Here is a 62,987-nt window from a genome sequence, read left to right as displayed (position 1 = left end):
CACTGAGACAATTGTGATTAAATAGACCAATATAACACAATAACACTGAGACAATTGTGATTAAAGATATCTAGATATAACACAATAACAATAACACTGAGACAAGTGTGATCGAATAGGTCAAGATATTCCACGATTAAAATTACACTGGGACAATTTTGATTAAACAGTCCTAGATATAAATTAATGACAATTACACTGAGACAAATGTGGTTAAATAGACCAATATAACACAATGACAATTACACTGAGACAAGTGTAATTAAATAGACCAATATAACACAATAACAATTACACTGAGACAAGTGTGATTAAATAGACCTAGATATAACACAATGACAATTGCACTGAGACAGTTGTGATTAAATAAACCGAAATATTACACTGGGACAATTATGTTCAAATAGACCAATATAAAACGATAAGAATTACACTGAAACAAGTGTGATTAAATAGACCAAGATATAACGCAACGACAATTAAACTGAGACAAGTGTGATTAAATTGACCTAGATATAACACAATGACAATTACACTGAGACAATTGTGATTAAAGAGACTTATATATTACACAATGATAATTACACTGGGACAATTATGTTTAAATAGACCAATATAACACGATAAGAATTACACTGAAACAATTGTGATTAAAGAGACCAATAAAACACAATTACACTGAGAGAAGTGTGATTAAATAGACCAATATATTACAAACTGACAAATACACTGAGACAAGTGTGATTAAATAGACCGACTTGGATATAACACAATGACAATTACACTGAGACAATTGTGATTAAATAGACCAATATAACACAATGACAAATACACTGAGACAAGTGTGATTAAATAGACCAATATAACACAATAACAATAACACTGAGACAATTGTGATTAAATTGACTGAGATATTACACAATGACAATTACACTGAGACAATTGTGCTTAAATAGACCAATATAACACAATGACAATTACATTGAGACAAGAGAGATTAAATTGACCTAGATATAACACTATAGCAATTACACTGAGACAGTTGTGATTAAATAGACCAATATAACACAATGAAAAATACACTAAGACAAGTGTGATTAAATAGACCAATATAACACAATGAAAAATACACTGAGACAAGTGTGATTAAATAGACCAATATAACACAATGAAAAATACACTAAGACAAGAGTGATTAAATAGACCAATATAACACAATGAAAAATACACTAAGACAAGAGTGATTAAATAGACCAATATAACACAATGAAAAATACACTGATACAAGTGTGATTAAATAGACCAATATAACACAATGACAAATACACTGAGACAAGTGTGATTAAATAGTCCAATATAACACAATGACAATTACACTGAGACAATTGTGATTAAATTGACCTAGATATTACACAAAGACAATTACACTGAGACAATTGTGATTAAATAGACTGAGATATTACACAATGACAATAACACTGGGACAAGTGCGATTGAATAGACCTAAATATTACACAATGACAATAACACTGAGACAAGTTTGATTGAATAGACCTAAATATTACACAATAACAATAACACTGAGACAAGTGTGATTGAATAGACCTAAATATTACACAATGACAATAACACTGAGACAATTGTGGTAAAATAAACCTAGACATTACACAATAACACTGAGACAAGTGTGATTAAATAGACCAATATAACACAATCTAATTAAAATCAGATCCGAATTCCTGTTCTTCTACGATACTCTTACCTAATATAAGGAACAGGAATTTCGGATCTGATTTTAATGAGATTGTGTTATATTGGTCTATTTAATCACAATTGTATCAGTGTAATTGCCATTGTGATATCTATAGGTCTATGTTTAATGTACTGTTGAAAAACTTCAAAAAACCATTACACTGGGACAATTGTGACTAAATAGACAAAGATATTGCACATTAACAATTACACTGAAACAAATGTGATCAAATATACCAATATATTATATAATAATTACACTGAGGCAAGTGTGATTTAAGAACACTGGAATTATAAGAGAACATCAATATTTTTTAACAGGAGAATCACAACAGTGTGTTATAAACGGCATCACTTGACTACTTCAATATACATGATATGTTTGCTGGTAACAACATACATGATATATTTGCTGGTAACAATATACATGATATATTTACTGGTAACAATTTACATGATATATTTGCTGGTAACAATATACATGATATATTTGCTGGTAACATTATACATGATATATTTACTGGTAACAACATACATGATATATTTGCTGGTAACAATATACCTGATTTATTTGCTGATAACAATATACATGATATATTTGCTGGTAACATTATACATGATATATTTGCTGATAACAATAAACAGGATATATTTGCTGGTAACAATATAAATGATATCTTTGCTGGTAACAATATACATGATATATTTGCTGTTAACAATATACATGATATATTTGCTGGTAACTATATACATGATATATTTGCTGGTAACAATATACCTGATTTATTTGCTGATAACAATATACATGATATATTTGCTGATAACAATAAACAGGATATATTTGCTGGTAACAATATAAATGATATCTTTGCTGGTAACAATATACATGATATATTTGCTTGTAACAATATACATGATATCTTTGCTGGTAACAATATATATGTAATTTATTTGCTGGTAACAATATACATGATATATTTTCTGGTAACAATATATATGTAATATATTTGCTGGTAACAATATACATAAAATATTTGCTGGTAACAATATACATGATATATTTGCTTGTAACAATATACATGATATCTTTGCTGGTAACAATCAATATGCATGACATATTTGCTGGTAACAATATACATGATATATTTACGGTAACAATATAACGATATATTTGCTGGTAACAATATACATGATATCTTTGCTGGTAACAATATATATGTAATTTATTTGCTGGTAACAATATACATGATATATTTACGGTAACAATTTAACGATATATTTGCTGGTAACAATATACATGATATATTTTCTGGTAACAATATATATGTAATATATTTGCTGATAACAATATACATGATATATTTGCTGGTAACATTATACATGATATATTTGCTGATAACAATAAACAGGATATATTTGCTGGTAACAATATAAATGATATCTTTGCTGGTAACAATATACATGATATATTTGCCGGTAACAATATACATGATATATTTGCTGGTAACATTATACATGATATATTTACTGGTAACAACATACATGATATATTTGCTGGTAACAATATACCTGATTTATTTGCTGATAACAATATACATGATATATTTGCTGATAACAATAAACAGGATATATTTGCTGGTAACAATATAAATGATATCTTTGCTGGTAACAATATACATGATATATTTGCCGGTAACAATATACATGATATATTTGCTGGTAGCAATATACATGATATATTTGCTGGTCAAAATATATATGTAATATATTTGCTGGTAACAATATAAATGCTATATTTGCTGGTAACAATATACATGATATATTTGCTTGTAACAATATACATGATATCTTTGCTGGTAACAATATATATGTAATTTATTTGCTGGTAACAATATACATGATATATTTGCTAGTAACAATATACATGATATATTTGCTGGTAAAAATATACATGATATATTTGCTGGTAACAATATAATGATATATTTGCTGGTAAAAATATACATGATATATTTGCTTATACATGCTGTATTTGCTGGTACATATGTAACAATATACATGATATACATGATATATTTGCTGGTAACAATATACAGGATATATTTGCTGGTAACAATATACATGATATCTTTGCTGGTAACAATATATATGTAATTTATTTGCTGGTAACAATATACATGATATATTTTCTGGTAACAATATATATGTAATATATTTGCTGGTAACAATATAAATGCTATATTTGCTGGTAACAATATACATGATATCTTTGCTGGTAACAATATATATGTAATTTATTTGCTGGTAACAATATACATGATATATTCGCTGGTAACAATATATATGTAATATATTTGCTGGTAACAATATACATAAAATATTTGCTGGTAACAATATACATGATATATTTTCTGGTAACAATATATATGTAATATATTTGCTGGTAACAATATAAATGCTATATTTGCTGGTAACAATATACATGATATATTGGCTGGTAACAATATACATGATATATTTGCTGGTAGCAATATACATGATATATTTGCTGGTCAAAATATATATGTAATATATTTGCTGGTAACAATATACATAAAATATTTGCTGGTAACAATATACATGATATATTTGCTTATACATGCTGTATTTGCTGGTACATATGTAACAATATACATGATATACATGATATATTTGCTGGTAACAATATACATGATATATTTGCTTATACATGCTATATTTGCTGGTACATATGTAACAATATACATGATATATTTACTGATAACAATAAACATGATATATTTGCTGGTAACAATATACATGATATATTTGCTGGTAACAATATACATGATATATTTACGGTAACAATATAACGATATATTTGCTGGTAACAATATACATGATATATTTGCTGGTAACAATATACATGATATATTTGCTGGTAACAATATACATGATATATTTGCTGGTAACAATATAATGATATATTTGCTGGTAACAATATACATGATATATTTGCTGGTAACAATATACCTGATTTATTTGCTGATAACAATATACATGATATATTTGCTGGTAACAATATACATGATATATTTGCTGGTAACAATATACATGTAATATATTTGCTGGTAACAATATTCGGTTCACGTCAATCACACGGACTCACTCACATGGAACCGGTTGGCTAAAAAACCCATATAAATTCAAGTTCAAGTTCAAGTTCTTTATTACTTTAAGTCGGTTGACTTATCAGTTATAACATATATACAGAACAATATGATACAAAGACAACATACAATATGACACACACACACACACACACACACACCGTGGAGAGTGAACACTAACCAGAAATCAGCTCAGATCTCATTTTGTTTGCTTGTATTAAATACTTGCCAAGATTTCTAATGTCGGATACATTCTCACAAGTAAGTAGTTCAATTAATTTATACATGCTTGTTTGTCTTGCATAATATTTCTTAATTAGTTTCAACCTTATATCAATATAGCAAGGACATTTTAAAATGAAATGGAACTCATCCTCGACATCATTCAGGTCACATACTGTACACAATCTGTTTTGTCTTTCAGTTCTATTATATATGTCTGCCACACTCAATATTTAACTTATGTGCAGACAATCGAATTTTACATATTTGTTTTAAATAATTTATATTTACAGGTTTTGATAAATAATACTGGTGACCAAAATTACACACCTATTGATACAATGCTCCTTTAGCAGAAGATTGATTTTTTTCAAAATATTCTTGTCTGAATATGTCACAACGACGTTCTTTTATAATATGAAAAGTGTTATTGTTTTAACTGGAAGATTCCCACACATTTCCAAGACCAATTCTGTATAATTTTTGTTTTACACTCATTAACCAAATGTCATTATTATAAAGCATGTCATCATAGCATGACCTTAGAATACAATTTCCGTTATTTCTCAGTTTTATCCAATATTTGAATATACGTAATTTTCGAACTATTTGCATGGGATATCTTCCAAGTTCATAATACACCATAACATTACTAGTTTTATTATATAATCCTAATATTTGTTTGCAGAATCTCACATGCAATTTTTCGATATCTGGTGCGGCATGGAAGGCTCAAACTTCTGCTCCATAACTTAAAACGCTATTTACATAAGTATCAAAAACAGGCAATTGAGTTTTTATGTTAAAATATCTTTTCTTACAAACTTTTAATAATGCAAAAAATGCTTTTCTCCCCTGGTCAGAAACTTGCTTTTGAGTTTGTCTAAATTTTCCATTAAAATTCAATAGTACACCCGGGTAATTGAATTGATCAACAAAATCCTATTTATTTCCTTCGTAAATCCATATTTTATTTCCCCTTAATATCCCTCCATTTCTAAACACGACACGTTTAGTTTTCCCAGTATTTACAGTCAAATCCCATTTTTTGGTATAATTTGCAAGAGAGTCTAACATTGTTTGAAAACCCTCTGGTGTTTCAGATATAATCACCATATAATCTGCATACATAAATAAAAAACATATTGATATCCTGTATTTCAATGAATGGATAATTATCTGATAAAAACTGCATTTCGCAATCATTAACATATATGGCAAACAAAAGGGGTGATAATATTTCCCCCTGAAATAGTCCGTTTTCAATATAAAAAAAAAATCAGAGAGAATACCATTATATTTAACACGACATTTCACACTTTTATATAATGATCTGATCACTTTAAGAAGTTTACTTTCTGCACCTTCTTTTTTCATTTTATACCATACATTATGTCTGTTAATAAAATCAAACGTTTTTATATAATCTATAAAACAACAATAGAGACGGTTTTTTAGTTTTTTTTAAGTACGATTAATTAAAGATTGTGAAGCGAAAATGGCGTCTACAGGGGAAGAGTTTTTTCTAAATCCAAACTGGGCGTCTGTTGCTTTATTATATTTCATTTCAAACGATACAAGTCTTTCATTTATTATAGCAGTAAAAAGTTCACCTTTTCTAAAAACAGGAACTATATTACCAAGTGACCACGATGACGGGAAATAACCAGACTTGAATATATTATTGAATAATAACAATAAAGATGGCATTAAAATATCTTTGCTGTTAATACAATATTCATTAAAAATTCCATCTTGTCCACAAGCTTTGTTAGCTTTAAGTTTTTTAATAGCAGCCAGAATCTCAATCTCTGTTATTTCTATATCAAGTTCATGTGGAATTAGATCATCAGAATTCACGTCATAATCATTAAGATAGTCCGATATGTCCCTGTCTATCGCGTGGTCACCAGATCCCAATGAATAAAAGTGATGGTAAAAATCTTCTACATTTTAATCTACATTTTAATTTTGTTTACGTTTCCTAAAGGTTTTGTAAAAAGTTCGCGGGTTGTACTTTCTTAAATAATTCAACATGTCTCCTTGCTGACATTTATACTCTCTTTTTAACTTATATTTAATTTTCTTATGCAAGTTTTTTTTATTTACTTGTAATTCTCTGTTCACATAAGATTTACAAACATTAAAAGTATACAGTGCATATTTATAATCTCTATATCGTTGTTTATAGGAATCCGTAAACCATGGCTTATCTCCCTTTGTAACATTTGTCTGCTTACCTGTGCCTTTATGTATGGTGGTGTGGATACAATAAGGAACAATTGACTCATTTAAAATATTTGTAAAATTGCTAACACATGCATCAATTCCTTCTTGGTCCCATTCAGTAGTATCACATGACTGTATTAGCCTATCAATGTTTTCTTGCAATAAATCACAAATTCTACTATTATTTTCTTCATGCCATCTTATACTTGTTTGTCTCTTATCATTTAAATTGTTGCTTTGTTTTTCATTTTCAACTCCTTTAAAATTATTATACAATGAAAAAGTAACCGGTGCATGATCAGAAAAGGGACTAAACTCACCTGTCTTCTATGTTTTGATAAAATCTACCTTATTTTCTTGAACTAAAACATAATCAATATGACTAGTTCCATTTTTATTATTAAAAAGTAATATCTCCCTTAGGATCACCAGGATGTCTACCGTTAACAATTCTAAGACCGGTTGATTTACAAACATCTAATAATTGTCTACCAAATTGATTTACGTGTTTATCTACGTTAAAACGTTTTGGCATTTTCACATCTGGTATATAATTAAAAATATTTGATAACATATCAGCAGAAAATTCTCCAATTCGATCAAATCAAATAAATCATCAGCCTCCCCAGTTCTACTATTAAAATCTCCCATGACAACGATATCACCATGTGTATGGTATTTAGATACACATTCTTCTAGACATAAAAATGGATCTAAGTCAATCTTACCATTAAAAGTGCGGTTTTTAGGTGGGAAGTAACATGCAAATATATAAGTATCATGTTTAATCTCAATTTCACCAATGCATTTCAACTTCAAAGTCACAATGCAATCTAAAATATTTTCAACAAATGTTCAAATTTCACTCAATCCATCTGTAACATAAATTATAATCCCACCCCTTTTGCATACGAGGAAATGAATATATACAATAACCAGGTAGTGATATATCATCGACCGGTTTAACCCAGCACTCATATAGACAAACTATATCATAAATGCTTACATTTTCAACATTTCGGATCTTTAAGTTCGTCACATACTGACCTATAAATGTTCCATGACATAATTGTCACACTCTCCTGTCTGTCCTATGTACGTTGACCGCTCTTACCCGGTTTACCTTTACTGAAAGGAGGTTTTCCAGAAGAAACCTCAACAGGTGTCCGTTCCTTGACCGGCAATGCAACTGCCCATCGCAGACGGAAGTGCTACACGGTACGCCTCCGCAGCTAAATGACTCAGTGAATGGCACTTCGTTGGTGCTAGGTTGCCCAGTGACAACATTGTCGGGCCTCCGTTCCTCGACTGACAGCTGACCACCACTGCCAGGAGTACTAGGAGGATCGCCTTTACTACCAAAAGTAGCTGACCCATCACCTATATTAGGTTGCCTAGTGACAACATTGTCGGGCCTTCGTTCCTCGACTGACAGCTGACCACCACTGCCAGTGCCAGGAGGACTAGGAGGCACATGTACACTTAAACATTTCTCTACCTGGCCACTGACCATTCCCAGTGGTTCTATGTATACAGGCCCCCGTTCCTCTACTGACAGCTGACCGCCACTGCCAGGAGTACTAGGAGGCACACTTAGCCATCTATCTAACTGACCACTGACCATTCCCAGTGGTACTGTGTCTACAGGCCTCCTTTCCTCTACTAACAGATGGGCACCACTGCCAGGAGTACTAGGAGGCACACATGAATAGACATGGTTCCTTCCGTTTATCACAGCACAAGTATTAGGGAGTGAATACTCACAACCTTGCTGTCCTCTCCAACTAACGGCACCACCTACCGCCCCCGTTCCTCAACTGGATGACCAGGAGTACTAGGATGGACACTGTATACATCACCTCGACGCTGATGCTATATAAACAGTGAGATACTCATAACTCGTCTCGTTAGAACTTGTTGACTTTTTATAATGTATAAAAATATTTATAATATTAGTCTCATCATCATTTTTTCTGAGAGATATTTTCCGTTCATCAGCATTAACATGCCAGCCCACATTACTTACAGAATTTGCGTGTCACAGTCGGTATGCTACTCCCGGGCCTGTTTTATGTATCAGGATTCAATGAATCGCCTTTTGACCAATTCCTTAAAAGTTGTCAGGGTTTCTACAGAACAAATTTTAATTTATACACTCTTAAGAAGTAGTACGGTTGCTATTTTGATCGGATTTCTGATTATTGATTATATTAGGTGTCTACCCAGTTTAAGACTGGTTCATTATGTATTATATCACTGATGATTTGACCGCTGTTCTCACTTTGACGGGATATACCATGACGCTTGTTACATGTGATGTTTCGGTGTAAGTTCTTAAACTTTGTCGTATGTTTACTGAACGCCATCCTATCCCAACATTATCATTTGAAACAGTGTTTAAAGTGTCTTCTTACTCCTATTAGCTCCAACAAAAATATGTCTGTGTCTAGTGCGCCTACTGTTGAAAAAACCCTTATTCCCATATTAACAAAACTACCGGCTAATATTTACCACTGTACGGCACTGTCGCAGTTCAGACGGCATTCGCTTTTGCGTTTGTCCTGATGGCTTTCATGTTGCATGTGAATGCCAACTGAAAACAGTTTGATACCCTGGGATGTGTAAATTTCAAAGAAACAAATAATTTATCGAAACTTCGCATTGAACTGATACTAGTGAATGTATCGTATATGTGTACAGTGATCTGTCCAGAAAGGCCCAGCGTACAAGGTTACAATTACGACATTATAATAGTGGTGACGTCAACAATCGGGTCATGACATTCATTTGAGCGATTGATGTTAAAGCAAATGTTGTTATGGTCCTAAATAACACACATTGCTATTGATGACAAACTTAATAAAGACCGGCTTAATAAATATTCATTATTTATATTTACATTCTAATGGAGAAGTAACGCTTTATTTAATTATTTCGAACAGGACAGCAAATTAAGTGTTGACAACAATGAAATCGACGACGTCACAATAGAGATTGATAATGTAGAATAGCAAATGTTGTTATAGTCTCATAACAACATCTGTCTTCTCATTGCATTGCATTGGAAAGATGCAGAGCAATGTAATTGTACCTATATGGAAGAGTTCATTTAGCAATGATAAATGATATAAGCAATCATTTGAGCTAAAAGCTATATTTTGATGAATAAATACAATTTCCGTGAGATAAACATATTTCCAATATGGTAAAAATAAGCCTTAAACAGTTCTCACTTGGCATGTATGGTAAATGAGAACGCGAAATTCATCTATAATGACAATGAATGCCAGGCTGAAGGTGTCAAATGCTTAAGTGTCCAAAATCCTGCAAAACAGTGTGGTTGCCGAGCGACTTATGAAACAGCTGGACAAAAAAAGCTTTCCACGACAACCTATAATTTGGTATACGTCCATGAAACCCAACATAATATACATATAATTTTCACGTTCAGAGCACAGGTAAACGTACAAAAAACGCACTAAACTTACATAACACAGATATATATACAGAACACAGGTAAACGTACGAAACACGCACTAAACGTACATAACACAGATATATACACAGAACACACGTAAACGTACAAAACACGCACTAAACGTATATAAAACAGATATACACATAGAACACAGGTAAACGTTCAAAACACGCACTAAACGTACATAACACAGATATATACACAGAACACAGGTACACGTACTAAACACGCACTAAACGTACATAACACAGATATATATACAGAACACACATAAACGTACGAAACACGCACTAAACGTACATAACACAGATATATACACAGAACACAGGTAATTGCACAAAACACGCACTAAACGTACATAACACAGATATATACACAGAACACAGATAAACGTACGAAACACGCACTAAACGTACATAACACAGATATATATACAGAACACACATAAACGTACGAAACACGCACTAAACGTACATAACACAGATATACAGACAGAACACAGGTACACGTACTAAACACGCACTAAACGTACATAACACAGATATATATACAGAACACAGATAAACGTACGAAACACGCACTAAACGTACATAACACAGATATATACACAGAACACAGGTAAACGTACAAAACACACACTAAACATACATCACACAGATATGCACACAGAGCACAAGTAAACGTACAAAACACGCACTAAACGTACATAACACAGATATATACACAGAACACACGTAAACGCACAAAACACGCACTAAACGTAAATAAAACAGATATACACATAGAACACAGGTAAACGTTCAAAACACGCACTAAACGTACATAACACAGATATACACACAGAGCACAGTAAAACGTACAAAACACGCACTAAACGTTCATAACACAGATATACACACAGAACACAGGTAAACGTACAAAACACGAACTAAACGTACATAACACAGATATATACACAGAACACAGGTAAACGTACAAAACACACACTAAACATACATCACACAGATATGCACACAGAGCACAAGTAAACGTAAAAAACACGCACTAAACGTACATAACACAGATATACAGACAGAACACAGGTACACGTACTAAACACGCACTAAACGTACATAACACAGATATATACACAGAACACATGTAAACGTACAAAACACACACTAAACATACATCACACAGATATGCACACAGAGCACAAGTAAACGTAAAAAACACGCACTAAACGTACATAACACAGATATACGCACAGAACACAGGTAAACGTACAAAACACGCAAAAAACGCACATAACACAGATATACACACAGAACACAGGTAGACGTACTAAACACGCACTAAACGTACATAACACAGATATATACACAGAACACAGGTAAACGTACAAAACACACACTAAACATACATCACACAGATATGCACACAGAGCACAAGTAAACGTACAAAACACGCACTAAACGTTCATAACACAGATATACACACAGAACACAGGTAAACGTACAAAACACGCAAAAAACGTACATAACACAGATATACACACAGAACACAGGTAAACGTACTAAACACGCACTAAACGTACATAACACAGATATAAACACAGAACACAGGTAAACGCACAAAACACGCACTAAACGTACATAACACAGATATAAACACAGAACACAGGTAAACGTACAAAACACGCACTAAACTACATAACACAGATATACATTCAGAGCACAGGTAGACGCACAAAACACGCACTAAACGTACATAACACGGATATGAACACAGCACACAGGTAAAGCTACAAAACACGCACGAAACGTACATAACACAGATATATACACAGAACACAGGTAAACGTACAAAACACGCACTAAACGTACATAACACAGATATACAGACAGAACACAAGTACACGTACAAAACACGCACTAAACGTACATAACACAGATATATACACAGAACACAGGTAAACGTACAGAACACGCACTAAACGTACATAACACAGATATACACACAGAGCACAGGTAAACGCACAAAACACGCACCAAACGTACATAACACAGATATATACACATAATACAGGTAAACGCACAAAACACGCACTAAACGTACTTAACACAGATATACACACAGAACACAGGTAAACGTATAAAACACGCACTAAACGTACATAACACAGATATACACACAGAACACATGTAAACGTTCAAAACACGCACTAAACGTACATAATACAGATATACACACAGAGCACAGGTAAACGTACAAAACACGCACTAAACGTACATAACACAGATACACACACAGAGCACAGGTAAACTCACATAACATAAACACATGTACATAACTCACTGTAATATTTTAACATACACAGGTATTGTATTCGTACATGACCATTTGACACTGTCGTTAACTTGAACTGATGTACTTGTTACACTCCGACCTTGTCTGCTGTACTTAACATTGTGTAATGTGTTCGTCAGATTTAATTGTTTTTCCTTAATGATACGTTGAACTCTTTTACCAGTGTTTTGCTCGAAGCTATGAGATTACCATAAGAGTGAGGAAAACAGCCACTGTTTTTTACCTTGTGACGTCATGTATGATTGGTATTCATGACTTGTTGGAACAATTAATCAAAGCCACTTTAAAGATTTTACATGTATTCGTAATTAATATCTATACAATAAATGACTGCTGCTTGTCACTGTAGATTAGGCGGCGTCACACATAATGTTCTAAAACTTTTCATAACTAATTACATAGGAACTTAGAGTAACCAATTATGATATCCTAGATATTGGGACTTTCTTGTTATTATTTTGGAAATCTGTGACCGATATGATATTTCTTCTATAATCGACTGATTCAGAAAAATACAAATTAGTGAGTGAAGGTTTTCGGAGAGCAATACAATAGCGTAGAACACAGGTTGTTAATGACAGGTACAAATGTAACGTATTTTACATCAAAAAGTTTTTTTCAGTTTATACCAAAAATTCACATACGCCCTTAGTTATCACGAGGACATAAAAACCTAAACAACAAACAAACAAAAACACTTTATTGCAAAGTACATGTATGTTAGTCAGCAACAGCTTCATCAACACAATTCGTATAGGCACTGGCGAGATCGAGTGTGTATACCTATACCGTGATTGTCTCGACTTCACTAACAGGTACTTATCACGATCGAAGGGACTAAATTGTGACCTGCACTTTACATAGCATTGGAGATTATACTACTGATAAAATTCGTTTTTTTACCAAGCAGAGAGTGTGCTAAAAGTGGATAAGTGTTAAATTTACCTTATAATGTTAAAGCAAGCAAACAGGTTAGCTCAAAACATAATGCACTCGATTAACCTTCCTAATCTTCCTATTAATTACATGCATACCAGTCTTACATACTGTGAGATTATACGTCTATAGATGATCTGATATGTTTAAAATGGCGTTGAAGTTGCTGAAAGAAAATAAACCTCTATATAAAGAATAAAAATACATATGACACAGGTAGCAAAATGAAAAACACAGAGAGTTCCGAAATTTTTGTCGTAACTCCACTGTATTATTTGTCTAGGCCGGACGTTGACATTAGTGAATTCACATCAGTGTCGAAAAAATTAATGTTTCGTATACAATATGGAAGCAAGTGAGAATTATGTTTGGCGGTTTTCTAAATGAGTAAGTATAGCTACATCTATGAATGACATGCAAGTAGCCAGTTAAGTGTACTTTAGGAAGAATCATATAATAAACACGATAATTAATAAAGTTTGCATTCTGCAGTTGTTGGCGATTTAAAATATCTCAAGTCAGAAAAATTGACAAGAATAAATACAGATAATAATTATATCAGGAAGTTGACATCAGAGAAAAGATCCAAGTTAAACTTAAAAAATCTTAAATGCTTTAAAAAAAAAAATCGTTGTATGGTTGCTTTTAGCCCTTTTACACCGAATGACGACTTTGGGCCTCCCTTTAGCGTGTGCGACCATAAAACAGGACAGGCCGCTCATAGAAGGCCAAATGGTTACCAAGTTCGTTCAAAGATGGTACACAAGATGTTCAAACATCGCCATAAACGGCATGGTCGCTGTAAATGTTTGAACATGTTCAAAACAGTCGCACAAAGGTCGCCAAGGAGGTGGTTACTCAAAGGTGGCTCAAATGTGACAGAAGGGAGGCACAATCATTGCCGCGGTTGTAGAATGGATTCACAATGGTTGGCCAATGGTCAATTTTACCATCAATCTTGATGATGTCAAATAGGAGGCACAGAGGAAGCGCAATGGTTGGTCGGGGTAGCCTATGCACCTCATAATTTATACAGAGCACATTAAACACTAAAATTGAAATATTTATATTCTCTCTTTATTCCCTCGTAAACACTGAACCGACAGGGTGAAACACTTGTTAAGTCGTATGTATATAATGTTCATCCAAGTGGCAGGACCCGCCTTGTGAGCTGATGCTAATCCATGTGTATTAAACCATAGCTGTCAACCATCCTCCACACCACACGTCTGCCGTTAAAGTATTACTCCGGGGCAAAACGATCATAAGACGTCACTATGTACCATGGCCTAATCTTATTCCGATGTTTCTGTTGTTTCAATGTACGAATTAATTGCCGTATAACAGAATAATGACATTATTCAAGCTTATTTTGGTGATAAATCGTGACTTTCTGATGGATGTGACAGTTTTAGAGTTTTACGCTTATGTTAATTGAGGTTCATACTTTCTTCATAAGTAACGTTATAAGTCCGTGTTCTGGAGAGCACACTTAGACATATGCCCGTTGTATAAATATCAACTTATTAAAGATGGGTTCAAATTCATTTTCAGTAATATTGCGCTGCAAAAAATGGAGCCACCTGGTTTTGGTTTCCAAAACTATCTCCTCAAGCATGCCACTATCGTAGCCGAATTATAAAGTTAAGTTCCAAAATTTACACCCACAAAAAAACCGCAAAAACACCCAATTGAATTTCAGTCGTGCCGAAGTGTGTGTTTCCGACTTATCATTCCTGTGCACACGATTTCATCTCCGTTTGTTCAGACATTTTTGACTCTTTGGACTGGCCCAATGTTGGGCTGTCAAAGCCTCTCGACCCTGGCCCGATTGTTCAGGAATTTGGAGTTACCAATCCAGAACGCATGGAGTTCATGCTTTTGATATGAAATGAAAACAAAGTACATAAACATTTTTTCCGACCATTTCGAGGGTAATCCATATACGAAAATTTCGAAAAACGTTCATAACTTACTACAAATTGTTCATCTCAATCCTGAAAAACGTTCCTCTTCAGTAACCCGGAGATCCTCTTCTTTTCCTTAGTCTTTCATCTTAATAATACCAGCTGTTCCGACAATGTTATTTTAATAATACCAGCTGGGCCAACAATGTTATCTTAATAATACCAGCTGGACCAACAATGTTACCTTAATAATACTAGCTGGATGAACAATGTTATCTTAATCATACTAGCTGGATCAAAAATGTTATCTTAATAATACTAGCTGGACCAACAATGTTAGCTTAATAATACCAGCTGTTCTGACAATGTTATTTTAATAATACAAGCTGGGCAAACAATGTTATCTTAATGATACCAGCTGAGCCAACAATGCTATCTTAATAATACCAGTTTGGCCAACAATGTTATCTTAGTAATACCAGCTGGACCAACAATGTTATCTTAATAATACAAGCTGGGCTAACAATGTTATCTTAATCATACTAGCTGGATCAACAATGTTATCTTAATAATACAAGCTGGGCCAACAATGTTATCTTAATAATACCAGCTGGACCAACAACGTTATCTTAATAATACCAGCTTGGCCAACAATGTTATCTTAATAATAATAGCTGGGCCAACCAGGTTATCTTAATAATACCAGCTGGACCAACAATGTTATCTTAATAATACCAGCTTGGCCAACAATGTTATCTTAATAATACCAGCTGGGCCAACAAGGTTATCTTAATAATACCAGCTGGACCAACAATGTTATCATAATAAGTAATTTCAGTTATATATAGCACACTATTACAGTAATATCAGATAATGAAATTGAAACAGTTAAATTAATAGCATCGAGCAATTTTCTTTTAAACTTTGTTGCTAGATTTAATGAAATTATGAACATATAAAAAAAAAATCCGAATGTCAAGCGACAAGTCCAAATAAAAGCAAATCTAAATCACATGGTACCTCTAAATTCAAATCGTTTACTCGCTGAAAAATTATGTTTCTTTCAATACTATAACGGCGACATTGAAAGTTATAAGCATTTTCACAAATACGTCCACAAGTACATGTACAGCTAGGGGTTTCCACAAGGTTCACACGGAATACGTCATAATTTAAAGAACTGAAACGGTTTCTAAGCTTCGTGTGAATAACATTTAACCTACGGTCGCCATTACCAAAGTAAAAATTAAAAATGCCCGCCTTATCGACAGTCCACACAATTTCGTTCAATAATTTGAACAGCGTATTGTCGCGTGTTGATTGGCAAACAAAGTAGTACTTTGAAATTTTAACAAACACTTCAATTTTATTCCACAATTCAGTATCAATACAATTGCGTATGATATGTCTATAGGGTGATTTAAGTTTATCAATAGAAATCTGAGCTGAAAGCAGTAGAATCTATAACAGCCTCGTTATTTGACATGTCGTGATCAGAAACTGGGGAAACCGTGTCTGCGAGACGCGTGAAACTGATATCGTTTGAAGTGAGTGATCTTGCGACGGAGCATAGTTTTCGTTACAAATGTCTGAAATTTTTATTTGTGCTGTGACTCCTATATCAGTAGGTCTGTAACATATGTGTCAATAGGTCTATAGAATATGTGTATTTCAGACATTTGTAACGAACCCCTGTTGATCAGTGCAGTGTAACAGACGATATTTCTGATAAATTGCACGAGTGTTAAAATTGTTTCCATTGCCGGCATTAGTAATTTCAACCGATGTGCATTTTGTACGATAGTGCAGACCTTGGTCTTGATTTTGTTGTGATAAAAGTATTTTTTATTTACTTCTTTCTTTTGCACATAAATTTACAATGACATTGTCAAGTCTCATAATGACCAGCAATATTTCAGCAGCCGTCGTGTTTATTTACATATATTCACATGGATATTGTAGTTCCGGTCAGTGTTGTATTGATACGCTAAGAATTGTGTCTCGTGCTGCATGGTGATTAAAGTCCAATCAACGACACAGCTTTCAAAGAGGCTATATAGTGACAATGCCATGCAAATGTAAATATAAGGGGTTATCTCCCTTGTTCAATGAAAACCAATTTTGAAGAAAGCCGTCGGAGTGGAATCAGTGAGCATGTATAGACCTAAAAAAGGGAAGAGGGCAGTTGGTCGACCGGAGCAACCAGAGTCGGGATCGGGTCAGCCACAGCCAGTACAGAATGAGCTAGCAGCTGGGAATCAACCACATGTACATGTACAGAATGAACAGCCAGTACAGGAAGCGTCAGAATCTAAATTGGGTATGTCAGTACCAACCCCAATTACAAGTGTGAATGACAATTTGGGTCTGCATGTAGCAGTTAATGTCAAGCAAAAAAACACCAATGGTGATTATATTGAGCTTGCACTCTTGTTGTCTAACTCCATGGGGGAATCTGACCATGCCCACAGAATATCTTTGGTTGATGGAGAGTTGGTAATTAAACCCAAAACACAATCCCCAAAATTTTCTGATATCAGTAAATGTACAGATGCATTTATCATATACAAAAGTACCTACACATCTGTTCATCCTTAGCAATTGCATGGGCTGCTGTAACACATGCAGATTGTTCGCCTAGGTGCACAAATATGTGGTGGTACAGACTGGTTGAAATATGATGAGCAATATAGGCTTAGAAAGTCACATAAACCCCACGAAGCATGGCCATTATTGATTATGAATTGTACTTATTATGCGTGCAGCCACAGAGGCAGGCCTTGCCCCAGACACTGAATCAGAATCCCCAAAATGCTTTGATTTCAATTATAAGGGCAGTTGTGCACGCTCACAGTGTACCTACTCTCATAAATACATACAGTGTAATGGGGGCCATGCCAGTTTAAATTGCTTTAAGGCAAACAATAACAACCTCTATTCCTTTCGCTCAAAATCAAATACATACACCCCAAAACACAATAAGCAAAAGGGGACCCAAACAGGGTTTGTGGACAATGGGACCCCCCCCCCCCCCCCCCCCAAAAAAAACACCCCAGCTCTTAGTCACTGGGTTGCTAAGTACCCGAATGTGTCTGTTGGGAGGTATATTCTCCAAGGGTTTAAGCATGGCTTCAGACTTCATTATATCGGCTCAATGATCCCGAGGGAATCGAAAAAATTGAAATCGGCGTCCGTTTTTTTCAGTGCAGACATCTCAAAAAATTATGCAGGGAGTAGAACTAGGTAGAGTGGCAGGTCCGTTTGATGAAAAACCCATGGCTCAGTGGAATAGTTACCCCATAGGAATAGTTCCCAAAAAGAATGGGAAGTGGCGGCTAATAACACATCTTTCATGGCCATTAGGGAATAGTGTAAATAGTAATATTAACCCAAATATGGTTTCAGTGCAATATTTGTCATTTGATAAAGTGGTCAAGATAATAGCCGAGTTAGGCAAAGGTGCTTTGTTGGGGAAAATGAATATTAAGTCTGCCTTTCGTCCCCTTCCTATCCATCCAGCTGACTTTCCATTGTTAGGTTTTAAGTTTCAAGGCAAGTACTTTGTGGACAAATGTTTACCTATGGGTTGATCGGTGTCGTGGAGTTCATTTGAGAAGTTTTCATCTTTCATCTAGTGGATTGTAAAGGAGAAGTCTGGTGAACAAAGTTGAGATCATAATCTAGATGACTTCATATTTGCTGGGAAGGACTAAACAGATACATGTGCTAGGCTTATGTCCATTGTTCAGGAAATTTGTCAAGAGATTAGTATACCTGTTGCTGAGGAGAAATCTGAGGGTCCAACTACAACTTTGATATTCTTAGGTCTTGAAATTGCCACAATGGAAATGATTATTAGGGTCCCGCAGGAGAAAGTCGTGGTTCTAAGGACAGAGATTTTGAAGGTTTTAGGTAGTGGTAAAAATGTGAAAATTACAGGAACTACAATCTTTGGCTGGGATAGTGTCATTTTGTGCTAATGCTATACCAATAGCTAGAGCTTTTATTCAGCGTGTGTTTGACGTAATGTCAGACATAAAAAAACCACCTACCATAGAGTAAGAATATCTCCAGAAATTAGAGTTGACCTAGAAATGTGGTTGCTATTTTTAAATAAATTCAATGGCAAGTGTTATTTTCTGGAAAACTTCTGGAGTAGTAATGTAGATTTGGGACTATATACTGACAGTGCAGGAAACTGGGAGCTGGGTTTTGGTGCCTGTTGGGACAGTAATTGGATTGTATCCAAATGGCCAAGAGACTGGCAGCAAAAGTCTATTATATTGGCAGTCCAAACTTGGTCATCAGAGTTCAGGTCTAAGAAAATCAATTTCCACACAGACAATATTAGTTTAGTTACAATCTTGAATAAGAAAACATCCAAGCCACCTAGGGTTATGTCCTTGGTAAGGCCGCTATTAGTTCACTGCATGCACAACAGCGTTCAACTTAAGGCCACACATGTACCTGGGGTGCGTAACACAGCTGCTGATGCATTGTCTCGTTTTCAGTTCACAAGATTTCGAGAAATACGGCCTTGGGCAAACCAGGAGCCAGCAAAGATACCGGAGGGGTTCCTCTCAGCACTGTTGACAGTGAAGTCCACAGATTAGTTAAATTATCTGTTTCAAAAAACTCAAGTGGATCTTATGCAATGGCTTTGAAAAGTTTCCGACAGTTTCAGGAGGAATATTCGCTAGCTGTAACCTGGACCCCTCCCACACAACAAGTTATGCGTTATATTGCTTACATGTCTCGAAAAGGTTACTCATACTCCACAATTAAAACTTATCTTGCTGGTTTGAGTTTTAATTGCAAGATAGAAGGTCATGGTGACCCTACCCAACAGTTTATTATCAAAAAAACTACTAGAGGGAGTAAGGAGGGATAGTGTTGGGATTAGTGATGCCAGATTGCCTATCACGGTAGATCTTTTAGCTAGCATTATATCTGTACTACCAAAAATATGCAGTTCCCAATATGAGGTTGCCTTGTTTAGTTGTGCCTATTCATTAGCATTCTATGGTTGTTTTCGTGTAGGAGAAATCACTGTCAGTAGTAAGGACATGGCTTACAGGGTGTTAACAGTTTCAGGAAAGTGCGGCTACAGTACACCTATCTTCCTCAAAAACTGATCAGTATGGTAAAGGTGCTACTATCATTCTGCCCGGTAATGGTACCTATTACTGTCCCGTCGGTAATCTTCGCAGGTATCTGACCACATTAGGCCACATTTCCAAGGGTCCTTTACTTTGTCATTTTGGGGGCAGAGCTTTGACAAGATACCAGTTTTCTAGTGTCCTTTCTAAAGCATGCACTATCCTGGGCTGCAACAGCAGATTTTACAAATCACATTCATTCAGAATTGGTGCAACTACATCTGCCTCCCTATGTAATATGTCTCCTGAAGATATTATGGAATTTGGTAGGTGGAATTCCAATGCCTACAAAAGGTACATCAGAATTCCAACCCAACAATTAGTTGTTTAAGATTTGTAGGCACTACAGGGAAGGTCTGGATTCTAGGGTCATCCATCATCAAACACGCCTTTGTCCACAGTCGTGTTTGCCCAGGCGGGGTACACCTTGGGCTGTCTCGCATTGGATTAACACTGTGGTGGCAGTTCAAAGGAGGTATGGTCATTTCTGATGTAAAAAGTAAAATTAGGCACTTGAGGAAATTTGAAACTGACCAACCGTTAATTCTTGTCATACTCTGGGGGTAATGACATATGTTACACTGGGATTGGACACATTAGAATAAGATTAACACATTTATTGGATTTCCTGATGGTAGAGTTCCCAGGGACATTATTGGTCTGGTCGCATATTCTGCCACGACGGACTTGGAGGGGGGCCCAAAGTCAATCTGCACTGGAAAAAGTAAGAAAGAGATTGAACAGTGCAATCTCTGGACATATGATACAACATGGGCAAGCTGTGGTACATTATCCTGATTTGAAATTAGATGACCATTTTTTTTCATGCAGACGGGGTACACATGTCACCCCTGGGAAATGATATATTTCTTAACACTTTACAAGGTGCCTTAGAAAGTTTTAAAACAACAAGTAATCGGTTCTTCCCAAACATCTTTAGTTAACACTTGCATAATAAGTATAAACATAGGACAATGGCAACATGTTGGGATTTTGGTCACAGACTTGTACCGTGTAATGTGTCGCCTCCTCTAGATCTTCTGTCTTCGCTTGGCGGTGAACGAGTTTCATGTGGGTAACTCGTTCATATGGCAGATTTCGCGGTACAAGCTTTCATAAACTCATTCATTGATTATTGAGTTATTGATTTATAGTGATTGATTTATATTGATTATATTGATGTGAATCAGTTGATAACTGATTCCCAGTATCAACTGATCATTATTGTCATCTGATTGATCTGTAGTCAGCTGAAATCTGTTTCCATGGATCAGCTGATTAATTGATTTGAATTATATTGCTTAATTGGTTGAGAACTGTTTCCCAGAATCAATCAATTAAATTGTTGATTGAAATTGAAATTTATTGATGGCGTGCCATTATGGTCTATTGGCAGATCGGCCGCCATATCTATTCAATAAAGCTGTGACCATAAATCCAAATTAAGATTCTTTGTTATATGTGCATCTATTGATAACACGTTCAAAAACCTTGCCAACAGTAGACAAAAGAGAAATTGGTCGGTAATTTGAAGGAGAATGTCTATCATTTTTTTTGAATAATGGCATAACTTCTGCAAATTTCCACAATTTAGGATAAACAGCAGAGAGTAAAATATTAAATAGTAACTCAAGAGGTTTACAAATAGTGTGGTAAACATTCAGTATTTGTAGGACATCATTAATTTCATTGTAATTTAATTTAATTGAATCAAACGTTTTATTGGTTTTCGGCGCAATATCCGGAACCTGAACATAACGCTCATCAATACGAGTTGCATGTATACTACAGAAATATTCATTTAATAAGTTGGATTTACCTTCATCACTACTAATTACATTTTCAGTTACTGGATCTATGGTAGAGCATTTACATTATCTCCATGGATCAGTTCATACTCAGATGGACTAAATTTCGTATCAATTGTTCTCTTTCGGCGTTCGGACACTGGAGTATGAATATATGACATAGTGGTCAATATAATACGACAGCGTTACAGGTTGTCAATAGTGGAATGTACTCGCGTGTATAGTTCAAAGCAACAGGTGTATGAGTGACAGGTAATCGTCAGGTAAGATACTCACTCAACCATAACAAACAAATATTTCTCTGTTAATGTTTTTACATACATAGTTTCGACCAGAACAAAATTTCCAACGATAAAACGACAGTTATGCAAAGTAGACCAGCAGACCTTTCATCTCACCAAATCCAAAGTCTGTTTAACACATAAAAAGTGGTCAAACCCAACACAATCTTCTGATCAAAGGTATCAGCCGCCTGTCCTTGTCGCATTTTTTCGTCATAATGTCGACATTCTAGAATTAAAAGGTCGTAATTGACACTAACGACCTTTTTCACATTATTTTCATTTATCGAATAAATTATTGATAACGCACCTTTTCGGAAAATATCTTAGTTGTTGGTGTATTGTGTTGTTGGTGTATTATTTAAAAAGTAATTTAAACAAAACAAGGTTGTAACTTCTATGTAACTAACCATGCTGGTTTTTTTCAGAAATGAAAGTTCGTAAGTAACCGATTACCAGTATCAAAACGTCATACGTGACACTTCCGACCTTACCATTCCAATAACTAATGGAAACTATGCAGAAATAGCACATCGTGAATGTGACTTGCGACCTTTTCACGACGTTTAAACGATAGTTCCGGCATACGTTTTATAGTATATAGTGAATGCGATTAAGTTGGTATTTTCCTATCTTAAGTATGCTCATGCCAATAGATTTGCGCATATGGTCCGTTGAATCCTCAACCTTGAATTAGAATCCCTGATGTAAAAATAATGGGGCACATGCATTCCTGTTGTTAGAACGCTGCTCAAACCTGTTGTACAACAAGTGATGTATTACAAGCTATAAAAGGGACAAATTCAAATTGAATACGAGAATAGCAAATACATGTTGATCTTTAAAAAAAGCCGTGAAGGTTCGGGGACAGAACCTGCCCGCTGTAGCCCACTGCATGATCGTAAGAGGAGACTAATGTGGGATCACTGCAGAATCGGCGGATATTGTAGAAATAAAAAAATAGACCTGCTGTATTCCGCTGCATGTGAATCGTAAAAGGCGACTAATGTGGGGGAGGGGGCTGCAGAATCGGGTTTTCTTCCGTGTCTTCTACGGAGGGGACATGGAAGGGACCAACATTTATCTGTAGCCATCATTCCAACACTTCCGATCTTTTTCGTTTCCAATCTTCCCTGTCTTTCTTCCTTTCTATCTACTTAATATTTCTGTAGGTGTCTCCCAAGACACCCGTCCTCTTATATAACCATGGCTGCTGCGAGGACGTTAAACCACAAACAAACAAACCATTAATATAATCATGAAAGCAACGAGCATACAGAAATCTGTATTGTTTTTTTCCTGATTGACTGTGTTAATCCGTTTATATATTATTTATATGCGACGGAAACATATCAGCGAAGCGCTGCTGGATTTGATTAGTAAACACTCTGTCCACTTCCGGTGTTTCCCCATGCCTGAAAGCCTTCTGGAAAATTGAGGCCACATACGACCTACAAACAATAAAAATTAGCCATTTCGTTTTCCGTTTTACCGGTGAAATATAAGGGATTATTCACTTGATAAAAAGTATCATTATTGCAGTGGAGATATAAGACGATGTGAAGATATCACCTTTAGTATAATGTCAATCAGGACGGCACTTTCTATTCACTACGTAGATTTTCAGTTTGAAGTTCAGATGATCCGACAGTAGAATAAGCATTTGTTTTTATGCGCATCTGTAACATAAATTATATTATTTACATAACTACACAATTGCTACTTTTTAGCTCTGATTTGTACGGAGCCCCCGAAGGGACATGGTAAAACATTTACTAAACCGTGCGCACGGATTAACAAACCGTACGCACGGATTACCAAACCGTGCACACGGATTGACAAACCGTGCGCACAGATTACTAAACCGTGCGCACGGATTACCAAACCGTGCACCCGGATTACCAAACCGTGCACACGGATTAACAAACCGTGCACACGGATTACGAAGCCGTGCGCACGGATTACCAAACCGTGCACACGGATTACCAAACCGTGCACACGGATTAACAAACCGTGCGCACGGATTACAAAACCGTGCGCACGGATTGACAAACCATGCACACGAATTGACAAACCGTGCGCACGGATTGACAAACCGTGCACACGGATTAAAAAACCGTGCACACGGATTGCCAAACCGTGTGCACGGATTGCCAATCCGTGTGCACGGTTTGGTAATCCGTGCGCACGGTTTAGTAATCTGTGCGCACGGTTTGTCAATCCGTGTGCACGGTTTGGTAATCCGTGCGCACGGTTTGTTAATCCGTGCGCACGGGTTAGTAAATGTTTTACCATGTCCCTTCGGGGGCTCCGTAGATTTGTCATAAAATTCGCCAAATATTAAAAGGTCTTAAGACCGTTTTGTTTTATCTATTTCCCAGCTTTAAAAATACAAATTTGAAGTAATCCTAGCTGATATAACAAATTGGTTTAATTATAACAGACACCTTATTGAAATTTGGCCAAATCAATTGACTAATTGACCCTCTTTCCGTATACCAAACAGAAGGAACGCATTCGTTTTCTTATTATGAGAGGGTTCTTTTCAAAAAGAAGGGCAAACAGCTATATAAATACAAGGTTGTAAATAATTTTTGATCACATTTGGTGAAAAGCAACACAAAGGTTAAAAAAATGATTGAGTCATCCTGGTTGAGTTCTTTATAAAGTCCGGTAGCAAGACTTTCCATTAGTTAGCTGACTGTAGACATTCCTATGAGAAGAAACTGTGCCGACTTTTTCGGTTTCATACGAGGCTTAATTTATTTGATAAGCATTCAGGACAAAAAATAAACACAGCCAATTGCAAGTCTTTCAATTTAATATTCAAATATATCAACAATATGCTGTCTTTAAATAACACTTTTATTCACCGCGTCAATCTTATATACTGTACCTTCCTGAGCTTGAAATTAAGGACAGTACAGGCTACCTCAGTCACTTTCCTCGATCTTTACTCAAAACAAAATGAAAAGAGATTCTTAAAAGTACGCTTCGATTTTCCGATGTTATTTGTATTACACGTATGATGTTTTATGATGTTATTTTGATGTTCCGATTGTGATCTGTCTCTTTCTTGATAGTAACATCCATACATCCTATGTTGCCGTTGTATCCATCTGTATTCAAGAGTTTGTTGCAAATAGCATGACTCCATAACTTGAAGTCTTTAAAATCATGATAACCTAGATGTAGACTGCTGACCGACAAAGTTACAATACAGGGGTTACAAAGATGTAGCTTAATAAAGGCTATTGGCAAGTTTGTGTGATATGGAGGTCGATGTTGATTATGCTCATCAGTGTCGTTTTGTTGTCACGAACCCAGTTATCGCTTTGTGGACGTAGCATATCTTGGATTTGACCTTTATTTTATACGGAAGATACTGAACCTTCCGGAACACCTGGTCTTATTTTCATTCTATTTTCGCAAGTGTCTCCATGCCAATTTCAATTTTTGTCATCGTTTTTCGATTTTGAGTTCTCACTTTGTTTATGCTTTGGTGTTTTCTTTTTGTTATTTCAAGAACCTCTCTCTCATCAATAAGAATTTAACTTAAGTTTATAGATTTTTGGATAAAAATGAGAGATTATTCTTCAATAAAATCATTTCATAAATATTGTCGTCAGCGGATAATAATTTATTATTTAATGTATATTTAATCATAAAACGCACTGGTACACTTTTAATTGATCTTATTAAACTTAAAAACTGCTGTCGTTGAACTGGAAAAAATAGCATATTTTTCAGCAAATTGGTCGAGTGCCTTAACAAAATTTATATCCCAGCCACGCCCCTTGCCATACACGTACGTACAACTATATGGTTTTCAACGGGGAATCATTACAAATCTATAGCTATCGACACTGCACTGTAAGTCTGCATATATTCATGATGAATATACTAACACTTATACCAGTTTTGTTCGCTGATGAGTAAATGCTCTAGGTATGTGTGTCTATATCACCTATGTAATAGTGATATAACGGGCTCCGTTATTGATTAGTATACACTATGACTTTGATTCATGTAATAGGTTGAGCAGTAGCCCTCGCCGATGTGTCTCTGTCGTTTGATGAACACATACAATGGAATAGCCACTCCTTCCAGTCACAAACAGCTAACTCACCGAGCCCGAGATTTATGAGTACATCAGTGCCTATGTTGACAGTTAGGACCCTGTAAGTCGTACTTTTGAAGACCTATCTTGGCAGCTAAATTGTAACCTACTGGGGTGAGAAAACAGGTAAGAACACACGTTTTATTGCTGTTAAGTGCATTTTGAGTGTAATTGCTTTGTGGAGGTTCATTTGTACCAAGCATCAGCATGACAAAATAACCGTATTGGTGATTTTTTTTTTACATCTAATGTCTATGTCTTTGATTATTTTATGTTCTTAGCAAAATATATCCATAAAAATGTAAGTGTAAAAAACATTTTTGTGGAAAGGCGATGATGTGAAGGATGTTTTGGAAACAACGTTATAAAATGCGTGTGACTTACATCGATCTGAGGTTGATATGGTCCTAAAATACACCAATGTATTTTGTCCTGCCAAGTTCATAACAAAAAGATGCCGCAGGCATATCCATGGATGTATAGTACGCTTATAGAAAGGCGCTATTGTAGACACGTTTGTATAACGCTTCAGGCAATGTGTGTTAGAAACAATTGTGACATGTGATGTATCAACACCGGAACTCCAATTGATCTTATGGATTGCGACCGGAAGAGCGTACACACTAAAACAAAAGATAAGACGTGAACCCCAACTATAAAGGTATAGCATGAACTTCAAAACTAAAAATAAGTCTATAATATGAATGTTTCAAACTTTTGGTTTGGTTTGGTTTATTAGTGTTTTACGTCTTATTAACAGCTGTGGTCATTTAAGAACGTGTCATGCTTTGGTGGTGGAGGAAAGCCGGAGTTCCCAGGGAAAAAACCCACCGACCTACGGCCAGTACCTGGCGACTGCCCCACTTGCACGTAGATCTCGAACCCGCGACCCAGTAGTAAACCTCTTTATGACACCTCTCTATTTCATATGCATAATCAAATTTTCATTCCGATATTATCATTAAAAACCCTAAAAAAAACTGTAATGAAGATGCAATTGATCTGAATATACTTAAAGTTGACATGCACCGTCAGTTGAAAAAAAATCAATTGAGATATGAAAAAAACAGTTTGATATTTTTCTTGTTTTGAGATCTGCCCCATCTCTTCCGACTTTCGTTTCTTAGGAAGTGCCGACATTTTAGTTTGTCCGTGCTTGTTCATTGGTGACACTACTATATTATATGAATAGAACACTTTCACGAATTTTTATACATTTTTTAACAGATCAGTTGAATAAAATTAAAATGATTGAAATGAAACACGTCAACAATATCATTTATCTAAGAAAAGTGGAAATAATAGTAAAATACGACCATTTAAAATACCTAATGCATAATCCCAAAGAGAACGTGCTACACGTAACAACCCGCTTGGCAGTGTTTCATAGTCTCCAGGTGGGTGCGTTTGATTTTTGGTATCGGTTGCCGATTAGGGTGTGCGGTTTATTACATATAGTAGTGTCACCTTCCGAACACGTTGAACAAATGATAACCGGTTTGACAGGTAATGCGCTTTTTATACCAAGCGAGACCCATTCTCGTTACCAAGTAAGGACAAACAAAAATGTCGGCACTTCCTTAGAAACGATAGTCGGAACAGATGGTGAAGATCTCAAAACCAGAAAAAAATAATCTCAATTGAAAGCTTTTTAACTTGCACTGTCGGCTTTAAAGTAGCCTCCTCCAACCCTTCGCACATAAAATTAAAAATTAAAAAAAACCTTCCAGATCTACCTTAATTTTTCAGTCTTGCTACCTAAAACAAACATATTGTTTCAGACTTTTAACGTCGAGTCACGTGACTGTCTCTACACGACCTGTTTTGTTTCATCACGGTTGGGGAGGATCACCAAGAGACAAAAGACATCCATTGTATAAAAGCATGATTTGTTGACACAGTAAATTCTTTCAATGAATTAGCTTCAACTATTTAATCTGACTTTAACTCTCACTTACCCGATCAGAGTATCATTAAACTTTTCAGACAGTTATCAGATAGCCACAGAAGACCGTTGGCAAAGTTTTCGTAACACCGAGCACTTCATATGACACCTTAAAACACCGATTCGTAACAGTTAGGCATTTAAAACATTTTAATATTTTTAAATAACTACTGAAGCTCGTTTCAATGCAACTACCAAATGGTACCTGCTACCAGATTAACACTGCTTGTGTGTATGAATACATCTTTTCCGATTTTGCGAAGGGAAACTAGTATTAGAATTGGAGTACAACTTGTAAACAAAGAAGATACCACTGGTATTATATTTCACATTTTTATAGAAGCTACACAAGGAATTGTCCAAGTGACTAAAAAGGATCATTCAGTAAAACAGTATCAGCTGTTGCTAGCGGAAGTGACAATTCATGCACTGCCGTATAAATTCTCCCTCTAGCTATCATATATGCCTCTTGTGTCAGTGTCACCACCCAAACTACCTTATCAGATCGTTTCTTCCTTTCAAACCACGTCTGGTTTCCTATCTAACTCGTCATTAAATAACTGCAGCTTAACATAGCCACTCTCCACTTCCTGCTACCGAAAAGATGGCTTCCGTAGACTGGCGGCTGCGCCTGCGCACCGCGTCTATAATAATAATAATAAACTTTATTTATTGAAGATAAAATACATGTTTAGTCTATACATTATTCTTCCGAGATTATACGTCAATGAATTTTATAATAAAACTTATAAATTCATCAACAAAACTTAAACATGACATTGAAAATATGTTTTTGTGTTTTATTTCTTCATAACTTGACTGTTTTGAACAGCTTGCGTACACCACCATGTTGTAAGATGGTCCTTCAATGACGGACAATTTTTCTTTACATGACGTCAATACGTAGACTTGCGACTTGCACAAGCTCCAAAATCTGGGTCAAACTATCAGTATTGAGAAAAAACTTGAAACAAATTTAATGAACTGCTATGAATTGAGTTGGTCTTGAAACAAATTTAAAAGGAACTGCTTAAATTTGTTTCAGACTAACTAACTTCATTACCCCTTGAATTCGTCCAGAGCAAGATTCAATCCTTTAGTGTAATGAAACGAGAGTTTCGTTAGAAAGAATAATTTTGTAATGCATATCATCAAAGTACTAAATTAATCTAGTTCTTCCTGTTCACGATTCCTCCTGGGTTTGTATGAATGGAAGTCAAGGTATGTTGTCAGTTAGACAATAAACGCAGGCGCCACGGTATTTTGTTGAAATTAAGTGACTCTTCAAATGACAGTGCAACATTCTTGAACATATCATCACAGTTATTATGCTTAGCATAATAAAAATATATCGCTCCGGAAAACGTTTATAGGTTAAGGGTAATTGGATGATTGTCATTTGAATTTTGCTGATGTTCTGATGAAGATGAATAAACCGATTGCATTTAAGTATTTGTGATGTTCATTGCTGGCGGAAAGAAGGAGTATTGGTATAAAGATGTCAGATATCCGGGCTAGGGTTATAGAAAACTTTAACTCCGAGTCCTTGTCATAAATTATGAACTATAAAAACAATTCTGTTTGGTGTTTTCATTATGCTATGAATAATTTAAACAGCATAAGCTGTTGATCAGGAGTATATTTTATGAAGTGTGTATAATCCCAGGCTATTAATATAGCACTGGATAACGAGGTTCCATATCACATATGTATCTTGATCAAAGTATTGAGGATGTTGACCTTTAACAGGTATGCTGACTATGTAATTCTGTTTCTGGACAAACATGGGTAAAGGTGGTTTTTATGTCCTCAAGCTATTGATAATACACTATACTTCACAATTACTGGAGTGAAACTCTTCTGTTACCTCACCTGGACGCAATTCAATTAGACAAACATTAGCGGAGTGGAATTTACGTATGTTGTTTCTAAAGTTGAAAAAGAGAAGCGGTCCTAGAGACTGATTCTTATGGTATTTCCGATGTGACTGGTCACGTGATAACAGCGCTGACTTTCAAGAAGTACCTATTTACCGGGAAACACCGTATCTATACAAAGATGGTTCATCTGATGCCTAAGTGGTGGACTTTGTGCAGGAAGTCAGATGTGGGACTTCGTCAAGGAGCTCTGAGGCGAGACTTTGTACAGGAAGTCAGATGTGGGACTTCGTCAAGGAGCTCTGAGGCGAGACTTTAATTTGTAAAGGATCTCTGACTTGGACTTTGTCTCAGACCTATTATATGGGACTTTGCCAATGGGCTCTTATTCGGACTTTGTCTTAAATCTCTGCTGTGGGACTTTGTCAATGAGCTCTTATTCGGACTTTGTCTTAAATCTCTGCTGTGGGACTTTGTCAAGGAGCTCTTATTCGGACTTTGTCTTAAATCTCTTCTGTAGGACTGTGTGAAGAAGGTCTGATTCGGACTTTGTCTAAGATCTCTTATTTGGGACTTTGTCAAGGAGCTCTGATTCGGACTTTGTCTAAGGCATCTTATGTGGGAATTAAATTTGTCGAGGATCTCTGGTTTGGATTCGTCCTAGGCATCCGATGTGGATTTCAATTGGTCAAGGACCTCTGATTCGGACTTTTTCTAATGCATCTGATGTGGGACTTTACTTTGTCAAGTAGCTCTGATTCGGACTTTGTCTAAGGCATCTGATGTGGGACTTTACTTTGTCAAGTTGCTCTGATTCGGACTTTGTCTAAGGCATCTGATGTGGGTCCTTGATTTGTCAAGGAGCTCTGATTCGGACCTTGTCTAAGTCATCTGATGTGGGTCTTTGATTTGTCAAGGAGCTCTGATTCGGACCTTGTCTGAGGTATCTTCTGTGGGAATTAAATTTGTCGAGGGTTTCTGGTTTGGATTCGTCCTAGGCATCCGATGTGGATTTCAATTGGTCAAGGACCTCTGATTCGGACTTTTTCTAATGCATCTGATGTTGGACTTTACTTTGTCAAGTAGCTCTGATTCGGACTTTGTCTAAGGCATCTGATGTGGGTCCTTAATTTGTCAAGGAGCTCTGATTCGGACCTTGTCTAAGGCATCTGATGTGGGTCTTTGATTTGTCAAGGAACTCTGATTCGGACCTTGTCTGAGCTATCTTATGTGGGAATTAAATTTGTCGAGGATCTCTGGGTTGGATTCGTCCTAGGCCTCCGATGTGGATTTCAATTGGTCAAGGCCCTCTGATTCGGACTTTTTCTAATGCATCTGATGTTGGACTTTACTTTGTCAAGTAGCTCTGATTCGGACCTTGTCTAAGGCATCTGATGTGGGGCTTTGATTTGTCAAGGAGCTCTGATTCGGACCTTGTCTGAGGTATCTGATGTGGGTATTTGATTTGTCAAGGAGCTCTGATTCGGACTTTGCCTAAGGTATCTGATGTGGGTCTTTGATTTGTCAAGGAGCTCCGATTCGGACCTTGTCTAAGGCATCTGATGTGGGTCTTTGGTTTGTCAAGGAGCTCTGATTCGGACTTTGTCTAAGGCATCTGATGTGGGTATTTGATTTGTCAAGTAGCTCTGATTCGGACTTTGTCTAAGGCATCTGATGTGCGTCTTTGGTTTGTCAAGGAGCTCTGAATCGGACTTTGTCTAAGGCATCTGATGTGGGTCTTTGTTTTGTCAAGGAAGGAGCTCTGATTCGGACTTTCTCTAAGGCATCTGATGTGGGTCTTTGGTTTGTCAAGGAGCTCTGATTCGGACTTTGTCTAAGGCATCTGATGTGGGTCTTTGATTTGTCAAGGAGCTCTGATTCGGACTTTGTCTAAGGCATCTGATGTGGGACTTTGATTTGTCAAGGAGCTCTGATTAGGACTTTGTCTAAGGCACTGATGTGGGTCTTTGATTTGTCAAGGAGCTCTGAATCGGACTTTATCTAAGGCATCTGATGTGGATTTTAATTTGTCAAGGAGCTCTGATTCGGACTTCAGGTTTTGAATCGTCATCTTATATCAGATTTCCGTGGTAAGTGCAAGATGTAATCTTCCCTCACATATGCTGATTGTTGGAATGTAGTTTATGACTTTTCTCAAGTCGTATGCAAAGGATCCAGTGTCGATGGATCTTAGGATATCAATACAGCTTGATCAAGATGGAATGAGAGTTCCTCTTCACATAGGTCAACAGCATCACGTTCTTAGCTAAATTGGTAAAATTAAATTAAATTTACTAAAACAAATGAGAAAATGTTGGTGCTATCTCTGAATAGCAGATGTACATCAGAGGCAATAACTTGGCTTTCTTAATAACCTATGATTATATTTCTACCAAACTTCACCATTTTACTCGGTAATGTATTTACTTTCAAAAAGTTACGTTACTTTAACATGTTAAAGAGTTTAGGTTTCCTTTAAAGACTAGCACAACTTAATAAGCCAATCAGCAAATGTTTCATACGATTGTAATCCCTACCTAAATTTTGTTCCGGTAAAATACAGTGCCGCCGAGTAATTCAAATAGGCCATTGTTGACATTTTTTACATTGAATGAAATCTACAGATATTGAACATCAGAAAATTGTATAGCTTTTTCCTTCAAGTTAATATCGGAAAGTTAACATCTAGTTAGTACTAACTGCATGATATATAAACTGAAAAAGGTCACGAAAGTAAAACCACTTCGTATACGTACAGAGAAACATATCTACGTATTTCTTCTCTTTATAGGCTCTCCGGGGAGGACATGAAGGGTACTGTCTGGAAGAGGCAGATCATCTGCTTGTGTGTTTTAGCCGTGTGTGCGTTATTGGTATTTTATAATCGATCCTCTTCTAATACCCGTAAACTGATCAACAGGATACCTAGCATCTCCCCCATCAGTCAGCCCCGCAAAGCCACATCACCGCCACACGCTGTAAGTATCCATGTTACTCAATACATAACGGGCTATACAAACCATGAACTCTCCAGTATGTGTTTTTTTGGGAAAAACCGTCATCATCTGAATTAAACTGTTCATTGAGACTTTGAGGACATTGGGGAAAAGGTTATGACAAAATATACAAAAAATCATCTTTTTTCCACGTGAAGATGGGGTTCTGTAATGTTACATATAAATGAAAAATGTTTCGTTGATACACTTTTGTTTCTTCTAATTATCTCTATTTTCTTAAACAGCCTAGTTCTTAAACTTAATCATAATATTTTCCTTGATAAAAACATTCATATTCTAAACAAATCATCAAGTAAAAAGTAAATTTGAAAAAAAAAAAGAAAAATGTCGAGAGCAAACTGAAAATGAAAGTAGATTTCTTAAAACTATAGTAACAATAATAATACAATACAGTACTTTAACATTGGAAGTAGCGATGACGTCATTGTCATAATTATACCTACAGTAAAATATGCCGAACGCTAATTTAATACATGTGTATGATTGTTTGATGAGAAATGTTGGATACTGTCGTGACTATGGAACATTTCAGGATATAATAAATGGCCCGTTAGTAATGTCTAGAACTGACAGCTATTTCTGAGTAATTAAATGAAATCTTATGTGCCAAGGAACATTAACATCCTAATTCAGTTATATTTGGATATGTAGAAATGTAGAACCGAACATAGCGAATGTGTCCCGTTGTGTTTGACATGAGTATGACCGTTTAAACGCTGAATAGAAAGTGTATAGTAGAATGATGTTTCAAAAAGATGAATAATTGACATTGTGACATTGTGATATTGAAATGTATCAAATGAATATGTACAGTTTACACCTAGCCATTGCTAGAAGAAAAATAAATTAAATTAAGGAGTTGTATTGTTATTTTTTTTATTATTTTTTTCAATTACATAATTACACACCTTAATGGGGCCCTGAAAAGTATATAAGATGTTCTTTAAAATGAGTAATACATGTCTCCAGGACGTCTCTCTATATCTAAAACCCCTGGTGATTTCTTATAATCAAACTTGGGAAATGTTTTTCTTACAATTAGAAAAAAGAAGAATAAATTTTCCCACACTATTTCTGCCACTGTACACTAGTCGAACAGTCACGCGAATTATGGTTTATACGAAGTTTTATAAAAACTATTGCAATATCTCGTAATTGCTTTCCTCTTAGGCTTGATGATAACTTTCATTGACGTAGTTCTCTTTTTGGACAGCTGTTTATTCCTGACCCTGAAATCCTACAAGAGATGAGCAGAGATGAATTGTACAGTTTACAGCAAAGGTAAATATGTTTATCATCTTCACAGTCGTAACACAGATTTTGTTTCTCCAATTATACGAAGTTTGCCCCTAATATTAACAAAAATATCGTAAGCATTTCCACATTTGTGTGTTAAATTTTATGGTAATTTTACCGTTATATTATTCTTTGAACGTTGGCCACAGTTTTTATCATGATATATGCTGTTGAGATGTTTTTGATTTATAGAATGTTGTTAAGACTTGTTCTTTTTGTAGTAATATCATGTTGTTGAGATATATTTCTTTCTTATAGTATTTTATCGTCCGTAAGGATCAATTTACTGCTGTTCTAATATATCTCCTATATATGTACGTTATTGTCTGTGTGCACGTGTAATACCTCTGACTACTAGAGATATACTGTGGTTACCTATCGCTTGCTTCTAACCCATATAGTGATTACGTAACTTCATACTTCACACTGCTTTTCGTATGTCGTTTCCGTCTTTAATTACTAAGTCTGTTTTTAATCTGCATATTTTATCCTCTAGTTAAAACGATCTTCGGTTATCAAACAGCAACACAAGAGAAAAAAAGTAACATATACTGGCATATCTTTTCAAAGTATGGCATTTGCCAGCTTACAGTGTTTGACAGGTGCCTGTTTCTAATGATTGAATTAGCATGATAATGTCATTTGTAAAATGGATAATTCATCTCCAGAATTATTTTTAATGTAAGTTAAATCGTTCCGATTTCAGGTACATGACCAATCTACAAATACGTTGTCCCAGGAAAACAGTCTATGGTGGGGTAGGAAAAGGATGGTATACTTGTGACCTATACAGAGGTGACAACGCCCAGCGCTGTGATGCCTACCTGTTGACGTAAGAGGGATTTTGTTCTGACAGTTGTTGTTACCTATTACGTTAGCCCTTATTACATCATTAAAATCATACAAGGTTAGACGGTGGCGAAATCAGTGAAAGATGAAAGTGCCACGAAAGAAAAAAGTAGCAGATTATTTGAAATCAGAAAAAGTGATAGATATCTCACTTAGTAGTATTGTTGTTTGTGTAATGTCAGGTGTAAACAGAGAGAGAGGGCACACAAAGGGGATGTCTTAAGTCTGCATTACCATCATAGAACAATGTCCTTTCCACACTTTGAGGTTTCATTCTTACATCAGTATACACATTGCTTGTTCTGTTTAGAGTGTATTTTTTAAATTATTTTCTGATAAAGTTTTATGTGATTGTCCCATTCACATTGTGATGAACATTTTTGCTGCCTTAAACGAAATCTATGTATATTAGCTACTGCATATCCTATACAATATATGTAACCCCAAGTTTTAGTTTTAAACAGTTGATGTATATTAACAATCCATTCTTTTTTATAAAGAGTTCTTATAAATACATGATATTCATTGTTAAAAACCTTTGTGATCATAACACGACAAGTTTGAAATATGAATTTAGCGGTTGTACATGATTGTAAGTTGCTTAAATACCAATTGTGTTTTCCACTGTAAATAGGGACGTTCTAAGTAAAGAGGGCGAAATGTTCTTCGATGAAATACAGGTTGATCATGGATGTAAGAAGCATGTGATCCTGACCACGTAAGTATACACACTTGGGACAAATAAAACACTACATAGAGTAGTAAGGGGTAGGTTTCTTCTGTGTCTTATCTACTTTGTGCATTTTCAACATTCCTGAACTATTTCAGCAGTATTTTGCATTCTATACACAGTTTTATACGATAACTATTCTATATCGTGCTTTTAATAATGCCGTGCATGTGAGACCAACAGCGAGGAAAATCACTTGCAAGTCTTACTGGTCAGCATAAAAATAGTAGCTGGTCAGAATTAGTGACTGGTTCGTATAACTGGTTAGCGTTAGTGGCTGGTAGATCTTACAGGTCATCCTTAGTGACTTGCAAAGTCTTACTGGTCAGGATAAGTGACTTGCGAGTCTTACTGGTCAGGATAAGTGACTGGCAAGTCTTACTGGTCAGGATAAGTAACTGGCAAGTCTTATTGGTCAGGATAAGTGACTTGCAAGTCTTACTGGTCAGGAGAAGTGAGTTGCAAGTCTTACTGGTCAGGATAAGTGACTTGCAAGTCTTACTGGTCAGGATAAGTAACTTGCAAGTCTTACTGGTCAGGATAAGTAACTTGATAGTCTTACTGGTCAGGATAAGTAACTTGATAGCCCTACTGGTCAGGATAAGTAACTTGATAGTGTTACTGGTGAGGATAAGTGACTGGAAAGTCTTACTGGTCATGATTAATGACTGGCAAGTCTTACTGGTCAGAATAAGTGAATTGCAAGTCTTACTGGTCAGGATAAATGACTGACAAGTCTTACTGGTCAGGATAAGGGACTGGCAAGTCTTACTGGTAAGGATAGGTGAGTGGTAAGTCTTACTGGTCAGGACTAGTGAGTTGCACGTCTTACTGATCAGGATAAGTGACTTGCGAGTCTCACTGATCAGGATAAGGGACTTGCGAGTCTTATTGGTCAGGATAAGTGAATTGCAAGTCTTACTGGTCAGGATAAATGACTGACAAGTCTTACTGGTCAGGATAAGGAACTGGCAAGTCTTACTGGTAAGGATAGGTGAGTGGCAAGTCTTACTGGTCAGGACTAGTGAGTTGCGCGTCTTACTGATCAGGATAAGTGACTTGCGAGTCTCACTGATCAGGATAAGGGACTTGCGAGTCTTATTGGTCAGGATAAGTGAATTGCAAGTCTTACTGGTCAGGATAAATGACTGACAAGTCTTACTGGTCAGGATAAGGGACTGGCAAGTCTTACTGGTCAGGATAAGTGAATAGCAAGTCTTACTGGTGAGGATAAGTGAGTTGCACGCTTTACTGGTCAGCAGAAGTGAGTTGCAAGTCTTACTTGTCAGGATAAGTAACTTGACAGTCTTACTGGTCAGGATAAATGACTGGCAAGTCTTACTTGTCAGAATAAGTGAATTGCAAGTCTTACTGGTGAGGATAAATGACTGACAAGTCTTACTGGTCAGGATAAGGAACTGGCAAGTCTTACTGGTAAGGATAGGTGAGTGGTAAGTCTTACTGGTCAGGATAAGTGAGTTGCACGTCTTACTGATAAGGATAAGTAACTTGATAGTCTAACTGGTAAGGATAAGTGAGTTGTAAGTATTACTGGTCAGGATAAGTAACTTGATAGTCTTACTGGTCAGGATAAGGGTCAGGATAAGTGACTTGATAGTCTTACTGGTCAAGATAAATGACTTGAAAGTTTACTGGTCAGGATAAGTAACTGGCAAGTCTTACTGGTCATGATAAATGACTTGCAAAGTCTTACTGGTCAGGATAAGTAACTTGCAAGTCTTACTGGTCAGGATAAGTAACTGGCAAGTCTTACTGGTCAGGAGAAGTAACTGGCAAGTCTTACTGGTCAGTATAAATGACTTGCAAGTCTTACTGGTCAGGATATGTGAATTGCAAGTCTTGCTGGTCCGGATAAATGACTGGCAAGTCTTACTGGTCAGGATAAGTGAATAGCAAGTCTTACTGGTGAGGATAAGTGAGTTGCAAGTCTTACTGGTCAGGAGAAGTGAGTTGCAAGTCTTACTTGTCAGGATAAGTAACTTGACAGTCTTACTGGTCAGGATAAATCACTGGCAAGTCTTACTGGTCAGGATAAGTGACTAGCAAGTCTAACTGGTCAGAATAAATGACTGGCAAATCTTACTGGTCAGAATAAGTGAATTGCGAGTCTTACTGGGAAGGATAAGTGACATGAAAGTCTTACTGGTGAGGATAAGTGACTGGAAAGTCTTACTGGTGAGGATAAATGACTGGCAAGTCTTACTGGTCAGTATAAATGACTTGCGAGTCTTACTGGTAAGGATAAGTGAGTTGCAAGTCTTACTGGCCAGGATAAGTGAGTTGCAAGTCTTACTTGTCAGGATAAGTAACTTGACAGTCTTACTGGTCAGGATAAATCACTGGCAAGTCTTACTGGTCAGGATAAGTGACTAGCAAGTCTAACTGGTCAGAATAAATGACTGGCAAGTCTTACTGGTCAGAATAAGTGAATTGCAAGTCTTACTGGTCAGGATAAATGACTGGCAAGTCTTACTAGTCAGAATAAGGGACTGGCAAGTCTTACTGGTCAGGATAAGTGACTGGCAAGTCTTACTGGTCAGGATAAGGGACTGGCATGTCTTACTGGTACGGATAGGTGAGTTGTAAGTCTTACTGGTCAGGATAAGTGAATTGCAAGTCTTACTGGTCAGGATAAGCGACTGGCAAGTCTAACTGGTCAGGATAAGTGAGTTGCACGTCTTACTGGTCAGGATAAGTAACTTGATAGTCTTACTGGTCAGGATAAGTGAGTTGTAAGTATTACTGGTCAGGATAAGTAACTTGATAGTCTTACTGGTCAGGATAAGTGAGTTGTAAGTATTACTGGTCAGGATAAGTAACTTGATAGTCTTACTGGTCAGGATAAGTGAGTTGTAAGTATTACTGGTCAGGATAAGTAACTTGATAGTCTTACTGGTCAGGATAAGTGAGTTGTAAGTATTACTGGTCAGGATAAGTAACTTGATAGTCTTACTGGTCAGGATAAGTGAGTTGTAAGTATTACTGGTCAGGATAAGTAACTTGATAGTCTTACTGGTCAGGATAAGTGAGTTGTAAGTATTACTGGTCAGGATAAGTAACTTGATAGTCTTACTGGTCAGGATAAGTGACTGGAAACTCTTACTGGTCAGGAAAAGTGACTGGAAAGTCTTACTGGTCAGGATAAATGACTGGCAAGTCTTACTGGTCAGGATATGTGAATTGCAAGTCTTGCTGGTCCGGATAAATGACAGGCAAGTCTTACTGGTCAGGATAAGTGAATAGCAAGTCTTACTGGTGAGGATAAGTGAGTTGCAAGTATTACTGGGAAGGATAAGTGACTGGAAAGTATTACTGGTCAGTATAAATGACTTGCGAGTCTTACTGGTAAGGATAAGTGAGTTGCAAGTCTTACTGGCCAGGATAAGTGAGTTGCAAGTCTTACTTGTCAGGATAAGTAACTTGACAGTCTTACTGGTCAGGATAAATGACTGGCAAGTCTTACTGGTCAGGATAAGTGACTGGCAAGTCTAACTGGTCAGAATAAATGACTGGCAAGTCTTACTGGTCAGAATAAGTGAATTGCAAGTCTTACTGGTCAGGATAAGTGACTTGCAAGTCTTACTGGTCAGGATAAGTGACTTGATAGTCTTACTGGTCAAGATAAATGACTTGCAAAGTCTTACTGGTCAGGATAAGTAACTTGCAAGTCTTACTGGTCAGGATAAGTAACTGGCAAGTCTTACTGGTCATGATAAATGACTTGCAAAGTCTTACTGGTCAGGATAAGTAACTTGCAAGTCTTACTGGTCAGGATAAGTAACTGGCAAGTCTTACTGGTCATGATAAATGACTTGCAAAGTCTTACTGGTCAGGATAAGTAACTTGCAAGTCTTACTGGTCAGGATAAGTAACTGGCAAGTCTTACTGGTCAGGAGAAGTAACTGGCAAGTCTTATTGGTCAGGATAAATGACTTGCAAGTCTTACTGGTCAGGAGAAGCGACTGGCAAGTCTAACTGGTGAGGATAAGCGACTTGAAAGTCTTACTGGTCAGGATAAGTGACTGGCAAGTCTTACTGGTCATGATAAATGACTTGCGAATCTTACTGGTCAGAATAAGTGAATTGCAAGTCTTACTGGTAAGGATAGGTGAGTGGTAAGTCTTACTGGTCAGGATAAGTGACTGGCAAGTCTTACTGGTCCGGATAAGGGACTGGCATGTCTTACTCGTACGGATAGGTGAGTTGTGGTCAGGATAAGTAACTGGCAAGTCTTATTGGTCAGGATAAGTGACTTGCAAGTCTTACTGGTTATGATAAATGACTTGCGAATCTTACTGGTCAGAATAAGTGAATTGCAAGTCTACTGGTCAGGATAAGTGACTGGCAACTCTTACTGGTCAGAAAAAGTGACTGGAAAGTCTTACTGGTCAGGAGAATAAGTGACTGGAAAGTCTTACTGGTGAGGATAAATGACTGGCAAGTCTTACTAGTCAGAATAAGTAAATTGCAAGTCTTACTGGTCAGGATAAGTAACTTGCAAGTCTTACTGGTCAGGTTAGGATAAATGACTGGCAAGTCTTACTGGGAGGGATAAGTGACATGAAAGTCTTACTGGTGAGGATAAGTGAGTTGCAAGTATGACTGGGAAGGATAAGTGACTGGAAAGTATTACTGGTCAGAATAAGTGAATTGCAAGTCTACTGGTCAGGATAAGTGACTGGCAACTCTTACTGGTCAGAAAAAGTGACTGGAAAGTCTTACTGGTCAGGACAAGTGACTGGTAAGTCTTACTGGTAAGGATAAGAGAGTTGCAAGTCTTACTTGTCAGGATAAGTGAATAGCAAGTCTAACTGGTGAGGATAAGTGAGTTGCAAGTATGACTGGGAAGGATAAGTGACTGGAAAGTATTACTGGTCAGAATAAGTGAATTGCGAGTCTTACTGGTCAGGATAAATGACGGTCAAGGCTTACTGGTCAGGATAAGTGACTGGAAAGTCTTACTGGTCAGGACAAGTGACTGGTAAGTCTTACTGGTAAGGATAAGAGAGTTGCAAGTCTTACTTGTCAGGATCAGTAACTTGATAGTCTTACTGGTCAGGACAAGTGACTGGAAAGTCTTACTGGTCAGGACAAGTGACTGGAAAGTCTTACTGGTCAGGAGAATAAGTGACTGGAAAGTCTTACTGGTGAGGATAAATGACTGGCAAGTCTTACTGGGAGGGATAAGTGACATGAAAGTCTTACTGGTGAGGATAAGTGACTGGAAAGTCTTACTGGTCAGGACAAGTGACTGGAAAGTCTTACTGGTCAGGACAAGTGACTGGTAAGTCTTACTGGTAAGGATAAGAGAGTTGCAAGTCTTACTTGTCAGGATCAGTAACTTGATAGTCTTACTGGTCAGGATAAATGACTTGCGAATCTTACTGGTCAGAATAAGCGAATTGCAAGTCTTACTGGTAAGGATAGGTGGGTGGTAAGTCTTACTGGTCAGGATAAGTGACTGGAACGTCTAACTGGTCAGGATAAGTAACTTGATAGTCTCACTGATCACGATAAGTAACTTGATAGTCTTACTGGTCAGGATAAGTGACTGGCAACTCTTACTGGTCAGAAAAAGTGACTGGAAAGTCTTACTGGTCAGGATAAATGACTTGCGAATCTTACTGGTCAGAATAAGCGAATTGCAAGTCTTACTGGTAAGGATAGGTGGGTGGTAAGTCTTACTGGTCAGGATAAGTGAATAGCAAGTCTAACTGGTGAGGATAAGTGAGTTGCAAGTATTACTGGCCAGGATAAGTGAGTTGCAAGTCTTACTGGTCAGGAGAAGGGAGTTGCAAGTCTTACTGGTCAGGAGAAGCGACTGGCAAGTCTAACTGGTGAGGATAAGCGACTTGAAAGTCTTACTGATCAGGATAAGTGACTGGCAAGTCTAACTGAGTTGCAAGTCTTACTTGTCAGGATAAGTGAATAGCAAGTCTAACTGGTGAGGATAAGTGAGTTGCAAGTATTACTGGGAAGGATAAGTGACTGGAAAGTATTACTGGTCAGAATAAGTGAATTGCGAGTCTTACTGGTCAGGATAAATGACGGGCAAGTCTTACTGGTCAGGATAAGGGACTGGCATGTCTTACTCGTACGGATAGGTGAGTTGTAAGTCTTACTAGTCAGAATAAGTGAATTGCAAATCTTACTGGTCAGGATAAATGACTGGCAAGTCTTACTGGTACGGATAAGTGAGTTGCACATCTTACTGGTCAGGATAAGTAACTTTATAGTCTAACTGGTCAGGATAAGTAACTTGATAGTCTTACTGGTCAGGACAAGTGACTGGAAAGTCTTACTGGTCAGGATAAGTGACTGGAAAGTCTAACTGGTCAGGATAAGTGACTTGAAAGTCTTACTGGTCAGGATAAGTAACTTGATAGTCTTACTGATCAGGATAAGTAACTTGATAGTCTTACTGGTCAGGATAAGTGACTGGAAAGTCTAACTGGTCAGGATAAGTAACTTGATAGTCTTACTGGTCAGGATAAATGACTGGCAACTCTTACTTGTCAGAATAAGTGACTTGAAAGTCTTACTGATCAGGATAAGTGACTGGCAAGTCTTACTGGCCAGGAGAAGTGAGTTGCAAGTCTTACTGGTCAGGATAAGTAACTTGCTACTCTTACTGGTCAGGATAAGTGACTGGCAAGTCTAACTGGTCAGGATAAATGACTGGCAAGTCTTACTGGTCAGAATAAGTGAATTGCAAGTCTTACTGGTCAGGATAAATGACTGGCAAGTCTTACTAGTCAGAATAAGTAAATTGCAAGTCTTACTGGTCAGGATAAATGACGGGCAAGTCTTACTGGTCAGGATAAGTGACTGGCAAGTCTTACTGGTCAGGAGAAGTGAGTTGCAAGTCTTACTGGTAAGGATAAGTAACTTGCTACTCTTACTGGTCAGGATAAGTGACTGGCAAGTCTTACTGGTCAGGATAAGTGACTGGCAAGTCTTACTGGTCAGGAGAAGTGACTGGAAAGTCTTACTGGTCAGGAGAAGTGACTGGTAAGTCTTACTGGTAAGGATAAGTGAGTTGCAAGTCTTACTTGTCAGGATCAGTAACTTGATAGTCTTACTGGTCAGGATAAATGACTGGCAAGTCTTACTGGTCAGGATAAGTGACTGGTAAGTCTTACTGGTCAGGATAAGTGACTTGAAAGTCTTACTGGTCAGCATAAGTGACTGGAAAGTCTTACTGGTCAGAATAAGTGCGGTGCAAGTCTTACTGGTCAGCATTAGTGACCGGCATGTCTTAATGATCAGAATAAGTGCTTGGTACGTCATACTGGTCAGCAATATTTGCTGGTAGGTTTTACTATTCGGGATTATGGGCAGGTAAGTTTCACTATTCGGGATTATTGGCAGGTAGGTTTCACTATTCGGGTTTATTGGTAGGTAGGGCTTTCAAGTCAAGATTGATGTAAGCTTGATATTGTCTGATTATACTATTTAGTATTGTCAGTTCTATTCGATACCCTGGTATTTTGCAATATTAAGAGTATATCGCTATCAGAAGAAAATACAACTTAAACACCAAATATTTTTTGCAGCGACACTGAATCAAAATTAACCAGATATTTGAAGGACGTCCTAAAACAACCTAAGGAAGATACCAATTATAGGGTAAAGTCCATCGTTATCAACATATTTTACTAAATATGTAGTTAAAACAATAATAACTTGAAATAAAAAGTCACTCCATTAGGTTTTAATTATACAAATGCTTACAACGGAATCCATTAACATTTACGTCAGTAGAAAGCTATCTACAGAAGAGCAGTTGCCTCTATACTAGCGTTGTTGTTCGCAATATGGGTTCCTTTTTCTCAAATGAAAACCTAACCGGAGTAGGTTTTTCTATCAAACTTTGAATTTCGTTTTGTTTGTCTTCACCAAATATGAGTCCTATGAAAATCCTATGAGATGAAATGATCATACAGCACACTAAATTGTATACTTTGTAAAGCTTTCTGCATTGCTGGTATTTATTTTGTAACTACCTATTTCCACTAAAAAGCGATTGATTGCTTTTAAAGAAAACTTTTCATGCAATAAATATATTCTTACAACAGGAAAAATATTTTATGGCTGTTTCAACGTCCACACACGAGGACTTCTTGTTAGACTGGCTGCTACAAAACAAGCTGTTGACGGATGTCCAGCAGTTGTTTGTTACATTCCACGGGATAGACGCCCAGAGTAGCACGTCAGCCTACATACACCACCTCTCAGTCCTCAAAGCATTGTATGAGGAAGGCTTTCGGTCCTTCCACTACCTCTTCAATCCCATATATTATTATAATCATTCAATGCGAATGTGGACTACGAAAGGCCGATACACACTCTATATGGTAAGTTACTTTTATACTAGTTAAAACACGTCATATGGTGAATTATTATAATCATGATCAAAAGCCTCGATATGAAGAGCTATAACTCTACGCAATTATGGACTTTTGTGATGGTGACTACGGTGTGATATGAACGTGAATACGATGGGATATGAACGTGAATACGATGGGATATGAACGTGAATACGATGGGATATGAACGTGAATACGGTGTGATATGAACGTTAATACGGTTGGATATGAACGTGAATACGGTGTGATATGAACGTGAATACGGTGTGATATGAACGTGAATACGATGTGATATGAACGTGAATACGGTGGGATATGAACGTGAATACGATGGTATATGAACGTGAATACGGTGTGATATGAACGTGAATACGGTGGGATATGAACGTGAATACGGTGGGATATGAACGTGAATACGTTATGCTGACTGAGGCGAAGCCAACTATTTAATAGACATGTAAGTTGAAGTTCAGATTACTTCTATGCGTGTCCTGTTCAATGTTCTTAAATGTTAATAACTAACATCTTGAGGCAAGAAATCAATTTAAAAGGGACTGCAATCTTTTATGAACAAACATGTCAAGACAAACGTTTTCTTGGTAGTCATAATGTAAGGAAATGATTACAAAATAAACAGTACAATCTGGTATTAAGTTAAATCATGTAAAAAAGTCATATCAAAGTTTTACTTTCTACACAAACAATGTACGTTTTAAACGTGTCGCAACGTTTCAAGACCGACTGGTCCCTTTGTCAAGCTATGGCTGAGTCAAAGACAACGGGACCAGTCAGTCTTCGACACGTTAAATGCGAACATTGTTTGTGCAGAAAGTGAAACTTCGATATTACATATTTCCAAACTGGTGAATCATACTTAAGATATGTAAATAAGTTAGTACACGTATACATAAGTATACGTAATATAGACTTTTTCGCACATACGTGCTACATTTGTGTATGAAGTCCAAATAAGATAAAGTTTAACACATAATGGGGCTAAATCTATTACCTACCATTTTTACATCTCGAAATCAGAAATGGATGGATATTTCACCTTTATATACTTATATTCTTTTAGTTGTTATACATATTTTTGTATTTTCTTTTTATTTAAGGATTAACTTGAATATATTTTTTATGTTATGTTACAAAAAACGGAGTGTACTCTAAATAAACCATAATATAAAAAATATACTCAAGTTAATCCTTATAATTTGATCTACTATACACAATCCCTGTGGAAATCAACTTTTATTGATGGACTCTTTTCTGTTCGAAATTATTACGCCGCTGCATCAGCCAATCAAAAGCGACGTTACAAACGGCGATGTCATTTTTTACGTTATGGGATGATAACATAATTTTTTAGGCCAATACAAAGGTTTGTTACAAGCAAGATTAAATTATATCTTAATATTTAGTGTTACACGAATAAAGATACAACTCTGGCACATTTCTGAAGTACAATGTACATGTATATCATATCATTAAATGTATAACGTATGTTACCCTCATCTAGCTTCACGTCACTAGTGTGTTTATTAAGTTAGCCGTTTAGATCGAGACTCCGCTTCAATCTGGTGCAACAAATGTGATTAAAATCAGTTGAAATAAATTGTTTCATGATTATTGCGAAAAAATAAGGCCAATAAGTCAGATCAAGAACAGGTATTACTCACTCGCACATATCTATTCAAAACATGTCCACGTCATCCTATCGGTTTTCAGCTATCACGATGGATTTGAATTATGATTCTGTCTGTTCATGTTGATACTGGTATATATAAGTTTTTACTCAAAAATGGCACTGTCCTCTTCACTTCAGATGCGCGCCCTACCAGTCTCACCCCCTATTGTTATACCGCCTACAGCGGATATAAAGAGGATGTCTTTACCAAAACTGGGACTCCTTTACCATTCGTAAGTACCTAACATGTGATATACCACACCGACATATCACTCCTTTACCATTCGTAAGTGCCCCACATGCGGTATACCACACCGACAAGTCAATCCTTTACCATTCGTTAATACTAAACATGTGATATACCACACCGACATATCCCTCCTTTACCATTCGAAGTACCAAACACGTGCTATAACACACAGACATATCACTCCTTTCCCATTCGTAAGTGCCACACATGCGGTATAACACACCGACAAGTCACTAATTATCATTCGTAAGTACCAAACATGCGGTATACTACACCGACATATCACTCCCATGCCATTCGTTAATACCAAACATGTACTATAACATACAGACATATCACTCCCATACTATTAGTTAATACCAAACATGTGCTATAACACACAGACATATCGCTCCCATACTATTCGTTAATACCAAACAGGTGCTATAACACACAGACATATCACTCGTTTACCATTCGTAAGTGCCACACATGCGGTATAACACACCGACAAGTCACTAATTATCATTCGTAAGTACCAACCATGCGGTATCCTACACCGACATATCCCACCCATCCCATTCGTTAATACCAAACATGTACTATAACACACAGACATATCACTCCTTTACCATTCGAAAGTGCCACACATGCGGTATAACACACCGACAAGTCACAAATTATCATTCGTAAGTACCAAACATGCGGTATACTACACCGACATATCACTCCCATGCCATTCGTTAATACCAAACATGTACTATAACATACAGACATATCACTCCCATACTATTAGTTAATACCAAACATGTGCTATAACCCACAGACATATCACTCCTTTACCATTCGAAGTACCAACCATGTGCTATAACACACAGACATATAACTCCTTTACCATTCGTAAGTGCCACACATGCGGTATAACACAGCGACAAGTCACTACTTTACCATTCGTAAGTACCAAACATGTGGTATACTACACCGACATATCACCCCTTTACCATTCGTAAGTACCAAACATGTGATATAACACACCAACATATCACTCTTTTACCATTCGTAAGTTCCAAACATGTGATATACCACACCGACATATCACTCCTTTACAATTCGTAAGTACCTAACATGTGGTATAACACACCAACATATCACTCCTTTACCATTCGTAAGTACCAAACATGTGATATACCACACCGACATATCACTCCTTTACCATTCTAAGTGCCACACATGCGGTATAACACAGCGACAAGTCACTACTTTACCATTCGTAAGTACCAAACATGTGGTATACTACACCGACATATCACTCCTTTTTTTGAGATTTTAGAGTTTTTGAAAACGTCTGTTTCCTTTGTCGAGTAAAGAGTGTAAATACCTTATGTCTCCACTCTTAACTTCTGAAAACAACTAACCAAGCCATATTGGGCCGAATCAGTCAGCAGCATAAATCATAGAGATATTTCGCCCGATTGCACTCTAATACTGCAGGTAGTCAGGGGGACGGTCACATGTTGACCCATTCCTCCCCTGAGTGGATGTTAAATTGGAGTCATAAAGATGACGAAGCTGGTGGCCCCTTCGTCTCTGTTCATCGAATACCCTTTTCTCGTAACCCAAATGGAGTCTTTGATTTTCCTGACTTTCAAATTGTCCTCCCTTTCAAGCACTTTCGAGTTGTTCCAGTCTATGATGTGATTGCATGTGTTAGCATGGTCATGATGGCCGATTTAGCGTGTTGTATCTCCGATGCCTTCCTTGTATTTCTATTGTAGACCTACTTTTTCATGGCTTCAACGTCTTTCTGATGTTCTTTTAGGAGTGTCCCAAATATCCGGCCAGTTTTCCCGATGTATGTAAAGTTGCAGCTATTACATTGAATTTGGTAAACCACCCCTGTATTTCCACTTTCGAGAATTTGTCTGTCGGGTGAACTAATAGTTGTTTGATGGTGTTGTGTTGTATTCTCCCTTAACCCAGATGGATTCTTTTGTTTTCCCGACTTTCCAGTTGCCCGCCCTTTCAAGCACTTTCGAGTTGTTCCAGTCTATGATGTGATTGCATGTGTTTGCATGGTCTGTAATGGCTGATTTAGTGTGTTGTATCTCCGATGTTTTCCTTGTATTTCTATTTCTATCATGGCTTCAACGTCTTTCTGATGTTCTTATAGACATGTCCCAAATTTCCGGCCAGTTTCCCCTTTGTATGTAAGGTTGCAGCTGTTACATGGAATCTGGTAAACCATCCCTGTTTTGTCTTCCTTCGGCAATTTGTCATTCGGATGAACTAATGAATGCTTGATGGTATTGTGTAGTCATATGGGCATGCTGATGTAATGTTTGCGTAACACTGTGTTTCAGACACGTGATGTTAACGTGTAGAATCCTTCTTTTCGGAGCATCCTTGGGCAAAGGCAACTCAACCATATGTATATATTTTCGGAGGTAGACTGCCCCAGGAAAAATAGGTAAAAATAGTTTTTCTTCTGCAATTTTGAATTATGAGATAAATGTTCAAACCGTACTGCATTCTTAAGCGATAAATGATTTACCAAACTTGGTTGAAAGAAACCCGGACCAAGAGAACAATCTATCGATTTTATACAGGGTACATTGTAAATGGTTTGTGTGATCTAATATAATTAAGTCGTATGATTTTAGTTAATGGGGAACATCCCCATTTTTTGCATAAAATGTGCCCTGCTTTTATTTGATGGCAATGACACTTTTTTGGAAAGACAAATCCGCTTTTCCACATCAACGTTAAAAAAAATCTAAACTTAATATTTCACATAAAATAGAAAATAACCTAGCGGATAATAACAGTTGTATACATCGTATGAATTATAAATGGGACCTGTATCGACAGGTACATGCACTCGTCACAGGAGCACTGTAAGGATGTGGTACGTGTCGGTCAGGCGAGCGACGGAGGCTGGAACATGTGTAATGCTACAGAATATCGTCCTTCACAACCCTGTCTGGTCTATTCCTTCGGGTAGGTAGTTCGTAGGTGGAAAATATCGGCACTCAAGATGGAAAATATCCGCACTTAACATTTGAAACTTTCCGAACTGAATATGGAAATTATACGCATTTAAGATGGAAAATATTTGCACTCGAGATGCAGAATATTTGCAATCAAAATGAATACAAGGAGAAATGTTCAAAGAAACACGTTGATTGCAATGGCTACACTTTAAACTCAAATATCATTATGTATTGGGATATTATAGATACTTTCTTTGTAAAATTATATTATATAACGACTCATTCAGTAGTATATGCTTTATCACTCACAACTGGTTTGTTCGGTCCTCAGACTTTATGAATACTGTGTCTATATATAGAACAAAGCTTTTTATACATCTCTGTTTTTAGTATAAACAATGACTGGGGATTTGATGACGACATTTCTACCAATTACGGTTGCGAGGTTCACGCGTTTGATCCAAGGTTAGTATCTCGGGTGAGAGTTACGAAAATGGTCCATCAAACCGTCATTTGATACTTTCATCGGAAATTGGATGATGCATTTTATTTTATTTATTGTTATATTAAAGGCATTGTTAATAATGAAGTTAACAACTGCGCACTCGTTAAGGATATGGAAATATTAACCTCATTTACAAAATATATTTGGTATTACTAAGGATACTATACACATATAAGTTAATTTTCCCTAACTGGGATTTTATGGAGTACCTTTTTATGGAGTAACTTTTTCTGGAGTAGATATGTTGCAATTATACCCGGTTTTTGAACCCCTAACCTCTTGGCTACAGAGCATGGAACTTATCCACTTTGCTACCTGTCATGACGTTTGTTTTGCTGATTAGTTTCTTCAAAAATACTGGGTTTAATTGCAAAATCTCTACTCCAGAAAAAGGTCCGCAATCTAAATATGAAATCGTATAAATGAAAAAAGAAATTATAGCTACCACGCTTGTATACAGAAAAAAAAATGATTGGACTCTTTTTCCTTAAATAATGTTTTGGATTATTTTCAAAATTGAAATTAAAAGAATTAGGATATATAATGCGGTAGTTGTATTGTTTTCGACTATACCAGGAGTTTTAACGAACTGTTTGTTTACCTAGATTATCAGTGAAGGTCGGTGCTCTTAATTACCTCAAAAGAGTGCCTCGTTTTGTTTTCACTATCCCATTTTTCGTTCTAAAAACACGGCATTACTTGGATTTTAGCTAGATAATCATAGCGGTTCTCGTCGTTGCAGCAAAATACGCTTACCCTGCTGGAACACCAGGTCTCATTATCCATGCACTTTTTTCAATGGTCTCCATGTAATTTTGTCCGCTGTTCATTTATTTTACCTTGGTTTCATCAATTTTGAGTTCGAATTAACAGTTTTATTAACACTTCCGTTTTTATTATTACATTGCAGCATGGGATTTAATGACCATAAAAGATCGAGCAAAATCACCTTCCACAATCTGGGATTGTCAGATAAGAATGGAATAATGAATGGAAATTGGAAGTGCATGAACTTACAAACCATCATACAGTCTCTTGGCCATGAAGGGGTAAGATATGTCAGCTAAGGTAGTGAATGTGTGTATTTGTACAAAAGTCTGTTGGAACGTTTACTATGGTTAAAAAATCATAATAATGCAAGAATTCTGAATCTTCAAGTTGCTGTTTTTCTCCTTATCAATATGTTAAAGTCTTGAAATTATAATGGATCAAAAGGTACTCGTATACACTTCTATTCAGATTTCCTGGTTTAGTTCTGTATAAAAGGTCTTCTTAATACAAACCTTTTAGGGACTATCGACTATCAGAATATATCGTAGCTATACTTACATCGTAGACATACACTTATATGTTCGCCTATTACTTCAGGATTCCTTCTGTGTTTCGACAAATGTATCCAGTATCATCTATTCTCGTATTATCAGAGATTTTCTTTTTTATAGAAGGGCGACTATTTTGCAGCATATTTTGATATAGATCACGACAAATACCAATATGTAATACACTGGGGATGGAATCGTGATAATAATGATTAAATTCTTGGGTACGTGTTACAGAAACAGTGCCGACGAAATTTGACGGACAGTGCCAACGTTATTTGATTGCCTTCATGAACCATCTGTTGACGACTGTAGTAATGTATTTGCTATATTTCTTTGTATATTCGCTATACAAAGAAACAATGGCTTTACTTTTAACTGTTATTTATCTTACCTCCAGAGAATCATCGACATAGTGAAGATGGACATAGAGGGAAGTGAGTGGCCTGCCATGGACAGTTTCATACCATCAGGAGTCCTGAAAAATGTTAGGCAATTGTATTTTGAGTTTCACGGAAGCATCGGACCAACTGCGGAGTTCCGAAATAGAATGATTAATATTGGAAGACTCTATGACAATGGATTTCGTTTATTTTGGGGGCACCCGAACCAAGTCCAGGTCAATCTAGGAATGTATAACGCAACTGGACGTGAAGTAACAGCCTGTTATGAGGAATATTATGTTAATGTTAAATTAAAACGTTTTGTGTAGAGGACATTTTTGTCACTTCATTGTTAATCGCGTTTGGGGAATATTTCACCATCAGTTCTAAAACATCGAGGAATATATCATTTAATACATTTCCAAAGGACACACCTGTTCTCTAACCAACCGTATAATCATGTATAACCATGTGACGTTACCAAAGACAATTCTGTTCTGTAGTCAACAGGTCGTGTCGTCATGTTTCGTCATATTCACCAACTCATGTGTCTGTTGATCTTATTGGTCGTTTTACTGTAAAATATCCTCATTTCACTGTCAAACGTTATAATTCAATAAATAATTGACTTTGAGGATGTTGATATTATGGTTTATCAACCCGTCCGGAACAATATCCACTGGGCACGAATTCAACACAGAAACGTGAATCAGTTAAAGCTGTTTTCAAAATATGTGTCCCAAGATTAATAAACTGAAGATTTAGTTTGTGTTGAATTCATCTGACGGATTGATCAAAAGATAAACTTTGGTAGAACACGAACTGATCAGTTTAATTTGCCACTTTTCATGTAAATACACATAATCCGTTGAGTTCATTTTACATTCTTGTTTCATTTCATTGTTGTCATCTGCTATGGCGTCAAAAACCAGATTAAGGAACGGAAATTTCGGACTCGTTTTCAGAGGCACAGCAAGTAATTAGACCTTACAGGAAATAGCGTTTGCCACAACTGAATTCCAAAAGTAGTAAATAGACTTAGGCCATAGTATAAATTACTGTGTTGCCCATTTTATTGGCTTATTCCGTACATTTCAATGTCGAAAATAAAAAAGGAGGAATTCATTCAAAAGAATCCTCGATAATAATCTGCCAAGGTTTACTGGTGTACGGTCCTATAAAACAATAAACATGTGGTTCTCATATTGTATTGTCTGGTCAGGTATGGTGATCAGGCGATAACGGATCAGGCACGCTACCTACCCGGAAAATGTGTCCTACCTATCTCACGTAGAAAGTTTCCACGAGTATATACATGCATATATAATGTAGCAGTATTGGTAAAACGGATTAATTATTGATACATTTTCTTTTTAGTTTCAAATTGTTTCATGATAAACTAGCAATGCGTCATTACAGATAGTATGGAATTTCTTAGCTATGCATACAACAGACACATTCCGTTAGACAGCTATACCATTCATATATTGACTGTCTTTTTGCGGAGATGATGCAGAGAATGGATGCCACTGTGGATGTTACTTCCTCGGCATCATCTGTAAAAAAAAGTATCACAAGGCTTTCCTCAATTCCTTCTGATATCAGAATCCCACGACCTCTCAATACTGCTGTTACCAGCTCTCTCGACATAAATAAAGACAACTCTTATACAACTTTGTACGTGTTATTGAGAGACGAAATCTTATTTCTAGTGTTTCGAACTGGAATTGTCCCTTTTCAATTAAAACAAGCCTTAACATGTAAATAATAGAACTAGCAAATCCGTCTGTATTTTGAGACGTACTTTTTACTCATTTGCAGTTTAGTAATATATATTCAGCTTTAATTCATAACATTCTGTACATCTTCACAATGTGCATTGAAACAGATGGGAAAATGTTTGGTATCTAATATCACAACACCATATTGTAGTCAAGGTACGTATCGTATTACTGAAATGATTATTCAATGTAAGTACAGATATCAACCGTTGGCTCATCATAAATTGTCAAACAAACTATTGATGATAAAATATCATGTTACTAGTATGTAACTGTAGACTCTTATCAGCCAGAGTCTTCAATAAATGCTGCTGATCAACATAGCATATAGAGGACAACTTAAAGTCTTGTGTTGCTCTAGGCTCGTAAATTCCGCCATGGGATCCTCACTTCGTCTGACCTGTAGGGCATCCACCTCCTCTGTGAGAATCTTCCAGGAGTTTGTTCTCTCGGTATTTGTCAAATGATGATAGTGATAGCCCCTGTCACAATTCCCAGCCTGTCTGTAGCCTTGCTACTGGTCAAACTGCTATAGTGTTTAATGTACACCTTGGTTCCATCCTCTCTCTTAGTTATGAAAAAAAGCGAAGCTTGCGACATCTAGAAATATATTAGCTTAAAACGAAACAATGAGCCCCGCGTAGTTAAACTGAAAGTTCAACTGCCCAAACACCCTTTTGAAAAACAGAAATATGTTTTTGAAGAAGATATTGTATCTGTTATGTTAATACAAAAAAAAAGAAGGTTTTCCGCCTAACTGTAAGAATAGCACAAGTGTCGACAATGGACGAAGACTACCGATCACACAGTTTACCTGAAGACTACCGATCACACAGTTTATCGCGATACATTGTTCTAATGAAAACACTCCCTTTCACTTAACGGGTCTATGTCTACTGTAGTAATGAGTATATATGGCTCAACCTGAGACCTGTAACATAAGTACCATATAAAGCCGCAACCGCACCCGCCAGAACTGCCGCGGGTTATACATCGGAACCAAAACCAAAAAGAGTTCTGTAATGATTTTTCTTTTTCAAACAATTCAATTAGTTTATTCTGTAAGCCTTACGACTTATAAGATACAAAACACAATATTAATTATAATACATATTAATAGGTTAAGCAGAGTAATGATGTACAGGAGAGTGATAATTGTATGTAATCGTATCAAATACACACACACACACAAGAATGTGATAATACTAAAATGAATGAGAGCGCTTCTTAAAAGCAAATCTTATATATTTATCAAGATTACACAAATCTTTTACATTATTAACACTGAGCAATTGAACAAGTTAAAATACACTGGGACGACTAAAATAATATGGCTTCAACAGACGATAAACAATTAACACTAACATGATGCTTTATACAGACATAGCTCGTCAACACATGAAATAAGCATAGGACAGATTAACAAAGGATGTATGCCAATTTGGGCCTTCTGGTGGCTGTAACCGATCAGTTTCATTTTTGTATATATCATACATGTACCTTGGGGTTATGCTATCATGATACGACATGATTAATCTTGTAGACCATTCTGTGATATAAGAGGGTAAAGTTGGGGAGATGTTAGATATTAGGGGGGTAAAGTTGGGGAGATGTAGATATTAGGGGGGTAAAGTTGGGGAGATGTAGATATAAGGGGGTAAAGTTGGGGAGATGTAGATATTAGGGGGGTAAAAGTTGGGGAGATTTAGATTTTAGGGGGTAAAGTTGGGGAGATTTAGATATTAGGGGGTAAAGTTGGGGAGATTTAGATATTAGGGGGGTAAAAGTTGGGGAGATTTAGATATTAGGGGGGTAAAGTTGGGGAGATTTAGATATTAGGGGGGTAAAAGTTGGGGAGATTTAGATATTAGGGGGTAAAGTTGGGGAGATGTAGATATTATGGGGGTAAAGTGGGGGAGATTTAGATATTAGGGGGGTAAAAGTTGGGGAGATGTAGATATAAGGGGGTAAAGTTGGGGAGATGTAGATATTAGGGGGGTAAAGTTGGGGAGATTTAGATATTAGGGGGGTAAAAGTTGGGGAGATTTAGATATTAGGGGGTAAAGTTGGGGAGATGTAGATATTATGGGGGTAAAGTGGGGGAGATTTAGATATTAGGGGGGTAAAAGTTGGGGAGATGTAGATATAAGGGGGTAAAGTTGGGGAGATGTAGATATTAGGGGGGTAAAGTTGGGGAGATTTAGATATTAGGGGGGTAAAAGTTGGGGAGATGTAGATATAAGGGGGTAAAGTTGGGGAGATGTAGATATTAGGGGGGTAAAGTTGGGGAGATTTAGATATTAGGGGGGTAAAAGTTGGGGAGATGTAGATATAAGGGGGTAAAGTTGGGGAGATGTAGATATTAGGGGGGTAAAGTTGGGGAGATTTAGATATTAGGGGGTAAAGTTGGGGAGATGTAGATATAAGGGGGTAAATTTGGGGAGATGTAGATATAAGGGGGTAAATTTGGGGAGATGTAGATATTAGGGGGGTAAAGTTGGGGAGATGTAGATATTAGGGGGGTAAAGTTGGGGACCACAATTACAAATGCTCTCTTTTTGACAAAACTGCATTTACCAAAATGCATTTATAAATATGTCAGCTAAAATTCAATAAATAGGGGTCGAGAAGAGCAGGGAGGGGGTGACTTTCTTCACACTTTTTTAACACTTTTATTCATATATACATGTAATTACTATGTGTGTTGGAACAAAACTGTTATCTTCTATTTAGCCATGCATCCGACTCTGAGAGATATTAGACCAGAATAAAAACAAATGTATATAAATACTCACTTTTTGATACATGTGTAAATATATCAGTCATTGCGTGGATTTTGTGCCAAAAATATATATACTATGAACAAGAGTTTTAAAAAAAGGAGATAAAGGAAACAGTCTTCGAAATCTGATGAATATATTCCATTCATGATTTTTTGTCTCAAAATACAATATCAAAAAAAAGCTTTGATATACAACACTAAGTATAATATACCACACTCAAAGCTATAGTATACCACACTAAGAATAATATACCACACTCATTATAATATACCACACTCAGTATAATAGACCACACTAAGTATTATATACCACACTCTGAGCTATAATATACCACACTAAGTATAATATACCACACTCAGTATAATATATCACACTCTGAGCTATAATATACCATACTAACTATAATATACAACACTCAGTATAATATATTACAGTCAGTATAATATAACACACTCAGTATAATAGACCACCCTAAATATAATATACCACACTCAAAGCTATGATATACCACACTCAGTATAATACACCACACTCTGAGCTATAATATACCACACTAAGTATAATATACCACACTAAGTATAATAGACCACACTAAATATAATATACCACACTTAGTATAATATACCACAGTCAGTATAATATAACACACTCTGAGCTATAATATACCACACTAAGTATAATATACCACACTCAGTATAATAGACCACACTCAGAGCTATAATATACCACACTAAGTATAATAGACCACACTAAGTATAATAGACCACACGAAGTATAATAGACCACAGGAAGTATAATAGACCACATTCAGAGCTATAATATACCACACTAAGTATAATAGATTACAGTCAGTATAATATAACACACTTAGTATAATATACCACACTCAGTATAATATACCACAGTCAGTATAATATACCACACTCTGAGCTATAATATACCACACTCAGTATAATATACCAAACTCAGTATAATATACCACACTTAGTATAATATACCACACTCGTAGCTAAAACACGTTGCTCACAGTAAAAGCATACTGCTGAAAGTTATAAAATATCACTAAGTATAATATATCACTCTCAGTATAATATATCACTCTAAGTATAATAGACCACACTAAGTATAATATATCACTCTAAGTATAATAGACCACACTAAGTATAATATATCACTCTCAGCTATATTTTTTCTCGTAGCTGTAATATATTGCTCATAACTATAACACGAAGAGTTATAACCAATTGCTCACAGCTAAATTATACTCACAGCTATATCATACCACTTACAGCTACACCACACCACTAACAGCTATACCACACCACTAACAGCCATACCACACCACTTACAGCTATATCACACCACTTACAGCTATATCACACCACTAACAGCCATACCACACCACTAACAGCCATACCACACCACTTACAGCTACACCACACCACTAACAGCTATACCACACCACTAACAGCTATATCACACAACTAACAGCTATATCGCACCCTGTGTCGCTTGGTCGCTACCAAGCGACACTTCAGTATTACACAAATTAAAATTTATTCTTGATCGTAATTCCCCAAAACAAATTTACTTTTCATGTATTAGACCCATTTATATTGGAGTACGCAGATGTCGCCTGGGATAATCACTTATTTATCGCTTTACGAAATCCTGATAATACATTTGTCAAAAAGATCAATACAGAAATATATAACTTCCTCTGGAATAGTAAGATTGATAAAATTAAAAGAGATGTAATTATTAAAATCTTTTCTGATGGTGGTCTCAAAATGATTCATATTAAATCATTTATAGACTCATTAAAACTAACTTGGATTAGAAGATTACTCACAACAACAGAAACATGGCAAATTATTTTCAATTCAACTATTGCTAAAAACCTTCTTGTAAATTGTGGATCAGACTATATTTCCTTTTGTCATAATAACTGTAAAAAAACTTTTCTGGAAAGATGTCTTTCTTGCATGGAAAAATCTTACTATTCTTGAGGAAAAATATACAGATTCAAAACAGATCTCTGACATGCCTATATGGTTTAACGAAAAATCAAAATAGATAATAACAGTTTTTTTATAAGGATTGGTATAGAAAGAGAGTTGTAGTAGTTAATGCCTTAAAAAAGGATAACAACAACTTCTTCATTTATTTTTTAAATTTAGAGAATTATATGGTGTTAGAGCAAATTTCTTACAATATCATTGAATTGTTACAGCTATAAACGAGCTTTGCAGACGGTGGAACTTTACCCATCCAAAAATAGACTATCCTTTTATTCCAAGAAAATTACAAATATTTGCTAAAAAACAGAAAGATGCAAAAGATTTGTATAAAGTGCTTAGTAAAAATGATATAATTGCAAGTGGAATAAAAAAAATGGGATGAACAATTTGAATTTGATGAAGGTGATTGGAAAATGATTTTTAAACTCCCTTTTTCTGTAACAAAAAATACAAAATTGCAACGGTTCCAATTAAGGGTAAATCACCATATTCTAGCAACAAATTCGTATTTATTTAAAGATGGGTTAGTAGACAGTCCTTATTGTAACATTTGTAAAACTGAAATTGAAACGATAGAGCATACGCTATGGAACTGTGAAAAAGTTCAAATTTTACTTTGTTGAATTCACTGTTCATTCCATTTGAATTTAATAAGAAATCTTTTCTTTTTGGTACATATCAGAATGGAATAAACAGTAAAGTGGATATTATGATCATCTTTATAATAAAATAATATATCTATAAATCAAGGTGCTTCAAGAATGAACTCTGCATTAATGCCCTGAAAAATACACTAAAAGATACATATACAACTCAAATATATATATTCATTGCTAGAAGTAAGGGAGAAAGCTACTTAAACCAGTTTTAAAGTGAATGGGCCAAATGGCAAAACTTTTTTTGAAACACCCAAACTTGAAATTACGACTGATTTACCATTAGTAACTTAACAATTTATAAATATTATTGTTATATTGAGTAAATGTAAATATTTATTACGCTCACACTGACAGCTAGCTTACAGAGAAATTCAAAATGTAATACAAATTTCAACAATCCTACCTTTCCTTTCTGATAATTGTATTGATATTTGTATGATAATGAATGAGTGTGTGTCTTTACATATTTGTTTGTGTTATGTCATGTTATGTATATATATTGTAACTGAATTGTATAATAATGTAAAAAAAAATTTTTTTTTTTTTTTTTTGTTTGTTATTAATGACCTTTCTGTAGTTGTGTATACTTTTAAGACAATTTTCATTATTTGTTATTCTGTAACAAATAATTAGAAATAAGAGCACAATATATATGGTCTCTTTTACTATGATATTGACTTGGATACCTTACTATGGGGAAACCAGTCGGTGAACTACCAACAAAATGCAGAGATTTTCTTTGTGGTGCAGAACTATATTGTTCATAGCAAACGGTTCGAGTGAATTTCAGTTTTTAAAATTCAAGTTATCATTGAAATATAACTGTACTTTGTATATTTTATAAGTATAAGTAATTAATAAAATTGAAGTTAATCAATGAGCACCATTCGGTTAATCAATTAATGTATTACTTAAATATTCATTTTTTTAATTGTTGCATTGTATGTTTAATTAACATGATTCACATTTGCAATGTTTAAGATATCATTCATATCAATGCTTGCTGACAAAGGGAGATGACTTATATAAGCTGTAAGCTTGCTGTCAGATCTCTGTTTCACTATGTATTAGTGTAAGGTTATTGCAGTTATTACTGAATACAAATATTGTTTAAACTAACAGTTATAAATAAAATAAAAATTTAAAAAAACAAAAACAATTATGGCATTATGTTGATAAGGCTTAATTAAATTCAGCTTGCAATAAATTTAGTATTTAAATAATACAGCTCATAACAGACCGTCACTTCTATATTGCTACCAGCCAGTCGGCGCTGGTTACCTCTCATCTGATTGGGATGAGCCAAGAACAGCCGGAACCCGTTATCGTAAAGTTTATTAAGAGTTTCTAGTTTCCTGATATAGTGAGTACCCGGCCTTATATCGGGCGAGTGGACCTCAACCGCAAACTGCCGAACATTTTTCAACACTCCAGTGGTCACCATCTGGGCTATGGCGCCCCACTCACTCTCTTCAATGTCCATCTTCACGTAGTCCAAGACACGCTATAAATAAACAATATACCTGGGTAACATAAAGTTCTGATAGATAACATAACTCCCACCACAGTACTACAGGGAACAGTTTCTTCCGATACTTTACAGCAAACATCGTTAGAATTCCACTGTTACCCAAACGGACACTTCGCTCTCAATTATTGCTTGGTGATAAATCAAAAGCTATAAAACCTACTAAACACTATACATCCCCAGACATCACCATAGGAGAACAGCCCCCTCGGACACTTTACCTCCCCAGACAACACTATAGGAGACCAGCCCCCTCGGACACTATATCTCCCCAGACAACACTATAGGGGAACAGTTCCCTCGGACACTATACCTCCCCAGAAATCACCATAGGAGAACAGCCCCCTCGGACACTTTACCTCCTCAGACATCCCCATAGGAGAACAGCCCCTCGGACACTATACATCCCCAGACATCATCATAGGAGAACAGCCCCCTCGGACACTTTACCTCCCCAGACAACACTATAGGAGAACAGCCCCCTCGGACACTTTACCTCCCCAGACAACACTATAGGAGAACAGTTCCCTCGGACACTTTACCTCCCCAGACATCACTATAGGGGAACAGTTCCCTTGGACACTTTACCCCCCCAGACAACACTATAGGAGACCAGCCCCCTCGGACACTATATCTCCCCAGACAACACTATAGGGGAACAGTTACCTCAGACACTATACCTCCCCAGACAACACTATAGGGGAACAGTTACCTCAGACACTATACCTCCCCAGACAACACTAGAGGGGAACAGTTCCCTCAGACACTATACCGCCCCAGACAACACCATAGGAGAACAGTTCCCTCGGACACTTTACCTCCCCAGACAACACTATAGGGGAACAGTTCCCTCAGACACTATACCTCCCCAGACAACACCATAGGAGAACAGTTCCCTCGGACACTATACCTCCCCAGACAACACTATAGGGGAACAGTTTCCTCGGACACTATACCTCCCCAGACATCACTATAGGAGAACAGCCCCCTCGGACACTATACATCCCCAGACATCACCATAGGAGAACAGCTCCCTCGGACACTATACCTCCCCAGACATCACTATAGGAGAACAGCTCCCTCGGACCTTTACCTCCCCAGACCACACTACAGGAGAACAGCCCCCTCGGACTCATTACCTCTCCAGACATCACCATAGGAGAAAAGTTCCCTCGGACACTCTACCTCCACAGACATCACCATAAGAGAACAGCCCCCTCGGACACTATACGACTCAAGACATCACCATAGGAGAACAGCCCCTCGGACACTATACCTCCCCAGACAATCCTATAGGGGAACAGTTCCCTCGGACACAATACCTCCCCAGACAACACTATAGGAGACCAGCCCCCTCGGACACTATATCTCCCCAGACAACACTATAGGGGAACAGTTTCCTCGGACACTATACCTCCCCAGACATCACTATAGGAGAACAGCCCTCTCGGACACTATACCTCCCCAGACATCACTATAGGAGAACAGCCCTCTCGGACACTATACCTCCCCAGACATCACAATAAGAGAACAGCCCCTCGGAAACTTTACCTATCCAGACATCACCATAGGAAAACAGCCCCCTCGGAC

The 62,987-nt window shown here is 36.5% G+C and overlaps 1 protein-coding gene across 1 annotated transcript; it reads left to right on the top strand.

The window, feature by feature from the left end:
- The first annotated feature begins 27,391 nt into the window (after window positions 1-27,391).
- On the top strand, window positions 27,392-53,389 carry LOC110465406. Its single transcript, XM_021521200.1, has 12 exons — window positions 27,392-27,534; window positions 34,022-34,208; window positions 35,461-35,528; window positions 36,250-36,375; window positions 37,027-37,110; window positions 44,700-44,772; window positions 45,222-45,500; window positions 47,338-47,432; window positions 50,297-50,425; window positions 50,809-50,883; window positions 51,834-51,972; window positions 52,643-53,389. The coding sequence occupies exons 2-12, from the start codon at window positions 34,038-34,040 to the stop codon at window positions 52,952-52,954; spliced, it is 1,551 nt and encodes a 516-aa protein (XP_021376875.1). The 5' UTR covers window positions 27,392-27,534; window positions 34,022-34,037; the 3' UTR covers window positions 52,955-53,389.
- The last annotated feature ends 9,598 nt before the right edge of the window (window positions 53,390-62,987 follow it).

Source organism: Mizuhopecten yessoensis, unplaced genomic scaffold (genome assembly GCF_002113885.1).
Source record: "Mizuhopecten yessoensis strain PY_sf001 unplaced genomic scaffold, ASM211388v2 scaffold1581, whole genome shotgun sequence".
Taxonomy (NCBI): domain Eukaryota; kingdom Metazoa; phylum Mollusca; class Bivalvia; order Pectinida; family Pectinidae; genus Mizuhopecten; species Mizuhopecten yessoensis.
This window is presented reverse-complemented; position numbering and strand designations above follow the sequence as displayed.

Excerpts from the sequence above, each read along its gene's own strand:
- LOC110465406 (XM_021521200.1), top strand. The coding sequence starts at position 34,038 with ATGAAGGGTACTGTCTGGAAGAGGCAGATCATCTGCTTGTGTGTTTTA. Across the intron at positions 37,111-44,699 it reads AAGCATGTGATCCTGACCAC|CGACACTGAATCAAAATTAA; the intron begins GTAAGTATACAC and ends TATTTTTTGCAG. Across the intron at positions 47,433-50,296 it reads CTGGGACTCCTTTACCATTC|GTACATGCACTCGTCACAGG; the intron begins GTAAGTACCTAA and ends CTGTATCGACAG.